The 60,899-nt window shown below is 39.4% G+C and overlaps 20 non-coding genes across 20 annotated transcripts; all 20 read left to right on the top strand.

The window, feature by feature from the left end:
* The first annotated feature begins 6,936 nt into the window (after nt 1–6,936).
* Nucleotides 6,937–7,009, top strand: TRNAF-GAA (transfer RNA phenylalanine (anticodon GAA)). Its single transcript has one exon. It is a non-coding gene; the product is annotated as a tRNA-Phe (tRNA).
* An 8,662-nt stretch (nt 7,010–15,671) lies between these two features.
* Nucleotides 15,672–15,744, top strand: TRNAF-GAA (transfer RNA phenylalanine (anticodon GAA)). The gene has a single exon. It is a non-coding gene; the product is annotated as a tRNA-Phe (tRNA).
* A 2,844-nt stretch (nt 15,745–18,588) lies between these two features.
* Nucleotides 18,589–18,661, top strand: TRNAF-GAA (transfer RNA phenylalanine (anticodon GAA)). Its single transcript has one exon. It is a non-coding gene; the product is annotated as a tRNA-Phe (tRNA).
* A 1,675-nt stretch (nt 18,662–20,336) lies between these two features.
* TRNAF-GAA (transfer RNA phenylalanine (anticodon GAA)) lies at nt 20,337–20,409 on the top strand. Its single transcript has one exon. It is a non-coding gene; the product is annotated as a tRNA-Phe (tRNA).
* Nucleotides 20,410–21,505: 1,096 nt separating this feature from the next.
* On the top strand, nt 21,506–21,578 carry TRNAF-GAA (transfer RNA phenylalanine (anticodon GAA)). The gene has a single exon. It is a non-coding gene; the product is annotated as a tRNA-Phe (tRNA).
* Nucleotides 21,579–26,169: 4,591 nt separating this feature from the next.
* Nucleotides 26,170–26,242, top strand: TRNAF-GAA (transfer RNA phenylalanine (anticodon GAA)). The gene has a single exon. It is a non-coding gene; the product is annotated as a tRNA-Phe (tRNA).
* Nucleotides 26,243–27,338: 1,096 nt separating this feature from the next.
* TRNAF-GAA (transfer RNA phenylalanine (anticodon GAA)) lies at nt 27,339–27,411 on the top strand. The gene has a single exon. It is a non-coding gene; the product is annotated as a tRNA-Phe (tRNA).
* Nucleotides 27,412–30,254: 2,843 nt separating this feature from the next.
* On the top strand, nt 30,255–30,327 carry TRNAF-GAA (transfer RNA phenylalanine (anticodon GAA)). The gene has a single exon. It is a non-coding gene; the product is annotated as a tRNA-Phe (tRNA).
* Nucleotides 30,328–32,002: 1,675 nt separating this feature from the next.
* Nucleotides 32,003–32,075, top strand: TRNAF-GAA (transfer RNA phenylalanine (anticodon GAA)). Its single transcript has one exon. It is a non-coding gene; the product is annotated as a tRNA-Phe (tRNA).
* Nucleotides 32,076–33,171: 1,096 nt separating this feature from the next.
* TRNAF-GAA (transfer RNA phenylalanine (anticodon GAA)) lies at nt 33,172–33,244 on the top strand. The gene has a single exon. It is a non-coding gene; the product is annotated as a tRNA-Phe (tRNA).
* Nucleotides 33,245–36,087: 2,843 nt separating this feature from the next.
* On the top strand, nt 36,088–36,160 carry TRNAF-GAA (transfer RNA phenylalanine (anticodon GAA)). Its single transcript has one exon. It is a non-coding gene; the product is annotated as a tRNA-Phe (tRNA).
* A 1,675-nt stretch (nt 36,161–37,835) lies between these two features.
* TRNAF-GAA (transfer RNA phenylalanine (anticodon GAA)) lies at nt 37,836–37,908 on the top strand. The gene has a single exon. It is a non-coding gene; the product is annotated as a tRNA-Phe (tRNA).
* Nucleotides 37,909–40,752: 2,844 nt separating this feature from the next.
* On the top strand, nt 40,753–40,825 carry TRNAF-GAA (transfer RNA phenylalanine (anticodon GAA)). Its single transcript has one exon. It is a non-coding gene; the product is annotated as a tRNA-Phe (tRNA).
* Nucleotides 40,826–41,921: 1,096 nt separating this feature from the next.
* TRNAF-GAA (transfer RNA phenylalanine (anticodon GAA)) lies at nt 41,922–41,994 on the top strand. Its single transcript has one exon. It is a non-coding gene; the product is annotated as a tRNA-Phe (tRNA).
* Nucleotides 41,995–47,753: 5,759 nt separating this feature from the next.
* TRNAF-GAA (transfer RNA phenylalanine (anticodon GAA)) lies at nt 47,754–47,826 on the top strand. Its single transcript has one exon. It is a non-coding gene; the product is annotated as a tRNA-Phe (tRNA).
* Nucleotides 47,827–49,501: 1,675 nt separating this feature from the next.
* TRNAF-GAA (transfer RNA phenylalanine (anticodon GAA)) lies at nt 49,502–49,574 on the top strand. Its single transcript has one exon. It is a non-coding gene; the product is annotated as a tRNA-Phe (tRNA).
* Nucleotides 49,575–50,670: 1,096 nt separating this feature from the next.
* TRNAF-GAA (transfer RNA phenylalanine (anticodon GAA)) lies at nt 50,671–50,743 on the top strand. Its single transcript has one exon. It is a non-coding gene; the product is annotated as a tRNA-Phe (tRNA).
* Nucleotides 50,744–52,418: 1,675 nt separating this feature from the next.
* TRNAF-GAA (transfer RNA phenylalanine (anticodon GAA)) lies at nt 52,419–52,491 on the top strand. The gene has a single exon. It is a non-coding gene; the product is annotated as a tRNA-Phe (tRNA).
* Nucleotides 52,492–56,498: 4,007 nt separating this feature from the next.
* TRNAF-GAA (transfer RNA phenylalanine (anticodon GAA)) lies at nt 56,499–56,571 on the top strand. Its single transcript has one exon. It is a non-coding gene; the product is annotated as a tRNA-Phe (tRNA).
* Nucleotides 56,572–59,415: 2,844 nt separating this feature from the next.
* On the top strand, nt 59,416–59,488 carry TRNAF-GAA (transfer RNA phenylalanine (anticodon GAA)). The gene has a single exon. It is a non-coding gene; the product is annotated as a tRNA-Phe (tRNA).
* The last annotated feature ends 1,411 nt before the right edge of the window (nt 59,489–60,899 follow it).

Raw genomic sequence — 60,899 nt, 5'->3', positions numbered from 1 at the left:
ATCTGATCAACAACACAATCAATTCAACATATTATTTACTTTCTGTCTTCCTTTCAAACTTGCTTCCACCTCTCTTGTATTCAACTATGCCTCATTTATTTTAAACTTCTTGCTTTATTTTAAAGTAAAGCTTTGCCTGCATCAGCCTCCAATTCCCCTTATACAAAACTGTCAGTAGTCAGATGACATAGCTTGTACACCCTGGCCATATAGGTCTGTGTTTCAGAGTATAAGTCAATTCAGAGTTTAGAAAAAAAAATTCTACCTACATTGTCCCCTAAAAAGGATATTCACTCATCAGACCAAGTTACCTGCTGAATGATACTGGACACTTTAACACATAACTATAAACGAAAATAGAATGACCAGGTTCTGTATGTATCGTCTACAATTATAATTTTTTTTTTTTTGTTTTTTTTTTTTAAAACCTTTATTTCGAAATTCAGGACACAGCTATTCAGCCGACAGCCCGAAGGTTCGGCAGCATTGCAGGTTAGATACAGTAATGTGTCCCCGATACAGTACGATGAGTAATGCAAAGGTCCAATTTTAAGTAAACACAGAAAAAACACACAACAAACCCCAGCAAGGCAGAAACATTGAAATCCCATGGCGAAAGCCTCCAGGGGAGGCAGGACCCCACTCATCTACTAAGTATAAGACTGTGTGCGGAGGAAGAAGGGGAACAGCAGAGGCCCAGAACAGTTACCAAAACCAAACTGTGCTGGAAGGTAGGTCAGGGGGAAAGCTGTTCCTCGGGAGGTTCCAGATCCGGGGCAAGACATATTCCCCCCCTGTATTGGTTCCACCGCCCCCAGATGGCATGCCACTTCCGGGGGCGACCTCTAGAGCAGTAGACCGTCTTCTCCCTAAACATGCTCCAATCCATGTTCTCCTTCCACGCGGTCAGTGTAGGGGGTCCCGAGGAGCCCCATAATCGCGCGATATCCCTTTTTGCTACCATGTTACCCAGAGTCACCCATTGGGTCTGCGCCTCATCGAGATCAGTGGGCCCCCAGACGTTCAGGAGGCAGCACCGCGCCTCCGGCTGTACCACAATGCCCGTCACCTCCCCCATAACTGCATGGACTCTCCTCCAGAACTCCACAATGACGCCACATTCCCAGATGATGTGCAGGAAAGTACCCACCATACCACATCCCCTTCTGCACAGGCCGTCCTCCGAGAATCCCATGTGGACCAGCCTTGGCCCCGTAACATACACCCGGTGCAGTATTTTAAGCTGCACCAGCCTCAGACGCGACGGGATCGCAACCTCCTTAGGCGAAGAAACCGCTGACTGCCAGTCCTCATTATCCAACTCGAGGCCATCCCTGGTCCACTGTTCTCTCAGCCCCAATAGCAAGTCTGCCCGGACGTTTATCAACTTCTTATATATGAGCGAAATCGTGCTCTCGGGCATATGACCATCAAGGACTCGGTCCTCAAGGGGAGAGGACTCCGGCACCTTCTCACCCTCCACAAGGACTGATCGGAGGGCGTGACGCAGCTGGATATACCTAAAATACTCAGAAGGCCCTAGCTCAAACTCAGTCTGCAACTCCTCGAAGGACTTTACCCTCCCCTTATGCAGCACATCTCCTACCTTGGATATACCTATCAGGTCCCACTTATCAAAGCCCTTCGTGTGCCAGAGTCTTCCCAACCTTTCCGATTCAAACAATGGGGTAGCGAGGGTGAGCCTATCCTTCCAGCCCAGCGAGTCGGTCGCCATCTTCCATACGCGCACCGCCACACCTGTGGGCCCCGTGAGGGACGAGTCTAGGGACCGCGAATACAACGCCCTGTAGTAGTTGCCTCCGCGCAGCAGCCACCTATCCATGGCATACCCAGGGCTAAGGGCAGGGCCGTAAAACCCATGGTTGATCGCGCTCAGCTGCGTGGCCCAATAGTACCGTCGGATGTCTGGGAGCGCAATGCCCCCATCGTACCATGGGAGCGTCAACTTTGAAATAGCTATTCGCGGCCGCCCATCCCACAGCAACGTCCTTTGGAGGCCTTCGACCTCCCGAAAGTATTTGGCCGGTACCCAGTCCAAGGTGTTCTGGAAGGCGTAGAGGAAGCGGGGAAGGGACATCATTTTGAACAGGGCCGCACGCCCAACAAGGGAGAGCGGCAGCCTCCGCCAACCTTCAACATCTCGCCTCAAGCGTGCCAAGGGGGGGAGCAGGTTCCTCTCATAGCGCACAACAGGATCCATGGATATAAAAATCCCCAAATACACAAAACCTTGCTGGGCAACCTGTATCGAACATGTTCTAGGGATCGGTGGGACCTCGCCACTAAGAACGTACAAGTACGATTTGCCCCAATTAATCACAAGCCCCGAGTTCCTACCGAACGATGCGAGTACGTCACAGACCACTATAAGTGACTTCTTCGGTGAGGCAAGATACAACAGGATATCGTCGGCATAAAGCGAAATACGATCCTCGTGATCAGGCGACCACCTAAGGCCCCGTATATCCGGGTGCCAACGTATCCACGCAGCCAACGGTTCAAGGGCGAGGGCGAACAACAGAGGCGACAGGGGGCAGCCCTGCCGAGTACCCCTACCAAGCTGAAACGGAGTAGATGCCCGACCATTCACCACAACATTCGCTAGTGGCCCCTCGTACAGCAACCGGACCCAACTCACAAACCCGCGACCGAAACCAAACTTGGCCAGCACGGCCCATAAGTATGCCCACTCCACCGTGTCAAAGGCCATCGTGGCATCAAGAGATGCCACAACAGCCGGTTCACGCAGCGTGCCCGCCCTGGCGATGACGCCATGAAGACGCCTAAGGTTCAATGCTGTGTTTCGGTGCGGGATAAAGCCAGATTGATCCGGGTGGACCAGATCGCCAAGTACCCTAATCAGACGGGTAGCCAGGAGTTTGGCCAGAATTTTCGGCTCAGCGTTGAGGAGTGAAATGGGCCGATAGGAGGCGCATCTATCTCGGGGTTTACCCTCTTTGTGTATGACCACGATCGACGCCAGCCGCTGATCCAACGGAAGGATCCCATCTCCCCGCGCCTCCAAAAACATGGCGCGCAGGTGAGGGGCGACCCTATCCGGGAACAGTTTGTACAGATCGATCGGCAGTCCGTTCGGTCCAGAGGCCTTACCCGAATTCAACGCGCGAATCGCCCCCGCCACCTCATCGACCGTGATGTCGCCATCCAAATCGTCCCTATCTATGTCAGAGAGGCAGGGCAACTCGATATCACGGAGGAGATCAGTCGAGTCTTCGGGCGGCCTGTCCGACACAGAGGAATAAACCCTATGAAAATACTCCGCGAAACACTCCACAATCCCCTCAGGTTCCACAATCGCCTCTCCCCCCTCTCCAATCAACTCTGGCACCACCCTATTGACCCGTTGCTTCCTGTCCAGCCACGCCAGGAGTTTCCCTGCCTTATCTCCAACATCATACAGACGGCCCTGTTGTTCCCTGCTAAGGGTCTTGGCGGCTTCCGTCACCAGGTCCCTATACTCCGCCTGCTTCAAGCAAAGCTCATGCAATGAGGACTCTGTGACCTCCTCCTCCATATCCCCCTCAAGGGCCGCAATCTCCTCCTCCACTTGCCGCACTTCGCAATCCCTCCGATTCTTGGCAGTCACCACCAGGGAGAGGGCCTCCCCCCGAAGCACGGTCTTAAAAGCTTCCCACAGCGAGATCGCCGAGTCCACGGTTCCCAGATTGTCCTTAAAGTAATTATCTACCTTCTTTACCAGGGCGCTGCGCATCTTGGGGTCTCGGAAATACCATGGGTTAATGGGGGCCACCCTCCCTCCTCCCTCCCGACCGAGATCCAGCCGGATCCACACTGGCGAGTGATCAGAGATACCACGTGCCATGTGCCTCGCCTCGGATATCAACGAGGCATGTGCGGCCAGAGTGAGCAGGTAGTCAATCCTGGAGAGGCTACCATGCGCCCCGGAGTGAAACGTGTATTGACTCTGTGTGGGGTGCCGGAGCCTCCAGCAGTCTATCAGGCCAAATGTGTCCAGGAGGTCTGGAAGCCATTTCTGAGCCCCCCCTGTGTCCCTGGGCGGGTATCTATCCAGCAGTCCGGAGCCCACAGCGTTGAAATCCCCTCCCACTACCAGCATGCCCCCCGGGAGAGTCAGCAAAGCCCTGCCCAATTCAGCAAATGTGGCGGCCTGCAGGGCCGGCGGGACATAAACCGAAACCAAAACCAAAGTCCTTCCTTCCCACCGCCCCGCCACCGCCACAAACCTCCCCCTATCGTCAACAATGGTGGAGTCCACCTCAAAAGGCAGTGATGCTCTAACGAGGATGCCCACACCCCTGGACCCAGAAGAGAATCCCGAGTGTGCAATGAATTTATACCCCTTCCTATTTAGGGCATAGCACGTATTGCCTATGAGATGCGTCTCCTGCAGCAGTACAACGTCTGGCATTGAGCGTTTCAGAAATTGCAAAACAATCCCCCTCTTAATGCGATCCCCCAAACCATTAACATTCCAGCTTATAACACTTAGGCCTCTACCCCCCATCCTCAAACGGAAAGAGGCCCACCCCCCACCTGAGGCGCCACCATGGAACAACCCTGAGGATAATCATCATGCCTTGCAGAAATAAACCCCCCAACAACAAATTCAAACTCCCCATAACTCCCCCCACCCTGCACCCCTGCTGCAGCTTAAAAAGCCCCCCCAACTTGCAGTGTGCCTGTCGCCCTACAAAAACAAAAATCTACAAAAAGTACCCCAAGGGAGGAAAAGAGCACCCCTCGTCCTCCCGCAACCCTCCACAGTTACTGCACACTGTTCAAATCTTCAAATATGGTCAAATCAAGTCAGGCCGGCTTTGAGATATCAGCCCTGTCCATCCCGGCCACTGTCTCCATGCTCAGCTGTGTCGTCCCCGGTCCGTCGCCGGGGCAAAGCGTCCAGCCATTCGTCGGCCATAACAGGAGAGTCAAAAAAGAATGTCCGATCTTCATGCACCACCCGTAGTCTGGCGGGGAAAAGCATGGCATATTTTAGGTCCCGTTCCCGAAGTCTTCGCTTCACCCCCAGGAAGCTCTGTCTCTGTCTCTGCACCTGCTGGGTGAAGTCCGGATAAAAATTCACCGACGCATTCTGGAAGGGGACTGGGCCCGTCACCCTCGAAGCTTGCAGGATAGCGTCCCGATCTCGAAAATGAAAGAGCCGGGCGACAATCGGCCGCGGCGGGGCACCCGCCTTGGGCCGTCCGCCCGGCACTCTATGGGCCCTTTCCACCGCAAAAAACTTTCCAAGGCCCTTAGGCTTCAGATGATTGAGGACCAAATCTTCCACCAGCAGGTCCACCGAAGCCTCAACCGAGGACTCCGGGACCCCGATGATGCGCACGTTGTTGCGCCTGGACCGGCTCTCGAAGTCCTCCAGCCGGCGGGCGGCGAGGTCACTCTCGGCCCTCAGCTTCCGGACCTCGTTCTGCAGATCCGCAACCTCATCAGTGAGGCCCGTGGTCTTGTGGTCCAGGTCCTTAACGCGTTCGTTTGTCTTGCCCAGGTCCGAGCGGATCAAGTTGACATCCACCAGGATGGCATCCACCTTATGCGCCAGGGCCTCGAATTGCCTCCCCATCGAGGTCTGCATCCCATCAAGCGCGCCCATGACATCCTGCAGGGAGAGCTCCGGTGTCCCAGGCGAGTCCTCCTTCTGGGCATCCGGCGCCTGGCTCGATCCACTCGGCGATGTCTTCAGGAGGGCGTAGCGGTCCATACTGTTGACTTGGGAATACGTTCCCCGCCTGGTGGACTTAGTCTTCAGCCGATCACCTTCTGCCTTGCCCGACATAATGGACTCCAGGCAGTCCAATGCAGTGAAGACCGTCCCCTCTCAGAGAGAGGTATAAAGAGTGAGCAGGTCCGCCTTGTTCTGCCAAAGTAGCCCACCGAGCGTCCCCGGGGTTATAAAGCCACCCAGAGCACTACAGTGTCCGGGCAGACAAAGGAAACGAAACCGAAAGTGAAAGAGCGAGGGCCTCCGTCCGACAGTTCACACCTCACCAGGCCGTTGTTGATCAACTAGGAGTCGGGCATCCTGCCAACTCCAGCCCCTGGCATCTCCGGGAGTTAGGCCGCAATCTTTCGCCAGTCATAAGTCCGGTTCCCGATGGGCGATCCGACCGCAGGCAGCATCAATCGCCTCCCTGGCAACTCAGCAACACGGTGCCATGCATACCATCAGGATTGGAGACAGGATAGTCGACGGAGGGCGCGAGGGTCTCGGGAGCTCTAAGCTCACGCGGCCATCTTGGTCAAGCGCTAGGCTCCTCCATCGTCTACAATTATTAATAATACATCAGGAGGCCACAGGGACTTGTTGGCTGAAATATCTCAGTTGGGAGATCGTTAGACTGAAGAGCTTAAGGTACCTGATTCAATCCTGACTTTCGGCACAGTGCGAGGGGATCCTACATTCTTGCAAAATATTTCTTGAAATCAGCTCTAGTTTTTTTTTCTTTATTTCTCAAAATATTTTATCAACTGATCAACAACATGATAACTTCAACAAAAAGTTGTCTTTCTGTCCTCCTTCTAAACTTGCTTCCACCTCTCTTGCCATCAGCTTTGATGACGAATTTATCCCATTTTATACTTTTTTCAAAGTAAACTCTTGTCTGCATCAGCTTTCACTTCTCCTTGAACAAAGTTGTCAGTATTGAGATGACATAGCTTACCTACTCAGGCGACATACGTCTGTGTAATACAGTGCTGGTCCACTTAGAGTTTTAAAAGAAAAACGACCTAACATTTATCCCAAAAACGCTACTCACCCATTTCACCAGTTAGCTGCTGAACAATGCAGGACACATTAAAACACAGCTCTAACCTCAGATTGAAAATCCAGGTTCTGCATCTCTGTTCTGGGATTGTTCAAAAAAAGAGGCTGAATACTGTAGCTGCTGGCAGGCCGAAATAGCTCAGTTGGGAGAGCGTTAGACTGAAGATCTAAAGGTCCCTGGTTTGATCCCGGGTTTCGGCACATTTTGGACTTCTCCTTTGCATGCCTCAAAGACTATTTTGAGTCAACTCATATTGACTTTGTTTATAATGATCAAAACCTTTTATCAAGATAATCGACAATACAATTAATTCAACATATTATTTACTTTCTGTCTTTCTTTCAAACTTGCTTCCACCTCTCTTGTATTCAACTTTGCCTCCTTTATTTCCCAATTCTTCCTTTAATTGAAAGTAAAGCTTTGCCTGCATCAGCCTCCAGTTCCCCTTATACAAAACTGTTAGTAGTCAGATGACCTAGCTTGCCGACCCTCGCCATATAGGTCTGTGTTTCTGAGTATAAGTACATTCATAGTTTACAAACATCATCTAACTAACTTGGCTCCTAAAAAGGAAATTCACCCATCAGACCAATTTAGCTACTGAATAATACTGGACAATTTAACACATAACTGCACATGCAGATAGAGTGACCAGGTTCTGCATTTATCTTTAACAATTATAAAAAATACAACAGAAAGCCAAAATTGCCAGCTGGATGAAATAGCTCAGTTGGGAGTGCAGTAGACTGAAGATCTAAAGGTCCCTGGTTCAATCCCGGGTTTAGGCACATTTTGAACTTCTGCTTTGCATGCCACAAATGCTATTTGGAGTCAACTCATATTGACGTTGTTTATAATGATCAAAACCTTTTATCAAGCTGATCGATAAGACAACCATTTCAACATATTTTTTACATTCTGTCTTTCTGTCAAACTTGCTTCCACCTCTCTTGTATTCAACTTTAACTGCTTTATTTGCCAATTCTTCCTTTAATTGAAAGTAAAGCTTTGCCTGCATCAGCCTCGAGTTCCCCTTATACAAAACTGTTAGTAGTCAGATGACCTAGTTTGCCTACCCTCGCCATATAGGTCTGTGTGTCTGAGTATAAGTCCATTCATAGTTTACAAACATCTTCTAACTAACTTGGCTCCTAAAAAGGAAATTCACCCATCAGACCAATTTAGCTGCTGAATAATATTGGACAATTTAACACATAACTGCACATGCAGATAGAATGACCAGGGTCTGCATTTATCTTTAACAATTATCAAAAATACAACAGAAAGCCAAAATGGCCAGCTGGATGAAATAGCTCAGTCGGGAGAGTGTTAGATTGAAAATCTAAAAGTCCCTTGTTCAATGCTGGGTTTCGGAAAAGTCTGAGAGGTTTATTGCTTCTCACAAAGTATTTCTTGGTATCAGCTCAAGTTTTTCTTTCTTTATTTATCAAAATATTTGATCAACTGATCGACAACATGATCAATTCAACATAGAATTGTCTTTCTGTCCTCCTTCTAAATTTGCTTCCACCTCTCTTGCATTCAGCTTCGACTACAAATGTTTCCTATTTCATGCTTTTTTGTAAAGTAAACTCTTGTCTGCATCAGCTTCCACTTCTCCTTGAACACAGATTTCAGTATTCAGATGACATAGCTTACCTACTCAGGCCAAATACCTCTGTGTAATATGGTGCTAGTCCATTCAGAGTAAAAAAAAAAGCTACCTAACCTGGATCCGAAAAATGCTATTTACCTATTGCACCAGTTAACTGATGAATGATACAGGACATCTTAAAACATAGCTCTAGCATGAGGTTGAGCATCTATTTTCTTGGGAAGTTTAAAAGAAAGGATGAAGACCCAAACTACCAGCAGGCTGAAATAGCTCAGTTGGGAGAGCTTAGACTGAAGATCTAAAGGTCCCTGGTTCAATCCCGGATTTCGGCACAATTTCAACTTCTGCTTTTCATGTCACAAAAGCTGTTTGTGTTGTTGATCAGATTGATAAAAGGTTTTGATAAAGAAGAGCGTTGATTTAACTCCAATCAATTCAACATATTATTTACTTTCTGTCTTCCTTTCAAACTTGCTTCCACCTCTCTTGTATTCAACTATGCCTCATTTATTTGCAACTTCTTGCTTTATTTTAAAGTAAAGCTTTGCCTGCATCAGCCTCCAATTCCCCTTATACAAAACTGTCAGTAGTCAGATGACATAGCTTGTACACCCTGGCCATATAGGTCTGTGTTTCAGAGTATAAGTCAATTCAGAGTTTAGAAAAAAAAATTCTACCTACATTGTCCCCTAAAAAGGATATTCACTCATCAGACCAAGTTACCTGCTATATGATACTGGACACTTCAACACATAACTATGAACGAAAATAGAATGACCAGGTTCTGTAGTATCGTCTACAATTATTAATAATACATCAGGAGGCCACAGGGACTTGTTGGCTGAAATATCTCAGTTGGGAGATCGTTAGACTGAAGAGCTTAAGGTACCTGATTCAATCCTGACTTTCAGCACAGTGCGAGGGGATCCTACATTCTTGCAAAATATTTCTTGAAAACAGCTCTAGTTTTTTTTTCTTTATTTCTCAAAATATTTTATCAACTGATCAACAACATGACAACTTCAACAAAAAGTTGTCTTTCTGTCCTCCTTCTAAACTTGCTTCCACCTCTCTTGCCACCAGCTTTGATGACGAATTTATCCTATTTTATACTTTTTTCAAAGTAAACTCTTGTCTGCATCAGCTTTCACTTCTCCTTGAACAAAGTTGTCAGTATTGAGATGACATAGCTTACCTACTCAGGCGACATACGTCTGTGTAATACAGTGCTGGTCCACTTAGATTTTTAAAAGAAAAACGACCTAATATTTATCCCAAAAACGCTACTCACCCATTACTCCAGTTAGCTGCTGAACAATGCAGGACACATTAAAACACAGCTCTAACCTCAGATTGAAAATCTAGGTTCTGCATCTCTGTTCTGGGAATGTTCAAAAAAAGAGGCTGAATACTATATCTGCTGGCAGGCCGAAATAGCTCAGTTGGGAGAGCGTTAGACTGAAGATCTAAAGGTCCCTGGTCCGATCCCGGGTTTCGGCACATTTTGAACTTCTGCTTTGCATGCCACAAAGAATATTTTGAGTCAACTCATATTGACTTTGTTTATAATGATCAAAACCTTTTATCAAGATAATCGACAATACAATTAATTCAACATATTATTTACTTTCTGTCTTTCTTTCAAACTTGCTTCCACCTCTCTTGTATTCAACTTTGCCTCCTTTATTTCCCAATTCTTCCTTTAATTGAAAGTAAAGCTTTGCCTGCATCAGCCTCCAGTTCCCCTTATACAAAACTGTTAGTAGTCAGATGACCTAGCTTGCCGACCCTCGCCATATAGGTCTGTGTTTCTGAGTATAAGTCCATTCATAGTTTACAAACATCATCTAACTAACTTGGCTCCTAAAAAGGAAATTCACCCATCAGACCAATTTAGCTACTGAATAATACTGGACAATTTAACACATAACTGCACATGCAGATAGAGTGACCAGGTTCTGCATTTTTCTTTAACAATTATAAAAAATACAACAGAAAGCCAAAATTGCCAGCTGGATGAAATAGCTCAGTTGGGAGAGCAGTAGACTGAAGATCTAAAGGTCCCTGGTTCAATCCCGGGTTTAGGCACATTTTGAACTTCTGCTTTGCATGCCACAAATGCTATTTGGAGTCAACTCATATTGACGTTGTTTATAATGATCAAAACCTTTTATCAAGCTGATCGATAAGACAACCATTTCAACATATTTTTTACATTCTGTCTTTCTGTCAAACTTGCTTCCACCTCTCTTGTATTCAACTTTACCTGCTTTATTTGCCAATTCTTCCTTTAATTGAAAGTAAAGCTTTGCCTGCATCAGCCTCGAGTTCCCCTTATACAAAACTGTTAGTAGTCAGATGACCTAGTTTGCCTACCCTCGCCATATAGGTCTGTGTGTCTGAGTATAAGTCCATTCATAGTTTACAAACATCTTCTAACTAACTTGGCTCCTAAAAAGGAAATTCACCCATCTGACCAATTTAGCTGCTGAATAATATTGGACAATTTAACACATATCTGCACATGCAGATAGAATGACCAGGGTCTGCATTTGTCTTTAACAATTATCAAAAATACAACAGAAAGCCAAAATGGCCAGCTGGATGAAATAGCTCAGTTGGGAGAGTGTTAGATTGAAAATCTAAAAGTCCCTTGTTCAATGCTGGGTTTCGGAAAAGTGTGAGAGGTTTCTTGCTTCTCACAAAATATTTCTTGGTATCAGCTCAAGTTTTTCTTTCTTTATTTATCAAAATATTTGATCAACTGATCGACAACATGATCAATTCAACATAGAATTGTCTTTCTGTCCTCCTTCTAAATTTGCTTCCACCTCTCTTGCATTCAGCTTCGACTACAAATGTTTCCTATTTCATGCTTTTTTGTAAAGTAAACTCTTGTCTGCATCAGCTTCCACTTCTCCTTGAACACAGATTTCAGTATTCAGATGACATAGCTTACCTACTCTGGCCAAATACCTCTGTGTAATATGGTGCTAGTCCATTCAGAGTAAAAAACAAAAGCTACCTAACCTGGATCCGAAAAATGCTATTTACCTATTGCACCCGTTAACTGATGAATGATACAGGACATCTTAAAACATAGCTCTAGCATGAGGTTGAGCATCTATTTTCTTGGGAAGTTTAAAAGAAAGGATGAAGACCCAAGCTACCAGCAGGCTGAAATAGCTCAGTTGGGAGAGTGTTAGACTGAAGATCTAAAGGTCCCTGGTTCAATCCCAGGTTTCGGCACAATTTCAACTTCTGCTTTTCATGTCACAAAAGCTGTTTGGAGTTAAATCAAAACCTTTCATCAATCTGATCAACAACACAATCAATTCAACATATTATTTACTTTCTGTCTTCCTTTCAAACTTGCTTCCACCTCTCTTGTATTCAACTATGCCTCATTTATTTGCAACTTCTTGCTTTATTTTAAAGTAAAGCTTTGCCTGCATCAGCCTCCAATTCCCCTTATACAAAACTGTCAGTAGTCAGATGACATAGCTTGTACACCCTGGCCATATAGGTCTGTGTTTCAGAGTATAAGTCAATTCAAAGTTTAGAAAAAAAAATTCTACCTACCTTGTCCCCTAAAAAGGATATTCACTCATCAGACCAAGTTACCTGCTGAATGATACTGGACACTTTAACACATAACTATAAACGAAAATAGAATGACCAGGTTCTGTATGTATCGTCTACAATTATTAATAATACATCAGGAGGCCACAGGGACTTGTTGGCTGAAATATCTCAGTTGGGAGATCGTTAGACTGAAGAGCTTAAGGTACCTGATTCAATCCTGACTTTCAGCACAGTGCGAGGGGATCCTACATTCTTGCAAAATATTTCTTGAAATCAGCTCTAGTTTTTTTTTCTTTATTTCTCAAAATATTTTATCAACTGATCAACAACATGATAACTTCAACAAAAAGTTGTCTTTCTGTCCTCCTTCTAAACTTGCTTCCACCTCTCTTGCCATCAACTTTGATGACGAATTTATCACATTTTATACTTTTTTCAAAGTAAACTCTTGTCTGCATCAGCTTTCACTTCTCCTTGAACAAAGTTGTCAGTATTGAGATGACATAGCTTACCTACTCAGGCGACATACGTCTGTGTAATACAGTGCTGGTCCACTCAGAGTTTTAAAAGAAAAACGACCTAACATTTATCCCAAAAACGCTACTCACCCATTTCACCAGTTAGCTGCTGAACAATGCAGGACACATTAAAACACAGCTCTAACCTCAGATTGAAAATCCAGGTTCTGCATCTCTGTTCTGGGATTGTTCAAAAAAAGAGGCTGAATACTATAGCTGCTGGCAGGCCGAAATAGCTCAGTTGGGAGAGTGTTAGACAGAAGATCTAAAGGTCCCTGGTTCGATCCCGGGTTTCGGCACATTTTGAACTTCTGCTTTGCATGCCACAAAGACTATTTTGAGTCAACTCATATTGACTTTGTTTATAATGATCAAAACCTTTTATCAAGATAATCGACAATACAATTAATTCAACATATTATTTACTTTCTGTCTTTCTTTCAAACTTGCTTCCACCTCTCTTGTATTCAACTTTGCCTCCTTTATTTCCCAATTCTTCCTTTAATTGAAAGTAAAGCTTTGCCTGCATCAGCCTCCAGTTCCCCTTATACAAAACTGTTAGTAGTCAGATGACCTAGCTTGCCGACCCTCGCCATATAGGTCTGTGTTTCTGAGTATAAGTCCATTCATAGTTTACAAACATCATCTAACTAACTTGGCTCCTAAAAAGGAAATTCACCAATCAGACCAATTTAGCTACTGAATAATACTGGACAATTTAACACATAACTGCACATGCAGATAGAGTGACCAGGTTCTGCATTTATCTTTAACAATTATAACAAATACAACAGAAAGCCAAAATTGCCAGCTGGATGAAATAGCTCAGTTGGGAGAGCAGTAGACTGAAGATCTAAAGGTCCCTGGTTCAATCCCGGGTTTAGGCACATTTTGAACTTCTGCTTTGCATGCCACAAATGCTATTTGGAGTCAACTCATATTGACGTTGTTTATAATGATCAAAACCTTTTATCAAGCTGATCGATAAGACAACCATTTCAACATATTTTTTACATTCTGTCTTTCTGTCAAACTTGCTTCCACCTCTCTTGTATTCAACTTTACCTGCTTTATTTGCCAATTCTTCCTTTAATTGAAAGTAAAGCTTTGCCTGCATCAGCCTCGAGTTCCCCTTATACAAAACTGTTAGTAGTCAGATGACCTAGTTTGCCTACCCTCGCCATATAGGTCTGTGTGTCTGAGTATAAGTCCATTCATAGTTTACAAACATCTTCTAACTAACTTGGCTCCTAAAAAGGAAATTCACCCATCAGACCAATTTAGCTGCTGAATAATATTGGACAATTTAACACATAACTGCACATGCAGATAGAATGACCAGGGTCTGCATTTACCTTTAACAATTATCAAAAATACAACAGAAAGCCAAAATGGCCAGCTGGATGAAATAGCTCAGTCGGGAGAGTGTTAGATTGAAAATCTAAAAGTCCCTTGTTCAATGCTGGGTTTCGGAAAAGTCTGAGAGGTTTCTTGCTTCTCACAAAATATTTCTTGGTATCAGCTCAAGTTTTTCTTTCTTTATTTATCAAAATATTTGATCAACTGATCGACAACATGATCAATTCAACATAGAATTGTCTTTCTGTCCTCCTTCTAAATTTGCTTCCACCTCTCTTGCATTCAGCTTCGACTACAAATGTTTCCTATTTCATGCTTTTTTGTAAAGTAAACTCTTGTCTGCATCAGCTTCCACTTCTCCTTGACCACAGATTTCAGTATTCAGATGACATAGCTTACCTACTCAGGCCAAATACCTCTGTGTAATATGGTGCTAGTCCATTCAGAGTAAAAAACAAAAGCTACCTAACCTGGATCCGAAAAATGCTATTTACCTATTGCACCCGTTAACTGATGAATGATACAGGACATCTTAAAACATAGCTCTAGCATGAGGTTGAGCATCTATTTTCTTGGGAAGTTTAAAAGAAAGGATGAAGACCCAAACTACCAGCAGGCCGAAATAGCTCAGTTGGGAGCGCGTTAGACTGAAGATCTAAAGGTCCCTGTTTCAATCCCGGGTTTCGGCACAATTTCAACTTCTGCTTTTCATGTCACAAAAGCTGTTTGGAGTTAAATCAACGCTCTTCTTTATCAAAACCTTTTATCAATCTGATCAACAACACAATCAATTCAACATATTATTTACTTTCTGTCTTCCTTTCAAACTTGCTTCCACCTCTCTTGTATTCAACTATGCCTCATTTATTTGCAACTTCTTGCTTTATTTTAAAGTAAAGCTTTGCCTGCATCAGCCTCCAATTCCCCTTATACAAAACTGTCAGTAGTCAGATGACATAGCTTGTACACCCTGGCCATATAGGTCTGTGTTTCAGAGTATAAGTCAATTCAGAGTTTAGAAAAAAAAATTCTACCTACCTTGTCCCCTAAAAAGGATATTCACTCATCAGACCAAGTTACCTGCTGAATGATACTGGACACTTTAACACATAACTATAAACGAAAATAGAATGACCAGGTTCTGTATGTATCGTCTACAATTATTAATAATACATCAGGAGGCCACAGGGACTTGTTGGCTGAAATATCTCAGTTGGGAGATCGTTAGACTGAAGAGCTTAAGGTACCTGATTCAATCCTGACTTTCAGCACAGTGCGAGGGGATCCTACATTCTTGCAAAATATTTCTTGAAATCAGCTCTAGTTTTTTTTTCTTTATTTCTCAAAATATTTTATCAACTGATCAACAACATGATAACTTCAACAAAAAGTTGTCTTTCTGTCCTCCTTCTAAACTTGCTTCCACCTCTCTTGCCATCAACTTTGATGACGAATTTATCCCATTTTATACTTTTTTCAAAGTAAACTCTTGTCTGCATCAGCTTTCACTTCTCCTTGAACAAAGTTGTCAGTATTGAGATGACATAGCTTACCTACTCAGGCGACATACGTCTGTGTAATACAGTGCTGGTCCACTTAGAGTTTTAAAAGAAAAACGACCTAACATTTATCCCAAAAACGCTACTCACCCATTTCACCAGTTAGCTGCTGAACAATGCAGGACACATTAAAACACAGCTCTAACCTCAGGTTGAAAATCCAGGTTCTGCATCTCTGTTCTGGGATTGTTCAAAAAAAGAGGCTGAATACTATAGCTGCTGGCAGGCTGAAATGGCTCAGTTGGGAGAGCGTTAGACTGAAGATCTAAAGGTCCCTGGTTCGATCCCGGGTTTCGGCACATTTTGAACTTCTGCTTTGCATGCCACAAAGACTATTTTGAGTCAACTCATATTGACTTTGTTTATAATGATCAAAACCTTTTATCAAGATAATCGACACTACAATTAATTCAACATATTATTTACTTTCTGTCTTTCTTTCAAACTTGCTTCCACCTCTCTTGTATTCAACTTTGCCTCCTTTATTTCCCAATTCTTCCTTTAATTGAAAGTAAAGCTTTGCCTGCATCAGCCTCCAGTTCCCCTTATACAAAACTGTTAGTAGTCAGATGACCTAGCTTGCCGACCCTCGCCATATAGGTCTGTGTTTCTGAGTATAAGTCCATTCCTAGTTTACAAACATCATCTAACTAACTTGGCTCCTAAAAAGGAAATTCACCCATCAGACCAATTTAGCTTCTGAATAATACTGGACAATTTAACACATAACTGCACATGCAGATAGAGTGACCAGGTTCTGCATTTATCTTTAACAATTATAAAAAATACAACAGATAGCCAAAATTGCCAGCTGGATGAAATAGCTCAGTTGGGAGAGCATTAGACTGAAGATCTAAAGGTCCCTGGTTCAATCCCGGGTTTAGGCACATTTTGAACTTCTGCTTTGCATGCCACAAATGCTATTTGGAGTCAACTCATATTGACGTTGTTTATAATGATCAAAACCTTTTATCAAGCTGATCGATAAGACAACCATTTCAACATATTTTTTACATTCTGTCTTTCTGTCAAACTTGCTTCCACCTCTCTTGTATTCAACTTTACCTGCTTTATTTGCCAATTCTTCCTTTAATTGAAAGTAAAGCTTTGCCTGCATCAGCCTCGAGTTCCCCTTATACAAAACTGTTAGTAGTCAGATGACCTAGTTTGCCTACCCTCGCCATATAGGTCTGTGTGTCTGAGTATAAGTCCATTCATAGTTTACAAACATCTTCTAACTAACTTGGCTCCTAAAAAGGAAATTCACCCATCAGACCAATTTAGCTGCTGAATAATATTGGACAATTTAACACATAACTGCACATGCAGATAGAATGACCAGGGTCTGCATTTACCTTTAACAATTATCAAAAATACAACAGAAAGCCAAAATGGCCAGCTGGATGAAATAGCTCAGTCGGGAGAGTGTTAGATTGAAAATCTAAAAGTCCCTTGTTCAATGCTGGGTTTCGGAAAAGTCTGAGAGGTTTCTTGCTTCTCACAAAATATTTCTTGGTATCAGCTCAAGTTTTTCTTTCTTTATTTATCAAAATATTTGATCAACTGATCGACAACATGATCAATTCAACATAGAATTGTCTTTCTGTCCTCCTTCTAAATTTGCTTCCACCTCTCTTGCATTCAGCTTCGACTACAAATGTTTCCTATTTCATGCTTTTTTGTAAAGTAAACTCTTGTCTGCATCAGCTTCCACTTCTCCTTGAACACAGATTTCAGTATTCAGATGACATAGCTTACCTACTCAGGCCAAATACCTCTGTGTAATATGGTGCTAGTCCATTCAGAGTAAAAAACAAAAGCTACCTAACCTGGATCCGAAAAATGCTATTTACCTATTGCACCCGTTAACTGATGAATGATACAGGACATCTTAAAACATAGCTCTAGCATGAGGTTGAGCATCTATTTTCTTGGGAAGTTTAAAAGAAAGGATGAAGACCCAAACTACCAGCAGGCCGAAATAGCTCAGTTGGGAGCGCGTTAGACTGAAGATCTAAAGGTCCCTGTTTCAATCCCGGGTTTCGGCACAATTTCAACTTCTGCTTTTCATGTCACAAAAGCTGTTTGGAGTTAAATCAACGCTCTTCTTTATCAAAACCTTTTATCAATCTGATCAACAACACAATCAATTCAACATATTATTTACTTTCTGTCTTCCTTTCAAACTTGCTTCCACCTCTCTTGTATTCAACTATGCCTCATTTATTTGCAACTTCTTGCTTTATTTTAAAGTAAAGCTTTGCCTGCATCAGCCTCCAATTCCCCTTATACAAAACTGTCAGTAGTCAGATGACATAGCTTGTACACCCTGGCCATATAGGTCTGTGTTTCAGAGTATAAGTCAATTCAGAGTTTAGAAAAAAAAATTCTACCTACCTTGTCCCCTAAAAAGGATATTCACTCATCCGACCAAGTTACCTGCTGAATGATACTGGACACTTTAACACATAACTATAAACGAAAATAGAATGACCAGGTTCTGTATGTATCGTCTACAATTATTAATAATACATCAGGAGGCCACAGGGACTTGTTGGCTGAAATATCTCAGTTGGGAGATCGTTAGACTGAAGAGCTTAAGGTACCTGATTCAATCCTGACTTTCAGCACAGTGCGAGGGGATCCTACATTCTTGCAAAATATTTCTTGAAATCAGCTCTAGTTTTTTTTCTTTATTTCTCAAAATATTTTATCAACTGATCAACAACATGATAACTTCAACAAAAAGTTGTCTTTCTGTCCTCCTTCTAAACTTGCTTCCACCTCTCTTGCCATCAACTTTGATGACGAATTTATCCCATTTTATACTTTTTTCAAAGTAAACTCTTGTCTGCATCAGCTTTCACTTCTCCTTGAACAAAGTTGTCAGTATTGAGATGACATAGCTTACCTACTCAGGCGACATACGTCTGTGTAATACAGTGCTGGTCCACTTAGAGTTTTAAAAGAAAAACGACCTAACATTTATCCCAAAAACGCTACTCACCCATTTCACCAGTTAGCTGCTGAACAATGCAGGACACATTAAAACACAGCTCTAACCTCAGGTTGAAAATCCAGGTTCTGCATCTCTGTTCTGGGATTGTTCAAAAAAAGAGGCTGAATACTATAGCTGCTGGCAGGCTGAAATGGCTCAGTTGGGAGAGCGTTAGACTGAAGATCTAAAGGTCCCTGGTTCGATCCCGGGTTTCGGCACATTTTGAACTTCTGCTTTGCATGCCACAAAGACTATTTTGAGTCAACTCATATTGACTTTGTTTATAATGATCAAAACCTTTTATCAAGATAATCGACACTACAATTAATTCAACATATTATTTACTTTCTGTCTTTCTTTCAAACTTGCTTCCACCTCTCTTGTATTCAACTTTGCCTCCTTTATTTCCCAATTCTTCCTTTAATTGAAAGTAAAGCTTTGCCTGCATCAGCCTCCAGTTCCCCTTATACAAAACTGTTAGTAGTCAGATGACCTAGCTTGCCGACCCTCGCCATATAGGTCTGTGTTTCTGAGTATAAGTCCATTCCTAGTTTACAAACATCATCTAACTAACTTGGCTCCTAAAAAGGAAATTCACCCATCAGACCAATTTAGCTTCTGAATAATACTGGACAATTTAACACATAACTGCACATGCAGATAGAGTGACCAGGTTCTGCATTTATCTTTAACAATTATAAAAAATACAACAGATAGCCAAAATTGCCAGCTGGATGAAATAGCTCAGTTGGGAGAGCATTAGACTGAAGATCTAAAGGTCCCTGGTTCAATCCCGGGTTTAGGCACATTTTGAACTTCTGCTTTGCATGCCACAAATGCTATTTGGAGTCAACTCATATTGACGTTGTTTATAATGATCAAAACCTTTTATCAAGCTGATCGATAAGACAACCATTTCAACATATTTTTTACATTCTGTCTTTCTGTCAAACTTGCTTCCACCTCTCTTGTATTCAACTTTACCTGCTTTATTTGCCAATTCTTCCTTTAATTGAAAGTAAAGCTTTGCCTGCATCAGCCTCGAGTTCCCCTTATACAAAACTGTTAGTAGTCAGATGACCTAGTTTGCCTACCCTCGCCATATAGGTCTGTGTGTCTGAGTATAAGTCCATTCATAGTTTACAAACATCTTCTAACTAACTTGGCTCCTAAAAAGGAAATTCACCCATCAGACCAATTTAGCTGCTGAATAATATTGGACAATTTAACACATAACTGCACATGCAGATAGAATGACCAGGGTCTGCATTTATCTTTAACAATTATCAAAAATACAACAGAAAGCCAAAATGGCCAGCTGGATGAAATAGCTCAGTTGGGAGAGTGTTAGATTGAAAATCTAAAAGTCCCTTGTTCAATGCTGGGTTTCGGAAAAGTCTGAGAGGTTTCTTGCTTCTCGCAAAATATTTCTTGGTATCAGCTTAAGTTTTTCTTTCTTTATTTATCAAAATATTTGATCAACTGATCGACAACATGATCAATTCAACATAGAATTGTCTTTCTGTCCTCCTTCTAAATTTGCTTCCACCTCTCTTGCATTCAGCTTCGACTACAAATGTTTCCTATTTCATGCTTTTTTGTAAAGTAAACTCTTGTCTGCATCAGCTTCCACTTCTCCTTGAACACAGATTTCAGTATTCAGATGACATAGCTTACCTACTCAGGCCAAATACCTCTGTGTAATATGGTGCTAGTCCATTCAGAGTAAAAAAAAAAGCTACCTAACCTGGATCCGAAAAATGCTATTTACCTATTGCACCCGTTAACTGATGAATGATACAGGACATCTTAAAACATAGCTCTAGCATGAGGTTGAGCATCTATTTTCTTGGGAAGTTTAAAAGAAAGGATGAAGACCCAAACTACCAGCAGGCCGAAATAGCTCAGTTGGGAGAGCGTTAGACTGAAGATCTAAAGGTCCCTGGTTCAATCCCGGGTTTCGGCACAATTTCAACCTCTGCTTTTCATGTCTCAAAAGCTGTTTGGAGTTAAATCAACGCTCTTCTTTATCAAAACCTTTTATCAATCTGATCAACAACACAATCAATTCAACATATTATTTACTTTCTGTCTTCTTTTCAAACTTGCTTCCACCTCTCTTGTATTCAACTATGCCTCATTTATTTGAAACTTCTTGCTTTATTTTAAAGTAAAGCTTTGCCTGCATCAGCCTCCAATTCCCCTTATACAAAACTGTCAGTAGTCAGATGACATAGCTTGTACACCCTGGCCATATAGGTCTGTGTTTCAGAGTATAAGTCAATTCAGAGTTTAGAAAAAAAAATTCTACCTACATTGTCCCCTAAAAAGGATATTCACTCATCAGACCAAGTTACCTGCTGAATGATACTGGACACTTTAACATATAACTATAAACGAAAATAGAATGACCAGGTTCTGTATGTATCGTCTACAATTATTAATAATACATCAGGAGGCCACAGGGACTTGTTGGCTGAAATATCTCAGTTGGGAGATCGTTAGACTGAAGAGCTTAAGGTACCTGATTCAATCCTGACTTTCAGCACAGTGCGAGGGGATCCTACATTCTTGCAAAATATTTCTTGAAATCAGCTCTAGTTTTTTTTTCTTTATTTCTCAAAATATTTTATGAACTGATCAACAACATGATAACTTCAACAAAAAGTTGTCTTTCTGTCCTCCTTCTAAACTTGCTTCCACCTCTCTTGCCATCAGCTTTGATGACGAATTTATCCCATTTTATACTTTTTTCAAAGTAAACTCTTGTCTGCATCAGCTTTCACTTCTCCTTGAACAAAGTTGTCAGTATTGAGATGACATAGCTTACCTACTCAGGCGACATACGTCTGTGTAATACAGTGCTGGTCCACTTAGAGTTTTAAAAGAAAAACGACCTAACATTTATCCCAAAAACGCTACTCACCCATTTCACCAGTTAGCTGCTGAACAATGCAGGACACATTAAAACACAGCTCTAACCTCAGATTGAAAATCCAGGTTCTGCATCTCTGTTCTGGGATTGTTCAAAAAAAGAGGCTGAATACTATAACTGCTGGCAGGCCGAAATAGCTCAGTTGGGAGAGCGTTAGACTGAAGATCTAAAGGTCCCTGGTTCGATCCCGGGTTTCGGCACATTTTGAACTTCTGCTTTGCATGCCACAAAGACTATTTTGAGTCAACTCATATTGACTTTGTTTATAATGATCAAAACCTTTTATCAAGATAATCGACAATACAATTAATTCAACATATTATTTACTTTCTGTCTTTCTTTCAAACTTGCTTCCACCTCTCTTGTATTCAACTTTGCCTCCTTTATTTCCCAATTCTTCCTTTAATTGAAAGTAAAGCTTTGCCTGCATCAGCCTCCAGTTCCCCTATACAAAACTGTTAGTAGTCAGATGACCTAGCTTGCCGACCCTCGCCATATAGGTCTGTGTTTCTGAGTATAAGTCCATTCATAGTTTACAAACATCATCTAACTAACTTGGCTCCTAAAAAGGAAATTCACCCATCAGACCAATTTAGCTACTGAATAATACTGGACAATTTAACACATAACTGCACATGCAGATAGAGTGACCAGGTTCTGCATTTATCTTTAACAATTATAAAAAATACAACAGAAAGCCAAAATTGCCAGCTGGATGAAATAGCTCAGTTGGGAGAGCCGTAGACTGAAGATCTAAAGGTCCCTGGTTCAATCCCGGGTTTAGGCACATTTTGAACTTCTGCTTTGCATGCCACAAATGCTATTTGGAGTCAACTCATATTGACGTTGTTTATAATGATCAAAACCTTTTATCAAGCTGATCGATAAGACAACCATTTCAACATATTTTTTACATTCTGTCTTTCTGTCAAACTTGCTTCCACCTCTCTTGTATTCAACTTTACCTGCTTTATTTGCCAATTCTTCCTTTAATTGAAAGTAAAGCTTTGCCTGCATCATCCTCGAGTTCCCCTTATACAAAACTGTTAGTAGTCAGATGACCTAGTTTGCCTACCCTCGCCATATAGGTCTGTGTGTCTGAGTATAAGTCCATTCATAGTTTACAAACATCTTCTAACTAACTTGGCTCCTAAAAAGGAAATTCACCCATCAGACCAATTTAGCTGCTGAATAATATTGGACAATTTAACACATAACTGCACATGCAGATAGAATGACCAGGGTCTGCATTTATCTTTAACAATTATCAAAAATACAACAGAAAGCCAAAATGGCCAGCTGGATGAAATAGCTCAGTTGGGAGAGTGTTAGATTGAAAATCTAAAAGTCCCTTTTTCAATGCTGGGTTTCGGAAAAGTCTGAGAGGTTTCTTGCTTCTCACAAAATATTTCTTGGTATCAGCTCAAGTTTTTCTTTCTTTATTTATCAAAATATTTGATCAACTGATCGACAACATGATCAATTCAACATGGAATTGTCTTTCTGTCCTCCTTCTAAATTTGCTTCCACCTCTCTTGCATTCAGCTTCGACTACAAATGTTTCCTATTTCATGCTTTTTTGTAAAGTAAACTCTTGTCTGCATCAGCTTCCACTTCTCCTTGAACACAGATTTCAGTATTCAGATGACATAGCTTACCTACTCAGGCCAAATACCTCTGTGTAATATGGTGCTAGTCCATTCAGAGTAAAAAAAAAAGCTACCTAACCTGGATCCGAAAAATGCTATTTACCTATTGCACCCGTTAACTGATGAATGATACAGGACATCTTAAAACATAGCTCTAGCATGAGGTTGAGCAACTATTTTCTTGGGAAGTTTAAAAGAAAGGATGAAGACCCAAACTACCAGCAGGCCGAAATAGCTCAGTTGGGAGAGCGTTAGACTGAAGATCTAAAGGTCCCTGGTTCAATCCTGGGTTTCGGCACAATTTCAACCTCTGCTTTTCATGTCTCAAAAGCTGTTTGGAGTTAAATCAACGCTCTTCTTTATCAAAACCTTTTATCAATCTGATCAACAACACAATCAATTCAACATATTATTTACTTTCTGTCTTCTTTTCAAACTTGCTTCCACCTCTCTTGTATTCAACTATGCCTCATTTATTTGAAACTTCTTGCTTTATTTTAAAGTAAAGCTTTGCCTGCATCAGCCTCCAATTCCCCTTATACAAAACTGTCAGTAGTCAGATGACATAGCTTGTACACCCTGGCCATATAGGTCTGTGTTTCAGAGTATAAGTCAATTCAGAGTTTAGAAAAAAAAATTCTACCTACATTGTCCCCTAAAAAGGATATTCACTCATCAGACCAAGTTACCTGCTGAATGATACTGGACACTTTAACACATAACTATAAACGAAAATAGAATGACCAGGTTCTGTATGTATCGTCTACAATTATTAATAATACATCAGGAGGCCACAGGGACTTGTTGGCTGAAATATCTCAGTTGGGAGATCGTTAGACTGAAGAGCTTAAGGTACCTGATTCAATCCTGACTTTCAGCACAGTGCGAGGGGATCCTACATTCTTGCAAAATATTTCTTGAAATCAGCTCTAGTTTTTTTTTCTTTATTTCTCAAAATATTTTATCAACTGATCAACAACATGATAACTTCAACAAAAAGTTGTCTTTCTGTCCTCCTTCTAAACTTGCTTCCACCTCTCTTGCCATCAGCTTTGATGACGAATTTATCCCATTTTATACTTTTTTCAAAGTAAACTCTTGTCTGCATCAGCTTTCACTTCTCCTTGAACAAAGTTGTCAGTATTGAGATGACATAGCTTACCTACTCAGGCGACATACGTCTGTGTAATACAGTGCTGGTCCACTTAGAGTTTTAAAAGAAAAACGACCTAACATTTATCCCAAAAACGCTACTCACCCATTTCACCAGTTAGCTGCTGAACAATGCAGGACACATTAAAACACAGCTCTAACCTCAGATTGAAAATCCAGGTTCCGCATCTCTGTTCTGGGATTGTTCAAAAAAAGAGGCTGAATACTATAGCTGCTGGCAGGCCGAAATAGCTCAGTTGGGAGAGCGTTAGACAGAAGATCTAAAGGTCCCTGGTTCGATCCCGGGTTTCGGCACATTTTGAACTTCTGCTTTGCATGCCACAAAGACTATTTTGAGTCAACTCATATTGACTTTGTTTATAATGATCAAAACCTTTTATCAAGATAATCGACAATACAATTAATTCAACATATTATTTGCTTTCTGTCTTTCTTTCAAACTTGCTTCCACCTCTCTTGTATTCAACTTTGCCTCCTTTATTTCCCAATTCTTCCTTTAATTGAAAGTAAAGCTTTGCCTGCATCAGCCTCCAGTTCCCCTTATACAAAACTGTTAGTAGTCAGATGACCTAGCTTGCCGACCCTCGCCATATAGGTCTGTGTTTCTGAGTATAAGTCCATTCATAGTTTACAAACATCATCTAACTAACTTGGCTCCTAAAAAGGAAATTCACCCATCAGACCAATTTAGCTACTGAATAATACTGGACAATTTAACACATAACTGCACATGCAGATAGAGTGACCAGGTTCTGCATTTATCTTTAACAATTATAAAAAATACAACAGAAAGCCGAAATTGCCAGCTGGATGAAATAGCTCAGTTGGGAGAGCAGTAGACTGAAGATCTAAAGGTCCCTGGTTCAATCCCGGGTTTAGGCACATTTTGAACTTCTGCTTTGCATGCCACAAATGCTATTTGGAGTCAACTCATATTGACGTTGTTTATAATGATCAAAACCTTTTATCAAGCTGATCGATAAGACAACCATTTCAACATATTTTTTACATTCTGTCTTTCTGTCAAACTTGCTTCCACCTCTCTTGTATTCAACTTTACCTGCTTTATTTGCCAATTCTTCCTTTAATTGAAAGTAAAGCTTTGCCTGCATCAGCCTCGAGTTCCCCTTATACAAAACTGTTAGTAGTCAGATGACCTAGTTTGCCTACCCTCGCCATATAGGTCTGTGTGTCTGAGTATAAGTCCATTCATAGTTTACAAACATCTTCTAACTAACTTGGCTCCTAAAAAGGAAATTCACCCATCAGACCAATTTAGCTGCTGAATAATATTGGACAATTTAACACATAACTGCACATGCAGATAGAATGACCAGGGTCTGCATTTATCTTTAACAATTATCAAAAATACAACAGAAAGCCAAAATGGCCAGCTGGATGAAATAGCTCAGTTGGGAGAGTGTTAGATTGAAAATCTAAAAGTCCCTTGTTCAATGCTGGGTTTCGGAAAAGTCTGAGAGGTTTCTTGCTTCTCGCAAAATATTTCTTGGTATCAGCTCAAGTTTTTCTTTCTTTATTTATCAAAATATTTGATCAACTGATCGACAACATGATCAATTCAACATAGAATTGTCTTTCTGTCCTCCTTCTAAATTTGCTTCCACCTCTCTTGCATTCAGCTTCGACTACAAATGTTTCCTATTTCATGCTTTTTTGTAAAGTAAACTCTTGTCTGCATCAGCTTCCACTTCTCCTTGAACACAGATTTCAGTATTCAGATGACATAGCTTACCTACTCAGGCCAAATACCTCTGTGTAATATGGTGCTAGTCCATTCAGAGTAAAAAAAAAAGCTACCTAACCTGGATCCGAAAAATGCTATTTACCTATTGCACCCGTTAACTGATGAATGATACAGGACATCTTAAAACATAGCTCTAGCATGAGGTTGAGCATCTATTTTCTTGGGAAGTTTAAAAGAAAGGATGAAGACCCAAACTACCAGCAGGCCGAAATAGCTCAGTTGGGAGAGCGTTAGACTGAAGATCTAAAGGTCCCTGGTTCAATCCCGGGTTTCGGCACAATTTCAACCTCTGCTTTTCATGTCTCAAAAGCTGTTTGGAGTTATATCAACGCTCTTCTTTATCAAAACCTTTTATCAATCTGATCAACAACACAATCAATTCAACATATTATTTACTTTCTGTCTTCTTTTCAAACTTGCTTCCACCTCTCTTGTATTCAACTATGCCTCATTTATTTGAAACTTCTTGCTTTATTTTAAAGTAAAGCTTTGCCTGCATCAGCCTCCAATTCCCCTTATACAAAACTGTCAGTAGTCAGATGACATAGCTTGTACACCCTGGCCATATAGGTCTGTGTTTCAGAGTATAAGTCAATTCAGAGTTTAGAAAAAAAAATTCTACCTACATTGTCCCCTAAAAAGGATATTCACTCATCAGACCAAGTTACCTGCTGAATGATACTGGACACTTTAACATATAACTATAAACGAAAATAGAATGACCAGGTTCTGTATGTATCGTCTACAATTATTAATAATACATCAGGAGGCCACAGGGACTTGTTGGCTGAAATATCTCAGTTGGGAGATCGTTAGACTGAAGAGCTTAAGGTACCTGATTCAATCCTGACTTTCAGCACAGTGCGAGGGGATCCTACATTCTTGCAAAATATTTCTTGAAATCAGCTCTAGTTTTTTTTTCTTTATTTCTCAAAATATTTTATCAACTGATCAACAACATGATAACTTCAACAAAAAGTTGTCTTTCTGTCCTCCTTCTAAACTTGCTTCCACCTCTCTTGCCATCAGCTTTGATGACGAATTTATCCCATTTTATACTTTTTTCAAAGTAAACTCTTGTCTGCATCAGCTTTCACTTCTCCTTGAACAAAGTTGTCAGTATTGAGATGACATAGCTTACCTACTCAGGCGACATACGTCTGTGTAATACAGTGCTGGTCCACTTAGAGTTTTAAAAGAAAAACGACCTAACATTTATCCCAAAAACGCTACTCACCCATTTCACCAGTTAGCTGCTGAACAATGCAGGACACATTAAAACACAGCTCTAACCTCAGATTGAAAATCCAGGTTCTGCATCTCTGTTCTGGGATTGTTCAAAAAAAGAGGCTGAATACTATAACTGCTGGCAGGCCGAAATAGCTCAGTTGGGAGAGCGTTAGACTGAAGATCTAAAGGTCCCTGGTTCGATCCCGGGTTTCGGCACATTTTGAACTTCTGCTTTGCATGCCACAAAGACTATTTTGAGTCAACTCATATTGACTTTGTTTATAATGATCAAAACCTTTTATCAAGATAATCGACAATACAATTAATTCAACATATTATTTACTTTCTGTCTTTCTTTCAAACTTGCTTCCACCTCTCTTGTATTCAACTTTGCCTCCTTTATTTCCCAATTCTTCCTTTAATTGAAAGTAAAGATTTGCCTGCATCAGCCTCCAGTTCCCCTATACAAAACTGTTAGTAGTCAGATGACCTAGCTTGCCGACCCTCGCCATATAGGTCTGTGTTTCTGAGTATAAGTCCATTCATAGTTTACAAACATCATCTAACTAACTTGGCTCCTAAAAAGGAAATTCACCCATCAGACCAATTTAGCTACTGAATAATACTGGACAATTTAACACATAACTGCACATGCAGATAGAGTGACCAGGTTCTGCATTTATCTTTAACAATTATAAAAAATACAACAGAAAGCCAAAATTGCCAGCTGGATGAAATAGCTCAGTTGGGAGAGCCGTAGACTGAAGATCTAAAGGTCCCTGGTTCAATCCCGGGTTTAGGCACATTTTGAACTTCTGCTTTGCATGCCACAAATGCTATTTGGAGTCAACTCATATTGACGTTGTTTATAATGATCAAAACCTTTTATCAAGCTGATCGATAAGACAACCATTTCAACATATTTTTTACATTCTGTCTTTCTGTCAAACTTGCTTCCACCTCTCTTGTATTCAACTTTACCTGCTTTATTTGCCAATTCTTCCTTTAATTGAAAGTAAAGCTTTGCCTGCATCATCCTCGAGTTCCCCTTATACAAAACTGTTAGTAGTCAGATGACCTAGTTTGCCTACCCTCGCCATATAGGTCTGTGTGTCTGAGTATAAGTCCATTCATAGTTTACAAACATCTTCTAACTAACTTGGCTCCTAAAAAGGAAATTCACCCATCAGACCAATTTATCTGCTGAATAATATTGGACAATTTAACACATAACTGCACATGCAGATAGAATGACCAGGGTCTGCATTTATCTTTAACAATTATCAAAAATACAACAGAAAGCCAAAATGGCCAGCTGGATGAAATAGCTCAGTTGGGAGAGTGTTAGATTGAAAATCTAAAAGTCCCTTTTTCAATGCTGGGTTTCGGAAAAGTCTGAGAGGTTTCTTGCTTCTCACAAAATATTTCTTGGTATCAGCTCAAGTTTTTCTTTCTTTATTTATCAAAATATTTGATCAACTGATCGACAACATGATCAATTCAACATGGAATTGTCTTTCTGTCCTCCTTCTAAATTTGCTTCCACCTCTCTTGCATTCAGCTTCGACTACAAATGTTTCCTATTTCATGCTTTTTTGTAAAGTAAACTCTTGTCTGCATCAGCTTCCACTTCTCCTTGAACACAGATTTCAGTATTCAGATGACATAGCTTACCTACTCAGGCCAAATACCTCTGTGTAATATGGTGCTAGTCCATTCAGAGTAAAAAAAAAAGCTACCTAACCTGGATCCGAAAAATGCTATTTACCTATTGCACCCGTTAACTGATGAATGATACAGGACATCTTAAAACATAGCTCTAGCATGAGGTTGAGCAACTATTTTCTTGGGAAGTTTAAAAGAAAGGATGAAGACCCAAACTACCAGCAGGCCGAAATAGCTCAGTTGGGAGAGCGTTAGACTGAAGATCTAAAGGTCCCTGGTTCAATCCTGGGTTTCGGCACAATTTCAACCTCTGCTTTTCATGTCTCAAAAGCTGTTTGGAGTTAAATCAACGCTCTTCAATATCAAAACCTTTTATCAATCTGATCAACAACACAATCAATTCAACATATTATTTACTTTCTGTCTTCTTTTCAAACTTGCTTCCACCTCTCTTGTATTCAACTATGCCTCATTTATTTGAAACTTCTTGCTTTATTTTAAAGTAAAGCTTTGCCTGCATCAGCCTCCAATTCCCCTTATACAAAACTGTCAGTAGTCAGATGACATAGCTTGTACACCCTGGCCATATAGGTCTGTGTTTCAGAGTATAAGTCAATTCAGAGTTTAGAAAAAAAAATTCTACCTACATTGTCCCCTAAAAAGGATATTCACTCATCAGACCAAGTTACCTGCTGAATGATACTGGACACTTTAACACATAACTATAAACGAAAATAGAATGACCAGGTTCTGTATGTATCGTCTACAATTATTAATAATACATCAGGAGGCCACAGGGACTTGTTGGCTGAAATATCTCAGTTGGGAGATCGTTAGACTGAAGAGCTTAAGGTACCTGATTCAATCCTGACTTTCAGCACAGTGCGAGGGGATCCTACATTCTTGCAAAATATTTCTTGAAATCAGCTCTAGTTTTTTTTTCTTTATTTCTCAAAATATTTTATCAACTGATCAACAACATGATAACTTCAACAAAAAGTTGTCTTTCTGTCCTCCTTCTAAACTTGCTTCCACCTCTCTTGCCATCAGCTTTGATGACGAATTTATCCCATTTTATACTTTTTTCAAAGTAAACTCTTGTCTGCATCAGCTTTCACTTCTCCTTGAACAAAGTTGTCAGTATTGAGATGACATAGCTTACCTACTCAGGCGACATACGTCTGTGTAATACAGTGCTGGTCCACTTAGAGTTTTAAAAGAAAAACGACCTAACATTTATCCCAAAAACGCTACTCACCCATTTCACCAGTTAGCTGCTGAACAATGCAGGACACATTAAAACACAGCTCTAACCTCAGATTGAAAATCCAGGTTCTGCATCTCTGTTCTGGGATTGTTCAAAAAAAGAGGCTGAATACTATAGCTGCTGGCAGGCCGAAATAGCTCAGTTGGGAGAGCGTTAGACTGAAGATCTAAAGGTCCCTGGTTCGATCCCGGGTTTCGGCACATTTTGAACTTCTGCTTTGCATGCCACAAAGACTATTTTGAGTCAACTCATATTGACTTTGTTTATAATGATCAAAACCTTTTATCAAGATAATCGACAATACAATTAATTCAACATATTATTTGCTTTCTGTCTTTCTTTCAAACTTGCTTCCACCTCTCTTGTATTCAACTTTGCCTCCTTTATTTCCCAATTCTTCCTTTAATTGAAAGTAAAGCTTTGCCTGCATCAGCCTCCAGTTCCCCTTATACAAAACTGTTAGTAGTCAGATGACCTAGCTTGCCGACCCTCGCCATATAGGTCTGTGTTTCTGAGTATAAGTCCATTCCTAGTTTACAAACATCCTCTAACTAACTTGGCTCCTAAAAAGGAAATTCACCCATCAGACCAATTTAGCTACTGAATAATACTGGACAATTTAACACATAACTGCACATGCAGATAGAGTGACCAGGTTCTGCATTTATCTTTAACAATTATAAAAAATACAACAGAAAGCTGAAATTGCCAGCTGGATGAAATAGCTCAGTTGGGAGAGCAGTAGACTGAAGATCTAAAGGTCCCTGGTTCAATCCCGGGTTTAGGCACATTTTGAACTTCTGCTTTGCATGCCCCAAATGCTATTTGGAGTCAACTCATATTGACGTTGTTTATAATGATCAAAACCTTTTATCAAGCTGATCGATAAGACAACCATTTCAACATATTTTTTACATTCTGTCTTTCTGTCAAACTTGCTTCCACCTCTCTTGTATTCAACTTTACCTGCTTTATTTGCCAATTCTTCCTTTAATTGAAAGTAAAGCTTTGCCTGCATCAGCCTCGAGTTCCCCTTATACAAAACTGTTAGTAGTCAGATGACCTAGTTTGCCTACCCTCGCCATATAGGTCTGTGTGTCTGAGTATAAGTCCATTCATAGTTTACAAACATCTTCTAACTAACTTGGCTCCTAAAAAGGAAATTCACCCATCAGACCAATTTAGCTGCTGAATAATATTGGACAATTTAACACATAACTGCACATGCAGATAGAATGACCAGGGTCTGCATTTATCTTTAACAATTATCAAAAATACAACAGAAAGCCAAAATGGCCAGCTGGATGAAATAGCTCAGTTGGGAGAGTGTTAGATTGAAAATCTAAAAGTCCCTTGTTCAATGCTGGGTTTCGGAAAAGTCTGAGAGGTTTCTTGCTTCTCGCAAAATATTTCTTGGTATCAGCTCAAGTTTTTCTTTCTTTATTTATCAAAATATTTGATCAACTGATCGACAACATGATCAATTCAACATAGAATTGTCTTTCTGTCCTCCTTCTAAATTTGCTTCCACCTCTCTTGCATTCAGCTTCGACTACAAATGTTTCCTATTTCATGCTTTTTTGTAAAGTAAACTCTTGTCTGCATCAGCTTCCACTTCTCCTTGAACACAGATTTCAGTATTCAGATGACATAGCTTACCTACTCAGGCCAAATACCTCTGTGTAATATGGTGCTAGTCCATTCAGAGTAAAAAAAAAAGCTACCTAACCTGGATCCGAAAAATGCTATTTACCTATTGCACCCGTTAACTGATGAATGATACAGGACATCTTAAAACATAGCTCTAGCATGAGGTTGAGCATCTATTTTCTTGGGAAGTTTAAAAGAAAGGATGAAGACCCAAACTACCAGCAGGCCGAAATAGCTCAGTTGGGAGAGCGTTAGACTGAAGATCTAAAGGTCCCTGGTTCAATCCCGGGTTTCGGCACAATTTCAACCTCTGCTTTTCATGTCTCAAAAGCTGTTTGGAGTTATATCAACGCTCTTCTTTATCAAAACCTTTTATCAATCTGATCAACAACACAATCAATTCAACATATTATTTACTTTCTGTCTTCTTTTCAAACTTGCTTCCACCTCTCTTGTATTCAACTATGCCTCATTTATTTGAAACTTCTTGCTTTATTTTAAAGTAAAGCTTTGCCTGCATCAGCCTCCAATTCCCCTTATACAAAACTGTCAGTAGTCAGATGACATAGCTTGTACACCCTGGCCATATAGGTCTGTGTTTCAGAGTATAAGTCAATTCAGAGTTTAGAAAAAAAAATTCTACCTACATTGTCCCCTAAAAAGGATATTCACTCATCAGACCAAGTTACCTGCTGAATGATACTGGACACTTTAACATATAACTATAAACGAAAATAGAATGACCAGGTTCTGTATGTATCGTCTACAATTATTAATAATACATCAGGAGGCCACAGGGACTTGTTGGCTGAAATATCTCAGTTGGGAGATCGTTAGACTGAAGAGCTTAAGGTACCTGATTCAATCCTGACTTTCAGCACAGTGCGAGGGGATCCTACATTCTTGCAAAATATTTCTTGAAATCAGCTCTAGTTTTTTTTTCTTTATTTCTCAAAATATTTTATCAACTGATCAACAACATGATAACTTCAACAAAAAGTTGTCTTTCTGTCCTCCTTCTAAACTTGCTTCCACCTCTCTTGCCATCAGCTTTGATGACGAATTTATCCCATTTTATACTTTTTTCAAAGTAAACTCTTGTCTGCATCAGCTTTCACTTCTCCTTGAACAAAGTTGTCAGTATTGAGATGACATAGCTTACCTACTCAGGCGACATACGTCTGTGTAATACAGTGCTGGTCCACTTAGAGTTTTAAAAGAAAAACGACCTAACATTTATCCCAAAAACGCTACTCACCCATTTCACCAGTTAGCTGCTGAACAATGCAGGACACATTAAAACACAGCTCTAACCTCAGATTGAAAATCCAGGTTCTGCATCTCTGTTCTGGGATTGTTCAAAAAAAGAGGCTGAATACTATAACTGCTGGCAGGCCGAAATAGCTCAGTTGGGAGAGCGTTAGACTGAAGATCTAAAGGTCCCTGGTTCGATCCCGGGTTTCGGCACATTTTGAACTTCTGCTTTGCATGCCACAAAGACTATTTTGAGTCAACTCATATTGACTTTGTTTATAATGATCAAAACCTTTTATCAAGATAATCGACAATACAATTAATTCAACATATTATTTACTTTCTGTCTTTCTTTCAAACTTGCTTCCACCTCTCTTGTATTCAACTTTGCCTCCTTTATTTCCCAATTCTTCCTTTAATTGAAAGTAAAGATTTGCCTGCATCAGCCTCCAGTTCCCCTATACAAAACTGTTAGTAGTCAGATGACCTAGCTTGCCGACCCTCGCCATATAGGTCTGTGTTTCTGAGTATAAGTCCATTCATAGTTTACAAACATCATCTAACTAACTTGGCTCCTAAAAAGGAAATTCACCCATCAGACCAATTTAGCTACTGAATAATACTGGACAATTTAACACATAACTGCACATGCAGATAGAGTGACCAGGTTCTGCATTTATCTTTAACAATTATAAAAAATACAACAGAAAGCCAAAATTGCCAGCTGGATGAAATAGCTCAGTTGGGAGAGCCGTAGACTGAAGATCTAAAGGTCCCTGGTTCAATCCCGGGTTTAGGCACATTTTGAACTTCTGCTTTGCATGCCACAAATGCTATTTGGAGTCAACTCATATTGACGTTGTTTATAATGATCAAAACCTTTTATCAAGCTGATCGATAAGACAACCATTTCAACATATTTTTTACATTCTGTCTTTCTGTCAAACTTGCTTCCACCTCTCTTGTATTCAACTTTACCTGCTTTATTTGCCAATTCTTCCTTTAATTGAAAGTAAAGCTTTGCCTGCATCATCCTCGAGTTCCCCTTATACAAAACTGTTAGTAGTCAGATGACCTAGTTTGCCTACCCTCGCCATATAGGTCTGTGTGTCTGAGTATAAGTCCATTCATAGTTTACAAACATCTTCTAACTAACTTGGCTCCTAAAAAGGAAATTCACCCATCAGACCAATTTATCTGCTGAATAATATTGGACAATTTAACACATAACTGCACATGCAGATAGAATGACCAGGGTCTGCATTTATCTTTAACAATTATCAAAAATACAACAGAAAGCCAAAATGGCCAGCTGGATGAAATAGCTCAGTTGGGAGAGTGTTAGATTGAAAATCTAAAAGTCCCTTTTTCAATGCTGGGTTTCGGAAAAGTCTGAGAGGTTTCTTGCTTCTCACAAAATATTTCTTGGTATCAGCTCAAGTTTTTCTTTCTTTATTTATCAAAATATTTGATCAACTGATCGACAACATGATCAATTCAACATGGAATTGTCTTTCTGTCCTCCTTCTAAATTTGCTTCCACCTCTCTTGCATTCAGCTTCGACTACAAATGTTTCCTATTTCATGCTTTTTTGTAAAGTAAACTCTTGTCTGCATCAGCTTCCACTTCTCCTTGAACACAGATTTCAGTATTCAGATGACATAGCTTACCTACTCAGGCCAAATACCTCTGTGTAATATGGTGCTAGTCCATTCAGAGTAAAAAAAAAAGCTACCTAACCTGGATCCGAAAAATGCTATTTACCTATTGCACCCGTTAACTGATGAATGATACAGGACATCTTAAAACATAGCTCTAGCATGAGGTTGAGCAACTATTTTCTTGGGAAGTTTAAAAGAAAGGATGAAGACCCAAACTACCAGCAGGCCGAAATAGCTCAGTTGGGAGAGCGTTAGACTGAAGATCTAAAGGTCCCTGGTTCAATCCTGGGTTTCGGCACAATTTCAACCTCTGCTTTTCATGTCTCAAAAGCTGTTTGGAGTTAAATCAACGCTCTTCAATATCAAAACCTTTTATCAATCTGATCAACAACACAATCAATTCAACATATTATTTACTTTCTGTCTTCTTTTCAAACTTGCTTCCACCTCTCTTGTATTCAACTATGCCTCATTTATTTGAAACTTCTTGCTTTATTTTAAAGTAAAGCTTTGCCTGCATCAGCCTCCAATTCCCCTTATACAAAACTGTCAGTAGTCAGATGACATAGCTTGTACACCCTGGCCATATAGGTCTGTGTTTCAGAGTATAAGTCAATTCAGAGTTTAGAAAAAAAAATTCTACCTACATTGTCCCCTAAAAAGGATATTCACTCATCAGACCAAGTTACCTGCTGAATGATACTGGACACTTTAACACATAACTATAAACGAAAATAGAATGACCAGGTTCTGTATGTATCGTCTACAATTATTAATAATACATCAGGAGGCCACAGGGACTTGTTGGCTGAAATATCTCAGTTGGGAGATCGTTAGACTGAAGAGCTTAAGGTACCTGATTCAATCCTGACTTTCAGCACAGTGCGAGGGGATCCTACATTCTTGCAAAATATTTCTTGAAATCAGCTCTAGTTTTTTTTTCTTTATTTCTCAAAATATTTTATCAACTGATCAACAACATGATAACTTCAACAAAAAGTTGTCTTTCTGTCCTCCTTCTAAACTTGCTTCCACCTCTCTTGCCATCAGCTTTGATGACGAATTTATCCCATTTTATACTTTTTTCAAAGTAAACTCTTGTCTGCATCAGCTTTCACTTCTCCTTGAACAAAGTTGTCAGTATTGAGATGACATAGCTTACCTACTCAGGCGACATACGTCTGTGTAATACAGTGCTGGTCCACTTAGAGTTTTAAAAGAAAAACGACCTAACATTTATCCCAAAAACGCTACTCACCCATTTCACCAGTTAGCTGCTGAACAATGCAGGACACATTAAAACACAGCTCTAACCTCAGATTGAAAATCCAGGTTCTGCATCTCTGTTCTGGGATTGTTCAAAAAAAGAGGCTGAATACTATAGCTGCTGGCAGGCCGAAATAGCTCAGTTGGGAGAGCGTTAGACTGAAGATCTAAAGGTCCCTGGTTCGATCCCGGGTTTCGGCACATTTTGAACTTCTGCTTTGCATGCCACAAAGACTATTTTGAGTCAACTCATATTGACTTTGTTTATAATGATCAAAACCTTTTATCAAGATAATCGACAATACAATTAATTCAACATATTATTTGCTTTCTGTCTTTCTTTCAAACTTGCTTCCACCTCTCTTGTATTCAACTTTGCCTCCTTTATTTCCCAATTCTTCCTTTAATTGAAAGTAAAGCTTTGCCTGCATCAGCCTCCAGTTCCCCTTATACAAAACTGTTAGTAGTCAGATGACCTAGCTTGCCGACCCTCGCCATATAGGTCTGTGTTTCTGAGTATAAGTCCATTCCTAGTTTACAAACATCCTCTAACTAACTTGGCTCCTAAAAAGGAAATTCACCCATCAGACCAATTTAGCTACTGAATAATACTGGACAATTTAACACATAACTGCACATGCAGATAGAGTGACCAGGTTCTGCATTTATCTTTAACAATTATAAAAAATACAACAGAAAGCTGAAATTGCCAGCTGGATGAAATAGCTCAGTTGGGAGAGCAGTAGACTGAAGATCTAAAGGTCCCTGGTTCAATCCCGGGTTTAGGCACATTTTGAACTTCTGCTTTGCATGCCCCAAATGCTATTTGGAGTCAACTCATATTGACGTTGTTTATAATGATCAAAACCTTTTATCAAGCTGATCGATAAGACAACCATTTCAACATATTTTTTACATTCTGTCTTTCTGTCAAACTTGCTTCCACCTCTCTTGTATTCAACTTTACCTGCTTTATTTGCCAATTCTTCCTTTAATTGAAAGTAAAGCTTTGCCTGCATCAGCCTCGAGTTCCCCTTATACAAAACTGTTAGTAGTCAGATGACCTAGTTTGCCTACACTCGCCATATAGGTCTGTGTGTCTGAGTATAAGTCCATTCATAGTTTACAAACATCTTCTAACTAACTTGGCTCCTAAAAAGGAAATTCACCCATCAGACCAATTTAGCTGCTGAATAATATTGGACAATTTAACACATAACTGCACATGCAGATAGAATGACCAGGGTCTGCATTTATCTTTAACAATTATCAAAAATACAACAGAAAGCCAAAATGGCCAGCTGGATGAAATAGCTCAGTTGGGAGAGTGTTAGATTGAAAATCTAAAAGTCCCTTGTTCAATGCTGGGTTTCGGAAAAGTCTGAGAGGTTTCTTGCTTCTCGCAAAATATTTCTTGGTATCAGCTCAAGTTTTTCTTTCTTTATTTATCAAAATATTTGATCAACTGATCGACAACATGATCAATTCAACATAGAATTGTCTTTCTGTCCTCCTTCTAAATTTGCTTCCACCTCTCTTGCATTCAGCTTCGACTACAAATGTTTCCTATTTCATGCTTTTTTGTAAAGTAAACTCTTGTCTGCATCAGCTTCCACTTCTCCTTGAACACAGCTTTCAGTATTCAGATGACATAGCTTACCTACTCAGGCCAAATACCTCTGTGTAATATGGTGCTAGTCCATTCAGAGTAAAAAAAAAAGCTACCTAACCTGGATCCGAAAAATGCTATTTACCTATTGCACCCGTTAACTGATGAATGATACAGGACATCTTAAAACATAGCTCTAGCATGAGGTTGAGCATCTATTTTCTTGGGAAGTTTAAAAGAAAGGATGAAGACCCAAACTACCAGCAGGCCGAAATAGCTCAGTTGGGAGAGCGTTAGACTGAAGATCTAAAGGTCCCTGGTTCAATCCCGGGTTTCGGCACAATTTCAACCTCTGCTTTTCATGTCTCAAAAGCTGTTTGGAGTTAAATCAACGCTCTTCTTTATCAAAACCTTTTATCAATCTGATCAACAACACAATCAATTCAACATATTATTTACTTTCTGTCTTCTTTTCAAACTTGCTTCCACCTCTCTTGTATTCAACTATGCCTCATTTATTTGAAACTTCTTGCTTTATTTTAAAGTAAAGCTTTGCCTGCATCAGCCTCCAATTCCCCTTATACAAAACTGTCAGTAGTCAGATGACATAGCTTGTACACCCTGGCCATATAGGTCTGTGTTTCAGAGTATAAGTCAATTCAGAGTTTAGAAAAAAAAATTCTACCTACATTGTCCCCTAAAAAGGATATTCACTCATCAGACCAAGTTACCTGCTGAATGATACTGGACACTTTAACATATAACTATAAACGAAAATAGAATGACCAGGTTCTGTATGTATCGTCTACAATTATTAATAATACATCAGGAGGCCACAGGGACTTGTTGGCTGAAATATCTCAGTTGGGAGATCGTTAGACTGAAGAGCTTAAGGTACCTGATTCAATCCTGACTTTCAGCACAGTGCGAGGGGATCCTACATTCTTGCAAAATATTTCTTGAAATCAGCTCTAGTTTTTTTTTCTTTATTTCTCAAAATATTTTATCAACTGATCAACAACATGATAACTTCAACAAAAAGTTGTCTTTCTGTCCTCCTTCTAAACTTGCTTCCACCTCTCTTGCCATCAGCTTTGATGACGAATTTATCCGATTTTATACTTTTTTCAAAGTAAACTCTTGTCTGCATCAGCTTTCACTCCTCCTTGAACAAAGTTGTCAGTATTGAGATGACATAGCTTACCTACTCAGGCGACATACGTCTGTGTAATACAGTGCTGGTCCACTTAGAGTTTTAAAAGAAAAACGACCTAACATTTATCCCAAAAACGCTACTCACCCATTTCACCAGTTAGCTGCTGAACAATGCAGGACACATTAAAACACAGCTCTAACCTCAGATTGAAAATCCAGGTTCTGCATCTCTGTTCTGGGATTGTTCAAAAAAAGAGGCTGAATACTATAACTGCTGGCAGGCCGAAATAGCTCAGTTGGGAGAGAGTTAGACTGAAGATCTAAAGGTCCCTGGTTCGATCCCGGGTTTCGGCACATTTTGAACTTCTGCTTTGCATGCCACAAAGACTATTTTGAGTCAACTCATATTGACTTTGTTTATAATGATCAAAACCTTTTATCAAGATAATCGACAATACAATTAATTCAACATATTATTTACTTTCTGTCTTTCTTTCAAACTTGCTTCCACCTCTCTTGTATTCAACTTTGCCTCCTTTATTTCCCAATTCTTCCTTTAATTGAAAGTAAAGCTTTGCCTGCATCAGCCTCCAGTTCCCCTTATACAAAACTGTTAGTAGTCAGATGACCTAGCTTGCCGACCCTCGCCATATAGGTCTGTGTTTCTGAGTATAAGTCCATTCATAGTTTACAAACATCATCTAACTAACTTGGCTCCTAAAAAGGAAATTCACCCATCAGACCAATTTAGCTACTGAATAATACTGGACAATTTAACACATAACTGCACATGCAGATAGAGTGACCAGGTTCTGCATTTATCTTTAACAATTATAAAAAATACAACAGAAAGCCAAAATTGCCAGCTGGATGAAATAGCTCAGTTGGGAGAGCAGTAGACTGAAGATCTAAAGGTCCCTGGTTCAATCCCGGGTTTAGGCACATTTTGAACTTCTGCTTTGCATGCCACAAATGCTATTTGGAGTCAACTCATATTGACGTTGTTTATAATGATCAAAACCTTTTATCAAGCTGATCGATAAGACAACCATTTCAACATATTTTTTACATTCTGTCTTTCTGTCAAACTTGCTTCCACCTCTCTTGTATTCAACTTTACCTGCTTTATTTGCCAATTCTTCCTTTAATTGAAAGTAAAGCTTTGCCTGCATCAGCCTCGAGTTCCCCTTATACAAAACTGTTAGTAGTCAGATGACCTAGTTTGCCTACCCTCGCCATATAGGTCTGTGTGTCTGAGTATAAGTCCATTCATAGTTTACAAACATCTTCTAACTAACTTGGCTCCTAAAAAGGAAATTCACCCATCAGACCAATTTAGCTGCTGAATAATATTGGACAATTTAACACATAACTGCACATGCAGATAGAATGACCAGGGTCTGCATTTATCTTTAACAATTATCAAAAATACAACAGAAAGCCAAAATGGCCAGCTGGATGAAATAGCTCAGTTGGGAGAGTGTTAGATTGAAAATCTAAAAGTCCCTTTTTCAATGCTGGGTTTCGGAAAAGTCTGAGAGGTTTCTTGCTTCTCACAAAATATTTCTTGGTATCAGCTCAAGTTTTTCTTTCTTTATTTATCAAAATATTTGATCAACTGATCGACAACATGATCAATTCAACATAGAATTGTCTTTCTGTCCTCCTTCTAAATTTGCTTCCACCTCTCTTGCATTCAGCTTCGACTACAAATGTTTCCTATTTCATGCTTTTTTGTAAAGTAAACTCTTGTCTGCATCAGCTTCCACTTCTCCTTGAACACAGATTTCAGTATTCAGATGACATAGCTTACCTACTCAGGCCAAATACCTCTGTGTAATATGGTGCTAGTCCATTCAGAGTAAAAAAAAAAGCTACCTAACCTGGATCCGAAAAATGCTATTTACCTATTGCACCCGTTAACTGATGAATGATACAGGACATCTTAAAACATAGCTCTAGCATGAGGTTGAGCATCTATTTTCTTGGGAAGTTTAAAAGAAAGGATGAAGACCCAAACTACCAGCAGGCCGAAATAGCTCAGTTGGGAGAGCGTTAGACTGAAGATCTAAAGGCCCCTGGTTCAATCCCGGGTTTCGGCACAATTTCAACCTCTGCTTTTCATGTCTCAAAAGCTGTTTGGAGTTAAATCAACGCTCTTCTTTATCAAAACCTTTTATCAATCTGATCAACAACACAATCAATTCAACATATTATTTACTTTCTGTCTTCTTTTCAAACTTGCTTCCACCTCTCTTGTATTCAACTATGCCTCATTTATTTGAAACTTCTTGCTTTATTTTAAAGTAAAGCTTTGCCTGCATCAGCCTCCAATTCCCCTTATACAAAACTGTCAGTAGTCAGATGACATAGCTTGTACACCCTGGCCATATAGGTCTGTGTTTCAGAGTATAAGTCAATTCAGAGTTTAGAAAAATAAATTCTACCTACATTGTCCCCTAAAAAGGATATTCACTCATCAGACCAAGTTACCTGCTGAATGATACTGGACACTTTAACACATAACTATAAACGAAAATAGAATGACCAGGTTCTGTATGTATCGTCTACAATTATTAATAATACATCAGGAGGCCACAGGGACTTGTTGGCTGAAATATCTCAGTTGGGAGATCGTTAGACTGAAGAGCTTAAGGTACCTGATTCAATCCTGACTTTCAGCACAGTGCGAGGGGATCCTACATTCTTGCAAAATATTTCTTGAAATCAGCTCTAGTTTTTTTTTCTTTATTTCTCAAAATATTTTATCAACTGATCAACAACATGATAACTTCAACAAAAAGTTGTCTTTCTGTCCTCCTTCTAAACTTGCTTCCACCTCTCTTGCCATCAGCTTTGATGACGAATTTATCCCATTTTATACTTTTTTCAAAGTAAACTCTTGTCTGCATCAGCTTTCACTTCTCCTTGAACAAAGTTGTCAGTATTGAGATGACATAGCTTACCTACTCAGGCGACATACGTCTGTGTAATACAGTGCTGGTCCACTTAGAGTTTTAAAAGAAAAACGACCTAACATTTATCCCAAAAACGCTACTCACCCATTTCACCAGTTAGCTGCTGAACAATGCAGGACACATTAAAACACAGCTCTAACCTCAGATTGAAAATCCAGGTTCTGCATCTCTGTTCTGGGATTGTTCAAAAAAAGAGGCTGAATACTATAACTGCTGGCAGGCCGAAATAGCTCAGTTGGGAGAGCGTTAGACTGAAGATCTAAAGGTCCCTGGTTCGATCCCGGGTTTCGGCACATTTTGAACTTCTGCTTTGCATGCCACAAAGACTATTTTGAGTCAACTCATATTGACTTTGTTTATAATGATCAAAACCTTTTATCAAGATAATCGACAATACAATTAATTCAACATATTATTTACTTTCTGTCTTTCTTTCAAACTTGCTTCCACCTCTCTTGTATTCAACTTTGCCTCCTTTATTTCCCAATTCTTCCTTTAATTGAAAGTAAAGCTTTGCCTGCATCAGCCTCCAGTTCCCCTTATACAAAACTGTTAGTAGTCAGATGACCTAGCTTGCCGACCCTCGCCATATAGGTCTGTGTTTCTGAGTATAAGTCCATTCATAGTTTACAAACATCATCTAACTAACTTGGCTCCTAAAAAGGAAATTCACCCATCAGACCAATTTAGCTACTGAATAATACTGGACAATTTAACACATAACTGCACATGCAGATAGAGTGACCAGGTTCTGCATTTATCTTTAACAATTATAAAAAATACAACAGAAAGCCAAAATTGCCAGCTGGATGAAATAGCTCAGTTGGGAGAGCAGTAGACTGAAGATCTAAAGGTCCCTGGTTCAATCCCGGGTTTAGGCACATTTTGAACTTCTGCTTTGCATGCCACAAATGCTATTTGGAGTCAACTCATATTGACGTTGTTTATAATGATCAAAACCTTTTATCAAGCTGATCGATAAGACAACCATTTCAACATATTTTTTACATTCTGTCTTTCTGTCAAACTTGCTTCCACCTCTCTTGTATTCAACTTTACCTGCTTTATTTGCCAATTCTTCCTTTAATTGAAAGTAAAGCTTTGCCTGCATCAGCCTTGAGTTCCCCTTATACAAAACTGTTAGTAGTCAGATGACCTAGTTTGCCTACCCTCGCCATATAGGTCTGTGTGTCTGAGTATAAGTCCATTCATAGTTTACAAACATCTTCTAACTAACTTGGCTCCTAAAAAGGAAATTCACCCATCAGACCAATTTAGCTGCTGAATAATATTGGACAATTTAACACATAACTGCACATGCAGATAGAATGACCAGGGTCTGCATTTATCTTTAACAATTATCAAAAATACAACAGAAAGCCAAAATGGCCAGCTGGATGAAATAGCTCAGTTGGGAGAGTGTGAGATTGAAAATCTAAAAGTCCCTTTTTCAATGCTGGGTTTCGGAAAAGTCTGAGAGGTTTCTTGCTTCTCACAAAATATTTCTTGGTATCAGCTCAAGTTTTTCTTTCTTTATTTATCAAAATATTTGATCAACTGATCGACAACATGATCAATTCAACATAGAATTGTCTTTCTGTCCTCCTTCTAAATTTGCTTCCACCTCTCTTGCATTCAGCTTCGACTACAAATGTTTCCTATTTCATGCTTTTTTGTAAAGTAAACTCTTGTCTGCATCAGCTTCCACTTCTCCTTGAACACAGATTTCAGTATTCAGATGACATAGCTTACCTACTCAGGCCAAATACCTCTGTGTAATATGGTGCTAGTCCATTCAGAGTAAAAAAAAAAGCTACCTAACCTGGATCCGAAAAATGCTATTTACCTATTGCACCCGTTAACTGATGAATGATACAGGACATCTTAAAACATAGCTCTAGCATGAGGTTGAGCAACTATTTTCTTGGGAAGTTTAAAAGAAAGGATGAAGACCCAAACTACCAGCAGGCCGAAATAGCTCAGTTGGGAGAGCGTTAGACTGAAGATCTAAAGGTCCCTGGTTCAATCCTGGGTTTTGGCACAATTTCAACCTCTGCTTTTCATGTCTCAAAAGCTGTTTGGAGTTAAATCAACGCTCTTCTTTATCAAAACCTTTTATCAATCTGATCAACAACACAATCAATTCAACATATTATTTACTTTCTGTCTTCTTTTCAAACTTGCTTCCACCTCTCTTGTATTCAACTATGCCTCATTTATTTGAAACTTCTTGCTTTATTTTAAAGTAAAGCTTTGCCTGCATCAGCCTCCAATTCCCCTTATACAAAACTGTCAGTAGTCAGATGACATAGCTTGTACACCCTGGCCATATAGGTCTGTGTTTCAGAGTATAAGTCAATTCAGAGTTTAGAAAAATAAATTCTACCTACATTGTCCCCTAAAAAGGATATTCACTCATCAGACCAAGTTACCTGCTGAATGATACTGGACACTTTAACACATAACTATAAACGAAAATAGAATGACCAGGTTCTGTATGTATCGTCTACAATTATTAATAATACATCAGGAGGCCACAGGGACTTGTTGGCTGAAATATCTCAGTTGGGAGATCGTTAGACTGAAGAGCTTAAGGTACCTGATTCAATCCTGACTTTCAGCACAGTGCGAGGGGATCCTACATTCTTGCAAAATATTTCTTGAAATCAGCTCTAGTTTTTTTTTCTTTATTTCTCAAAATATTTTATCAACTGATCAACAACATGATAACTTCAACAAAAAGTTGTCTTTCTGTCCTCCTTCTAAACTTGCTTCCACCTCTCTTGCCATCAGCTTTGATGACGAATTTATCCCATTTTATACTTTTTCAAAGTAAACTCTTGTCTGCATCAGCTTTCACTTCTCCTTGAACAAAGTTGTCAGTATTGAGATGACATAGCTTACCTACTCAGGCGACATACGTCTGTGTAATACAGTGCTGGTCCACTTAGAGTTTTAAAAGAAAAACGACCTAACATTTATCCCAAAAACGCTACTCACCCATTTTACCAGTTAGCTGCTGAACAATGCAGGACACATTAAAACACAGCTCTAACCTCAGATTAAAACTCCAGGTTCTGCATCTCTGTTCTGGGATTGTTCAAAAAAAGAGGCTGAATACTATAACTGCTGGCAGGCCGAAATAGCTCAGTTGGGAGAGCGTTAGACTGAAGATCTAAAGGTCCCAGGTTCGATCCCGGGTTTCGGCACATTTTGAACTTCTGCTTTGCATGCCACAAAGACTATTTTGAGTCAACTCATATTGACTTTGTTTATAATGATCAAAACCTTTTATCAAGATAATCGACAATACAATTAATTCAACATATTATTTACTTTCTGTCTTTCTTTCAAACTTGCTTCCACCTCTCTTGTATTCAACTTTGCCTCCTTTATTTCCCAATTCTTCCTTTAATTGAAAGTAAAGCTTTGCCTGCATCAGCCTCCAGTTCCCCTTATACAAAACTGTTAGTAGTCAGATGACCTAGCTTGCCGACCCTCGCCATATAGGTCTGTGTTTCTGAGTATAAGTCCATTCATAGTTTACAAACATCATCTAACTAACTTGGCTCCTAAAAAGGAAATTCACCCATCAGACCAATTTAGCTACTGAATAATACTGGACAATTTAACACATAACTGCACATGCAGATAGAGTGACCAGGTTCTGCATTTATCTTTAACAATTATAAAAAATACAACAGAAAGCCAAAATTGCCAGCTGGATGAAATAGCTCAGTTGGGAGAGCAGTAGACTGAAGATCTAAAGGTCCCTGGTTCAATCCCGGGTTTAGGCACATTTTGAACTTCTGCTTTGCATGCCACAAATGCTATTTGGAGTCAACTCATATTGACGTTGTTTATAATGATCAAAACCTTTTATCAAGCTGATCGATAAGACAACCATTTCAACATATTTTTTACATTCTGTCTTTCTGTCAAACTTGCTTCCACCTCTCTTGTATTCAACTTTACCTGCTTTATTTGCCAATTCTTCCTTTAATTGAAAGTAAAGCTTTGCCTGCATCAGCCTCGAGTTCCCCTTATACAAAACTGTTAGTAGTCAGATGACCTAGTTTGCCTACACTCGCCATATAGGTCTGTGTGTCTGAGTATAAGTCCATTCATAGTTTACAAACATCTTCTAACTAACTTGGCTCCTAAAAAGGAAATTCACCCATCAGACCAATTTAGCTGCTGAATAATATTGGACAATTTAACACATAACTGCACATGCAGATAGAATGACCAGGGTCTGCATTTATCTTTAACAATTATCAAAAATACAACAAAAAGCCAAAATGGCCAGCTGGATGAAATAGCTCAGTTGGGAGAGTGTTAGATTGAAAATCTAAAAGTCCCTTGTTCAATGCTGGGTTTCGGAAAAGTCTGAGAGGTTTCTTGCTTCTCACAAAATATTTCTTGGTATCAGCTCAAGTTTTTCTTTCTTTATTTATCAAAATATTTGATCAACTGATCGACAACATGATCAATTCAACATAGAATTGTCTTTCTGTCCTCCTTCTAAATTTGCTTCCACCTCTCTTGCATTCAGCTTCGACTACAAATGTTTCCTATTTCATGCTTTTTTGTAAAGTAAACTCTTGTCTGCATCAGCTTCCACTTCTCCTTGAACACAGATTTCAGTATTCAGATGACATAGCTTACCTACTCAGGCCAAATACCTCTGTGTAATATGGTGCTAGTCCATTCAGAGTAAAAAAAAAGCTACCTAACCTGGATCCGAAAAATGCTATTTACCTATTGCACCCGTTAACTGATGAATGATACAGGACATCTTAAAACATAGCTCTAGCATGAGGATGAGCATCTATTTTCTTGGGAAGTTTAAAAGAAAGGATGAAGACCCAAACTACCAGCAGGCTGAAATAGCTCAGTTGGGAGAGTGTTAGAGTGAAGATCTAAAGGTCCCTGGTTCAATCCCGGGTTTCGGCACAATTTCAACTTCTGCTTTTCATGTCACAAAAGCTGTTTGGAGTTAAATCAAAGCTCTTCTTTATCAAAACCTTTCATCAATCTGATCAACAACACAATCAATTCAACATATTATTTACTTTCTGTCTTCCTTTCAAACTTGCTTCCACCTCTCTTGTATTCAACTATGCCTCATTTATTTGCAACTTCTTGCTTTATTTTAAAGTAAAGCTTTGCCTGCATCAGCCTCCAATTCCCCTTATACAAAACTGTCAGTAGTCAGATGACATAGCTTGTACACCCTGGCCATATAGGTCTGTGGTTCAGAGTATAAGTCAATTCAGAGTTTAGAAAAAAAAATTCTACCTACATTGTGCCCTAAAAAGGATATTCACTCATCAGACCAAGTTACCTGCTGAATGATACTGGACACTTTAACACATAACTATAAACGAAAATAGAATGACCAGGTTCTGTATGTATCGTCTACAATTATTAATAATACATCAGGAGGCCACAGGGACTTGTTGGCTGAAATATCTCAGTTGGGAGATCGTTAGACTGAAGAGCTTAAGGTACCTGATTCAATCCTGACTTTCAGCACAGTGCGAGGGGATCCTACATTCTTGCAAAATATTTCTTGAAATCAGCTCTAGTTTTTTTTTCTTTATTTCTCAAAATATTTTATCAACTGATCAACAACATGATAACTTCAACAAAAAGTTGTCTTTCTGTCCTCCTTCTAAACTTGCTTCCACCTCTCTTGCCATCAACTTTGATGACGAATTTATCCCATTTTATACTTTTTTCAAAGTAAACTCTTGTCTGCATCAGCTTTCACTTCTCCTTGAACAAAGTTGTCAGTATTGAGATGACATAGCTTACCTACTCAGGCGACATACGTCTGTGTAATACAGTGCTGGTCCACTTAGAGTTTTAAAAGAAAAACGACCTAACATTTATCCCAAAAACGCTACTCACCCATTTCACCAGTTAGCTGCTGAACAATGCAGAACACATTAAAACACAGCTCTAACCTCAGATTGAAAATCCAGGTTCTGCATCTCTGTTCTGGGATTGTTCAAAAAAAGAGGCTGAATACTATAGCTGCTGGCAGGCCGAAATAGCTCAGTTGGGAGAGCGTTAGACTGAAGATCTAAAGGTCCCTGGTTCGATCCCGGGTTTCGGCACATTTTGAACTTCTGCTTTGCATGCCACAAAGACTATTTTGAGTCAACTCATATTGACTTTGTTTATAATGATCAAAACCTTTTATCAAGATAATCGACAATACAATTAATTCAACATATTATTTACTTTCTGTCTTTCTTTCAAACTTGCTTCCACCTCTCTTGTATTCAACTTTGCCTCCTTTATTTCCCAATTCTTCCTTTAATTGAAAGTAAAGCTTTGCCTGCATCAGCCTCCAGTTCCCCTTATACAAAACTGTTAGTAGTCAGATGACCTAGCTTGCCGACCCTCGCCATATAGGTCTGTGTTTCTGAGTATAAGTCCATTCCTAGTTTACAAACATCATCTAACTAACTTGGCTCCTAAAAAGGAAATTCACCCATCAGACCAATTTAGCTACTGAATAATACTGGACAATTTAACACATAACTGCACATGCAGATAGAGTGACCAGGTTCTGCATTTATCTTTAACAATTATAAAAAATACAACAGAAAGCCAAAATTGCCAGCTGGATGAAATAGCTCAGTTGGGAGAGCAGTAGACTGAAGATCTAAAGGTCCCTGGTTCAATCCCGGGTTTAGGCACATTTTGAACTTCTGCTTTGCATGCCACAAATGCTATTTGGAGTCAACTCATATTGACGTTGTTTATAATGATCAAAACCTTTTATCAAGCTGATCGATAAGACAACCATTTCAACATATTTTTTACATTCTGTCTTTCTGTCAAACTTGCTTCCACCTCTCTTGTATTCAACTTTACCTGCTTTATTTGCCAATTCTTCCTTTAATTGAAAGTAAAGCTTTGCCTGCATCAGCCTCGAGTTCCCCTTATACAAAACTGTTAGTAGTCAGATGACCTAGTTTGCCTACCCTCGCCATATAGGTCTGTGTGTCTGAGTATAAATCCATTCATAGTTTACAAACATCTTCTAACTAACTTGGCTCCTAAAAAGGAAATTCACCCATCAGACCAATTTAGCTGCTGAATAATATTGGACAATTTAACACATAACTGCACATGCAGATAGAATGACCAGGGTCTGCATTTATCTTTAACAATTATCAAAAATACAACAGAAAGCCAAAATGGCCAGCTGGATGAAATAGCTCAGTTGGGAGAGTGTTAGATTGAAAATCTAAAAGTCCCTTGTTCAATGCTGGGTTTCGGAAAAGTCTGAGAGGTTTCTTGCTTCGCGCAAAATATTTCTTGGTATCAGCTCAAGTTTTTCTTTCTTTATTTATCAAAATATTTGATCAACTGATCGACAACATGATCAATTCAACATAGAATTGTCTTTCTGTCCTCCTTCTAAATTTGCTTCCACCTCTCTTGCATTCAGCTTCGACTACAAATGTTTCCTATTTCATGCTTTTTTGTAAAGTAAACTCTTGTCTGCATCAGCTTCCACTTCTCCTTGAACACAGATTTCAGTATTCAGATGACATAGCTTACCTACTCAGGCCAAATACCTCTGTGTAATATGGTGCTAGTCCATTCAGAGTAAAAAAAAAAGCTACCTAACCTGGATCCGAAAAATGCTATTTACCTATTGCACCCGTTAACTGATGAATGATACAGGACATCTTAAAACATAGCTCTAGCATGAGGTTGAGCATCTATTTTCTTGGGAAGTTTAAAAGAAAGGATGAAGACACAAACTACCAGCAGGCCGAAATAGCTCAGTTGGGAGAGCGTTAGACTGAAGATCTAAAGGTCCCTGGTTCAATCCCGGGTTTCGGCACAATTTCAACCTCTGCTTTTCATGTCTCGAAAGCTGTTTGGAGTTAAATCAACGCTCTTCTTTATCAAAACCTTTTATCAATCTGATCAACAACACAATCAATTCAACATATTATTTACTTTCTGTCTTCTTTTCAAACTTGCTTCCACCTCTCTTGTATTCAACTATGCCTCATTTATTTGAAACTTCTTGCTTTATTTTAAAGTAAAGCTTTGCCTGCATCAGCCTCCAATTCCCCTTATACAAAACTGTCAGTAGTCAGATGACATAGCTTGTACACCCTGGCCATATAGGTCTGTGTTTCAGAGTATAAGTCAATTCAGAGTTTAGAAAAAAAAATTCTACCTACATTGTGCCCTAAAAAGGATATTCACTCATCAGACCAAGTTACCTGCTGAATGATACTGGACACTTTAACATATAACTATAAACGAAAATAGAATGACCAGGTTCTGTATGTATCGTCTACAATTATTAATAATACATCAGGAGGCCACAGGGACTTGTTGGCTGAAATATCTCAGTTGGGAGATCGTTAGACTGAAGAGCTTAAGGTACCTGATTCAATCCTGACTTTCAGCACAGTGCAAGGGGATCCTACATTCTTGCAAAATATTTCTTGAAATCAGCTCTAGTTTTTTTTTCTTTATTTCTCAAAATATTTTATCAACTGATCAACAACATGATAACTTCAACAAAAAGTTGTCTTTCTGTCCTCCTTCTAAACTTGCTTCCACCTCTCTTGCCATCAGCTTTGATGACGAATTTATCCCATTTTATACTTTTTTCAAAGTAAACTCTTGTCTGCATCAGCTTTCACTTCTCCTTGAACAAAGTTGTCAGTATTGAGATGACATAGCTTACCTACTCAGGTGACATACGTCTGTGTAATACAGTGCTGGTCCACTTAGAGTTTTAAAAGAAAAACGACCTAACATTTATCCCAAAAACGCTACTCACCCATTTCACCAGTTAGCTGCTGAACAATGCAGGACACATTAAAACACAGCTCTAACCTCAGATTGAAAATCCAGGTTCTGCATCTCTGTTCTGGGATTGTTCAAAAAAAGAGGCTGAATACTATAACTGCTGGCAGGCCGAAATAGCTCAGTTGGGAGAGCGTTAGACTGAAGATCTAAAGGTCCCTGGTTCAATCCCGGGTTTCGGCACATTTTGAACTTCTGCTTTGCATGCCACAAAGACTATTTTGAGTCAACTCATATTGACTTTGTTTATAATGATCAAAACCTTTTATCAAGATAATCGACAATACAATTAATTCAACATATTATTTACTTTCTGTCTTTCTTTCAAACTTGCTTCCACCTCTCTTGTATTCAACTTTGCCTCCTTTATTTCCCAATTCTTCCTTTAATTGAAAGTAAAGCTTTGCCTGCATCAGCCTCCAGTTCCCCTTATACAAAACTGTTAGTAGTCAGATGACCTAGCTTGCCGACCCTCGCCATATAGGTCTGTGTTTCTGAGTATAAGTCCATTCATAGTTTACAAACATCATCTAACTAACTTGGCTCCTAAAAAGGAAATTCACCCATCAGACCAATTTAGCTACTGAATAATACTGGACAATTTAACACATAACTGCACATGCAGATAGAGTGACCAGGTTCTGCATTTATCTTTAACAATTATAAAAAATACAACAGAAAGCCAAAATTGCCAGCTGGATGAAATAGCTCAGTTGGGAGAGCAGTAGACTGAAGATCTAAAGGTCCCTGGTTCAATCCCGGGTTTAGGCACATTTTGAACTTCTGCTTTGCATGCCACAAATGCTATTTGGAGTCAACTCATATTGACGTTGTTTATAATGATCAAAACCTTTTATCAAGCTGATCGATAAGACAACCATTTCAACATATTTTTTACATTCTGTCTTTCTGTCAAACTTGCTTCCACCTCTCTTGTATTCAACTTTACCTGCTTTATTTGCCAATTCTTCCTTTAATTGAAAGTAAAGCTTTGCCTGCATCAGCCTCGAGTTCCCCTTATACAAAACTGTTAGTAGTCAGATGACCTAGTTTGCCTACCCTCGCCATATAGGTCTGTGTGTCTGAGTATAAGTCCATTCATAGTTTACAAACATCTTCTAACTAACTTGGCTCCTAAAAAGGAAATTCACCCATCAGACCAATTTAGCTGCTGAATAATATTGGACAATTTAACACATAACTGCACATGCAGATAGAATGACCAGGGTCTGCATTTATCTTTAACAATTATCAAAAATACAACAGAAAGCCAAAATGGCCAGCTGGATGAAATAGCTCAGTTGGGAGAGTGTTAGATTGAAAATCTAAAAGTCCCTTTTTCAATGCTGGGTTTCGGAAAAGTCTGAGAGGTTTCTTGCTTCTCACAAAATATTTCTTGGTATCAGCTCAAGTTTTTCTTTCTTTATTTATCAAAATATTTGATCAACTGATCGACAACATGATCAATTCAACATAGAATTGTCTTTCTGTCCTCCTTCTAAATTTGCTTCCACCTCTCTTGCATTCAGCTTCGACTACAAATGTTTCCTATTTAATGCTTTTTTGTAAAGTAAACTCTTGTCTGCATCAGCTTCCACTTCTCCTTGAACACAGATTTCAGTATTCAGATGACATAGCTTACCTACTCAGGCCAAATACCTCTGTGTAATATGGTGCTAGTCCATTCAGAGTAAAAAAAAAAGCTACCTAACCTGGATCCGAAAAATGCTATTTACCTATTGCACCCGTTAACTGATGAATGATACAGGACATCTTAAAACATAGCTCTGGCATGAGGTTGAGCAACTATTTTCTTGGGAAGTTTAAAAGAAAGGATGAAGACCCAAACTACCAGCAGGCCGAAATAGCTCAGTTGGGAGAGCGTTAGACTGAAGATCTAAAGGTCCCTGGTTCAATCCCGGGTTTCGGCACAATTTCAACTTCTGCTTTTCATGTCTCAAAAGCTGTTTGGAGTTAAATCAACGCTCTTCTTTATCAAAACCTTTTATCAATCTGATCAACAACACAATCAATTCAACATATTATTTACTTTCTGTCTTCTTTTCAAACTTGCTTCCACCTCTCTTGTATTCAACTATGCCTCATTTATTTGCAACTTCTTGCTTTATTTTAAAGTAAAGTTTTGCCTGCATCAGCCTCCAATTCCCCTTATACAAAACTGTCAGTAGTCAGATGACATAGCTTGTACACCCTGGCCATATAGGTCTGTGTTTCAGAGTATAAGTCAATTCAGAGTTTAGAAAAAAAAATTCTACCTACCTTGTCCCCTAAAAAGGATATTCACTCATCAGACCAAGTTACCTGCTGAATGATACTGGACACTTTAACACATAACTATGAACGAAAATAGAATGACCAGGTTCTGTATGTATCGTCTACAATTATTAATAATACATCAGGAGGCCACAGGGACTTGTTGGCTGAAATATCTCAGTTGGGAGATCGTTAGACTGAAGAGCTTAAGGTACCTGATTCAATCCTGACTTTCAGCACAGTGCGAGGGGATCCTACATTCTTGCAAAATATTTCTTGAAATCAGCTCTAGTTTTTTTTTCTTTATTTCTCAAAATATTTTATCAACTGATCAACAACATGATAACTTCAACAAAAAGTTGTCTTTCTGTCCTCCTTCTAAACTTGCTTCCACCTCTCTTGCCATCAGCTTTGATGACAAATTTATCCCATTTTATACTTTTTTCAAAGTAAACTCTTGTCTGCATCAGCTTTCACTTCTCCTTGAACAAAGTTGTCAGTATTGAGATGACATAGCTTACCTACTCAGGCGACATACGTCTGTGTAATACAGTGCTGGTCCACTCAGAGTTTTAAAAGAAAAACGACCTAACATTTATCCCAAAAACGCTACTCACCCATTTCACCAGTTAGCTGCTGAACAATGCAGGACACATTAAAACACAGCTCTAACCTCAGATTGAAAATCCAGGTTCTGCATCTCTGTTCTGTGATTGTTCAAAAAAAGAGGCTGAATACTATAGCTGCTGGCAGGCCGAAATAGCTCAGTTGGGAGAGTGTTAGACAGAAGATCTAAAGGTCCCTGGTTCGATCCCGGGTTTCGGCACATTTTGAACTTCTGCTTTGCATGCCACAAAGACTATTTTGAGTCAACTCATATTGACTTTGTTTATAATGATCAAAACCTTTTATCAAGATAATCGACAATACAATTAATTCAACATATTATTTACTTTCTGTCTTTCTTTCAAACTTGCTTCCACCTCTCTTGTATTCAACTTTGCCTCCTTTATTTCCCAATTCTTCCTTTAATTGAAAGTAAAGCTTTGCCTGCATCAGCCTCCAGTTCCCCTTATACAAAACTGTTAGTAGTCAGATGACCTAGCTTGCCGACCCTCGCCATATAGGTCTGTGTTTCTGAGTATAAGTCCATTCATAGTTTACAAACATCATCTAACTAACTTGGCTCCTAAAAAGGAAATTCACCAATCAGACCAATTTAGCTACTGAATAATACTGGACAATTTAACACATAACTGCACATGCAGATAGAGTGACCAGGTTCTGCATTTATCTTTAACAATTATAAAAAATACAACAGAAAGCCAAAATTGCCAGCTGGATGAAATAGCCCAGTTGGGAGAGCAGTAGACTGAAGATCTAAAGGTCCCTGCTTCAATCCCGGGTTTAGGCACATTTTGAACTTCTGCTTTGCATGCCACAAATGCTATTTGGAGTCAACTCATATTGACGTTGTTTATAATGATCAAAACCTTTTATCAAGCTGATCGATAAGACAACCATTTCAACATATTTTTTACATTCTGTCTTTCTGTCAAACTTGCTTCCACCTCTCTTGTATTCAACTTTACCTGCTTTATTTGCCAATTCTTCCTTTAATTGAAAGTAAAGCTTTGCCTGCATCAGCCTCGAGTTCCCCTTATACAAAACTGTTAGTAGTCAGATGACCTAGTTTGCCTACCCTCGCCATATAGGTCTGTGTGTCTGAGTATAAGTCCATTCATAGTTTACAAACATCATCTAACTAACTTGGCTCCTAAAAAGGAAATTCACCCATCAGACCAATTTAGCTGCTGAATAATATTGGACAATTTAACACATAACTGCACATGCAGATAGAATGACCAGGGTCTGCATTTATCTTTAACAATTATCAAAAATACAACAGAAAGCCAAAATGGCCAGCTGGATGAAATAGCTCAGTTGGGAGAGTGTTAGATTGAAAATCTAAAAGTCCCTTGTTCAATGCTGGGTTTCGGAAAAGTCTGAGAGGTTTCTTGCTTCTCACAAAATATTTCTTGGTATCAGCTCAAGTTTTTCTTTCTTTATTTATCAAAATATTTGATCAACTGATCGACAACATGATCAATTCAACATAGAATTGTCTTTCTGTCCTCCTTCTAAATTTGCTTCCACCTCTCTTGCATTCAGCTTCGACTACAAATGTTTCCTATTTCATGCTTTTTTGTAAAGTAAACTCTTGTCTGCATCAGCTTCCACTTCTCCTTGAACACAGATTTCAGTATTCAGATGACATAGCTTACCTACTCAGGCCAAATACCTCTGTGTAATATGGTGCTAGTCCATTCAGAGTAAAAAACAAAAGCTACCTAACCTGGATCCGAAAAATGCTATTTACCTATTGCACCCGTTAACTGATGAATGATACAGGACATCTTAAAACATAGCTCTAGCATGAGGTTGAGCATCTATTTTCTTGGGAAGTTTAAAAGAAAGGATGAAGACCCAAACTACCAGCAGGCCGAAATAGCTCAGTTGGGAGAGCGTTAGACTGAAGATCTAAAGGTTCAATCCCGGGTTTCGGCACAATTTCAACTTCTGCTTTTCATGTCACAAAAGCTGTTTGGAGTTAAATCAACGCTCTTCTTTATCAAAACCTTTTATCAATCTGATCAACAACACAATCAATTCAACATATTATTTACTTTCTGTCTTCCTTTCAAACTTGTTTCCACCTCTCTTGTATTCAACTATGCCTCATTTATTTGCAACTTCTTGCTTTATTTTAAAGTAAAGCTTTGCCTGCATCAGCCTCCAATTCCCCTTATACAAAACTGTCAGTAGTCAGATGACATACCTTGTACACCCTGGCCATATAGGTCTGTGTTTCAGAGTATAAGTCAATTCAAAGTTTAGAAAAAAAAATTCTACCTACCTTGTCCCCTAAAAAGGATATTCACTCATCAGACCAAGTTACCTGCTGAATGATACTGGACACTTTAACACATAACTATAAACGAAAATAGAATGACCAGGTTCTGTATGTATCGTCTACAATTATTAATAATACATCAGGAGGCCACAGGGACTTGTTGGCTGAAATATCTCAGTTGGGAGATCGTTAGACTGAAGAGCTTAAGGTACCTGATTCAATCCTGACTTTCAGCACAGTGCGAGGGGATCCTACATTCTTGCAAAATATTTCTTGAAATCAGCTCTATTTTTTTTTTCTTTATTTCTCAAAATATTTTATCAACTGATCAACAACATGATAACTTCAACAAAAAGTTGTCTTTCTGTCCTCCTTCTAAACTTGCTTCCACCTCTCTTGCCATCAACTTTGATGACGAATTTATCCCATTTTATACTTTTTTCAAAGTAAACTCTTGTCTGCATCAGCTTTCACTTCTCCTTGAACAAAGTTGTCAGTATTGAGATGACATAGCTTACCTACTCAGGCGACATACGTCTGTGTAATACAGTGCTGGTCCACTCAGAGTTTTAAAAGAAAAACGACCTAACATTTATCCCAAAAACGCTACTCACCCATTTCACCAGTTAGCTGCTGGACAATGCAGGACACATTAAAACACAGCTCTAACCTCAGATTGAAAATCCAGGTTCTGCATCTCTGTTCTGGGATTGTTCAAAAAAAGAGGCTGAATACTATAGCTGCTGGCAGGCCGAAATAGCTCAGTTGGGAGAGTGTTAGACTGAAGATCTAAAGGTCCCTGGTTCGATCCCGGGTTTCGGCACATTTTGAACTTCTGCTTTGCATGCCACAAAGACTATTTTGAGTCAACTCATATTGACTTTGTTTATAATGATCAAAACCTTTTATCAAGATAATCAACAAAACAATTAATTCAACATATTATTTACTTTCTGTCTTTCTTTCAAACTTGCTTCCACCTCTCTTGTATTCAACTTTGCCTCCTTTATTTCCCAATTCTTCCTTTAATTGAAAGTAAAGCTTTGCCTGCATCAGCCTCCAGTTCCCCTTATACAAAACTGTTAGTAGTCAGATGACCTAGCTTGCCGACCCTCGCCATATAGGTCTGTGTTTCTGAGTATAAGTCCATTCATAGTTTACAAACATCATCTAACTAACTTGGCTCCTAAAAAGGAAATTCACCCATCAGACCAATTTAGCTACTGAATAATACTGGACAATTTAACACATAACTGCACATGCAGATAGAGTGACCAGGTTCTGCATTTATCTTTAACAATTATAAAAAATACAACAGATAGCCAAAATTGCCAGCTGGATGAAATAGCTCAGTTGGGAGAGCAGTAGACTGAAGATCTAAAGGTCCCTGGTTCGATCCCGGGTTTCGGCACATTTTGAACTTCTGCTTTGCATGCCACAAATGCTATTTGGAGTCAACTCATATTGACGTTGTTTATAATGATCAAAACCTTTTATCAAGCTGATCGATAAGACAACCATTTCAACATATTTTTTACATTCTGTCTTTCTGTCAAACTTGCTTCCACCTCTCTTGTATTCAACTTTACCTGCTTTATTTGCCAATTCTTCCTTTAATTGAAAGTAAAGCTTTGCCTGCATCAGCCTCGAGTTCCCCTTATACAAAACTGTTAGTAGTCAGATGACCTAGTTTGCCTACCCTCGCCATATAGGTCTGTGTGTCTGAGTATAAGTCCATTCATAGTTTACAAACATCTTCTAACTAACTTGGCTCCTAAAAAGGAAATTCACCCATCAGACCAATTTAGCTGCTGAATAATATTGGACAATTTAACACATAACTGCACATGCAGATAGAATGACCAGGGTCTGCATTTATCTTTAACAATTATCAAAAATACAACAGAAAGGCATAATGGCCAGCTGGATGAAATAGCTCAGTTGGGAGAGTGTTAGATTGAAAATCTAAAAGTCCCTTGTTCAATGCTGGGTTTCGGAAAAGTCTGAGAGGTTTCTTGCTTCTCACAAAATATTTCTTGGTATCAGCTCAAGTTTTTCTTTCTTTATTTATCAAAATATTTGATCAACTGATCGACAACATGATCAATTCAACATAGAATTGTCTTTCTGTCCTCCTTCTAAATTTGCTTCCACCTCTCTTGCATTCAGCTTCGACTACAAATGTTTCCTATTTCATGCTTTTTTGTAAAGTAAACTCTTGTCTGCATCAGCTTCCACTTCTCCTTGAACACAGATTTCAGTATTCAGATGACGTAGCTTACCTACTCAGGCCAAATACCTCTGTGTAATATGGTGCTAGTCCATTCAGAGTAAAAAAAAAAGCTACCTAACCTGGATCCGAAAAATGCTATTTACCTATTGCACCCGTTAACTGATGAATGATACAGGACATCTTAAAACATAGCTCTAGCATGAGGATGAGCATCTATTTTCTTGGGAAGTTTAAAAGAAAGGATGAAGACCCAAACTACCAGCAGGCTGAAATAGCCCAGTTGGGAGAGCGTTAGAGTGAAGATCTAAAGGTCCCTGGTTCAATCCCGGGTTTCGGCACAATTTCAACTTCTGCTTTTCATGTCACAAAAGCTGTTTGGAGTTAAATCAAAGCTCTTCTTTATCAAAACCTTTCATCAATCTGATCAACAACACAATCAATTCAACATATTATTTACTTTCTGTCTTCCTTTCAAACTTGCTTCCACCTCTCTTGTATTCAACTATGCCTCATTTATTTGCAACTTCTTGCTTTATTTTAAAGTAAAGCTTTGCCTGCATCAGCCTCCAATTCCCCTTATACAAAACTGTCAGTAGTCAGATGACATAGCTTGTACACCCTGGCCATATAGGTCTGTGGTTCAGAGTATAAGTCAATTCAGAGTTTAGAAAAAAAAATTCTACCTACATTGTGCCCTAAAAAGGATATTCACTCATCAGACCAAGTTACCTGCTGAATGATACTGGACACTTTAACACATAACTATAAACGAAAATAGAATGACCAGGTTCTGTATGTATCGTCTACAATTATTAATAATACATCAGGAGGCCACAGGGACTTGTTGGCTGAAATATCTCAGTTGGGAGATCGTTAGACTGAAGAGCTTAAGGTACCTGATTCAATCCTGACTTTCAGCACAGTGCGAGGGGATCCTACATTCTTGCAAAATATTTCTTGAAATCAGCTCTAGTTTTTTTTTCTTTATTTCTCAAAATATTTTATCAACTGATCAACAACATGATAACTTCAACAAAAAGTTGTCTTTCTGTCCTCCTTCTAAACTTGCTTCCACCTCTCTTGCCATCAACTTTGATGACGAATTTATCCCATTTTATACTTTTTTCAAAGTAAACTCTTGTCTGCATCAGCTTTCACTTCTCCTTGAACAAAGTTGTCAGTATTGAGATGACATAGCTTACCTACTCAGGCGACATACGTCTGTGTAATACAGTGCTGGTCCACTTAGAGTTTTAAAAGAAAAACGACCTAACATTTATCCCAAAAACGCTACTCACCCATTTCACCAGTTAGCTGCTGAACAATGCAGGACACATTAAAACACAGCTCTAACCTCAGGTTGAAAATCCAGGTTCTGCATCTCTGTTCTGGGATTGTTCAAAAAAAGAGGCTGAATACTATAGCTGCTGGCAGGCCGAAATAGCTCAGTTGGGAGAGCGTTAGACTGAAGATCTAAAGGTCCCTGGTTCGATCCCGGGTTTCGGCACATTTTGAACTTCTGCTTTGCATGCCACAAAGACTATTTTGAGTCAACTCATATTGACTTTGTTTATAATGATCAAAACCTTTTATCAAGATAATCAACAATACAATTAATTCAACATATTATTTACTTTCTGTCTTTCTTTCAAACTTGCTTCCACCTCTCTTGTATTCAACTTTGCCTCCTTTATTTCCCAATTCTTCCTTTAATTGAAAGTAAAGCTTTGCCTGCATCAGCCTCCAGTTCCCCTTATACAAAACTGTTAGTAGTCAGATGACCTAGCTTGCCGACCCTCGCCATATAGGTCTGTGTTTCTGAGTATAAGTCCATTCCTAGTTTACAAACATCATCTAACTAACTTGGCTCCTAAAAAGGAAATTCACCCATCAGACCAATTTAGCTACTGAATAATACTGGACAATTTAACACATAACTGCACATGCAGAGTGACCAGGTTCTGCATTTATCTTTAACAATTATAAAAAATACAACAGAAAGCCAAAATTGCCAGCTGGATGAAATAGCTCAGTTGGGAGAGCAGTAGACTGAAGATCTAAAGGTCCCTGGTTCAATCCCGGGTTTAGGCACATTTTGAACTTCTGCTTTGCATGCCACAAATGCTATTTGGAGTCAACTCATATTGACGTTGTTTATAATGATCAAAACCTTTTATCAAGCTGATCGATAAGACAACCATTTCAACATATTTTTTACATTCTGTCTTTCTGTCAAACTTGCTTCCACCTCTCTTGTATTCAACTTTACCTGCTTTATTTGCCAATTCTTCCTTTAATTGAAAGTAAAGCTTTGCCTGCATCAGCCTCGAGTTCCCCTTATACAAAACTGTTAGTAGTCAGATGACCTAGTTTGCCTACCCTCGCCATATAGGTCTGTGTGTCTGAGTATAAGTCCATTCATAGTTTACAAACATCTTCTAACTAACTTGGCTCCTAAAAAGGAAATTCACCCATCAGACCAATTTAGCTGCTGAATAATATTGGACAATTTAACACATAACTGCACATGCAGATAGAATGACCAGGGTCTGCATTTATCTTTAACAATTATCAAAAATACAACAGAAAGCCAAAATGGCCAGCTGGATGAAATAGCTCAGTTGGGAGAGTGTTAGATTGAAAATCTAAAAGTCCCTTGTTCAATGCTGGGTTTCGGAAAAGTCTGAGAGGTTTCTTGCTTCTCACAAAATATTTCTTGGTATCAGCTCAAGTTTTTCTTTCTTTATTTATCAAAATATTTGATCAACTGATCGACAACATGATCAATTCAACATAGAATTGTCTTTCTGTCCTCCTTCTAAATTTGCTTCCACCTCTCTTGCATTCAGCTTCGACTACAAATGTTTCCTATTTCATGCTTTTTTGTAAAGTAAACTCTTGTCTGCATCAGCTTCCAC

Source organism: Triturus cristatus, chromosome 8 (assembly GCF_964204655.1).
Source record: "Triturus cristatus chromosome 8, aTriCri1.1, whole genome shotgun sequence".
In the NCBI taxonomy this organism is placed as follows: domain Eukaryota; kingdom Metazoa; phylum Chordata; class Amphibia; order Caudata; family Salamandridae; genus Triturus; species Triturus cristatus.
Note: the sequence above shows the minus strand (reverse complement) of the source record. Positions and strands in the feature narration are given on the sequence as shown.